This window comes from Mustela nivalis (genome assembly GCF_964662115.1).
Source record: "Mustela nivalis genome assembly, chromosome: 9".
Classification (NCBI taxonomy): domain Eukaryota; kingdom Metazoa; phylum Chordata; class Mammalia; order Carnivora; family Mustelidae; genus Mustela; species Mustela nivalis.
The window spans coordinates 100,957,690-101,027,668 of NC_139028.1; the positions used below are offsets into that span (position 1 = coordinate 100,957,690).

Consider the following 69,979-nt stretch of genomic DNA (forward strand, 5'->3'; position numbering starts at 1 on the left):
AAGGGGTAGCTCTAGTTTTAATGTTTGGGCATCTTCCTATCCTCCAGGCTTCACAGAAACATCTATTTACTGAGCGATCATGAGAGGCTGGCTATGGGTCTGGTCTGAGTTATAATGAAGAACCACGCAGATATGGCTCCTAACCTCAGGGAGTTTACAGAGGGACACAGAGATGAAACTGAAAATGACCTAAGGGCCATTCAGATATGTCTGTGTAGGAGGAAGGAAGGAGCACTTCCCTGTGGGTGCAGCTGATGAGGCAGGCTCACTGTGGTTTACAGATGGAGGTCAAGTCCACCCAAGGAGGAAGGCCTAGGAGACGGGTCAGTATGTACCCATATGGGTCTGCACACACAGGGCAGTGATTGCCTCCCAGGCCTGCAAAACCAGGAGCAGGCACTGGAGGAGATGACCTCCTCGGCTCTGCTCCTGTCCAGTGAGGTTCGGAGGAAGGGGGACAGCGACTTCTCATCCCTGTTTCAGACACCGGGCACTGGTGAGTGATCCAGGGCCTCAGTCTCTCTGAGCCCTGCTTACCAAGTTTGTAAAGCAAGGCTGATGGAATGCACTGCACAGGCTGGTGGGAAAAATTAAGTGAGGTAATATACCAGAATCACCTGGCACATGGCATTTGTTCAGTAGCAGCAAAGCAGCAGGGCCTTTGCTGCTGTCACCGGATGAAGCCCAGCCTTCCTGCCACAGCCTATGTGATCAGCCTGGCTGCTGTACTACCCCTCCAATATACCAAACACAGCCCAACCCCAGGGCCTTTGCACTTGCTGTTCTTCCTGCCTACAACACTACCCCCCCCCCCAAACCCTTTTAAATCTGGAAAACTCCTACTCATTTTTCAAGCTTCAGCTAAAACAACACTTCATCACAGAACTAGCTCTCAGGCTGTGTTAACCCCTATTAGCCATTCGTGTAGCATCCCCTTCGTCTCCTTCAAATCCCATCTTTATTCTTTCATTCTGTGTTTAATGCATGTCTACTTCGTAAGACTAGAAGTTGTAAAAGAACAGGGACCCTCAACTCGGTTCATAAGACATGTAGCAGGACTGGTACATTGCGATCAATGGCGCTTAATCAACAGTTTGTAACTGAAGAATTTTATGAATGAATGAATATCTATTTTTCATCCCACTTCATGTTTTCTCTGGGACAAGGGCTTTGCGTGGCCCTCAGGAACACTTTGGTTTTACCCAAGCAATCTCTGTGGAGATGTTAGCCCTCCTGACCTCTACTCTGATCCCTGTGAGAATGTTCCTGTTAATTCAGAGATGTCATTCAAACCCTGTGTTTTGGGGGACCCCCCAGCTGTAGAATAAGGAAGGAAGACCCCCTCCTCTTTTCCAAGGAGGCTGAGGGGAGGAGTAACAACTCACATCCGCCCAGCACTGAGGCGTCTGGAGGAGGTGGCTGGCTTCGGACTCCAGCATGGGGTCCCACACCAAGACTGAGAGGCCTCATGCCTGAAAACCAGAAGCCGAGGGAACGTCTGCTGTTGGTCGCATTGGGCGTCCTCAGTAGAAGGGAAGGATTTGGAGTGTGAGGCCCTGCAGTATCCTGGGCTCTGATGACCCACACGGTTAGACACTAGGGAAGTCCTGGGAGAAGGTAAGTGCATTTTGCCTGTAGAATAACCCTTATGGTCAAAGTGGGGTACTGTGGTAGATTAAAGTTGAAATTTTGTGGCATGTCCCATCAAGAGACAGAGTCGAATTCGCTGCCTCTGGAATCGAGCAAATGTGGCAGAAATGACATTTGACTCTCCCAAGAGTCCATGCAGCCTCCACTTTTGGGGTCCCACCAAGGGGAAGCTGGAGCTAGCCTACTGGAGGGGCCAGACGGAGGGCAACTGAGGCATCCATCTGAAAGCCCCAGCCATTGGCCAGACAAGTGGGGAGCCCGCCTGGCACCAGCCAGCTTCCAACCCGCCTGTTGGCTGACCTTTCTTCTCGTCTAAAATCTGTCCCACAGAGAGCAGAGAGGAAGAGCCCTCCTAGCTGAACTTGCCCCAATTACCAAACCCTAAGTCAGGAGTAATCAATGGCTGCTGTTTTAAGCCCCTGACTTTGGGGGTGGTTTTTTTCACAGCAAGAGATAATTAATACACTTTTCTGTCTGTCTGTCTCCCTGACCAGACTTTCCTTACTCTTCCTGTCTCCTGATTACGGCAGGACAAAGTATTAAAAGTGGGCGGTAACATCAGATAGAACAAAAATCCTACTTCTCCCACGTACTGGCTGTGTGACTGTAGGCAGGTTTCTTAACCTCTCTGAACTTCAGTCTTCTATCAGTAAGACAGGGCTGGGCTACTAATTCGCACCAGGGGTTCTTATGGGTTATTGAGGGGTTGAAATGAGACAGTAATAATACTCAGTGCCCGGCACACAAGCGAGTGTCCAATGTGTTTATTGAACTCCCCATAAATGGTTAGTGAACACTTCCTGGATATGGCCCTGATCCTGGAGTTCTGGGGCTACGTAAGCCCAACAGGGGTTCTGCCCTCCCAGAGCTTCTGTGCACACAGGGGACGACAGAAGAGACGTCAGCAATGACACAGTGGCAGATGGTCATACAAGTTCCAGATTGCAAGGTGACAGGAAGCTACTGAAGTGTGACACGGAGGGACGCGGGGCAGGCCTCTCTCGGTGAGGGGAGGTGACCTCCAAGTGGAGACCTGGATGCAGAGAAGGTGCCAGTCCCTGGCAGTCAGGAGAAGGGGTGTTCTAGCAAGAAGGCACAGCTCCTGCAAAGGCTTGAGGCAGGTGAGGCTGGGGATCCCAGAGGCTCTGCGAGCTGGGAGAGGGGTCTGCGGCCGCCCGCTCCATCATGAGAGGTGGTGCTGCTGACATCAGCCCGGGTTTGAGGCCTGAGCAGAGCTGATGTTCCATTTCTGCTGGAAGAGTGGCCCATGAGGGAGGGGCTCAGGCATAAGCTCTTCCCATCGTGCTCCCTGTGGATAAGCAGAGAGGCTCCTAAGGTCTCAGATCCTCGGGTCCTGGCTTGGAGGGGGAGGGGCTGAGAATGATTGTGTGGGGAGAGTCACTTCCTTCCTCTTCCCCTGCCCCTTCCCTGAGCCCCAGCTGCTGGGGAAGCCACAGGAGTGTGTGGGCGGTACACACACGCACGCACAGACAGCTCACAGCGGCCCCGGCGGCCAAGAGTCAGGCCTTGGGGTCCTAGCCCACGTCAGAGCCCCAGCCCCGGGATGCAGCTGGCCCACCCCCACAACCGGTCCCCGCAGGAGGAAGCGTCTCAGCCACTATGACGGTGGGGAGTGGCCAGTCCCCCTGCCCACAAAGGAGCAGGGCCAGAAGTGTTCCTCTTGAGCTCCCCACGGCAGCAAGTGCTGTGTGGTTCCTGAAGAATGAGATCTGTGGCCCCGGGTGACAGTGGAGGTCATGGACTGCAGAGGGGGGACTGGGGGCTTGAGAGCCAAATTCCGTCCTCCATGTGGCCGCGTATGTGTCCACACGTGTTCACGTGTGCACACACACACACACACACACACACACGCACGACCACACCTGCTGAAGACAGCTTCAGACATCGCGTGCTCTGCTATGGCTGAGACAGAAGGAAACGCAGACACACAGACATGTACCAGGTAGCAGGACGCTCTCCCCTGTGAGAAGGCGACACATGATTGTGCAGCTGGACGCGATCAGGGGACACACGGGCACATCCCACAGACAACAGATGCTCCCTATAGCAAACACCCAAAGCTCAGAAACCACTGCCACCGACGGCCCTGCCCTCACTGTCTGCATCACAGGACCTAAGAGAAGGAACTGTTCCTCAGCCATGAGGGCAGCAGACTAATTAAGCCTTCACAGGAGGCTGGCATTTTCCTGGCAGCCGTGTGGCAGCTAGTCCTGGTGGCCTTTATAATGGGCCCCAGGGGGCACTTGGCCCAGCCTCTCTCTCCCTCCTCCTTTGATAGACCCTGGACCAACTCCCTACTTCACTGTCCTAAAGGATCCTTCTTAGGCTGATGGCCAGCTGGTGTGGGTGCCAGGAATGGAACCCATTCAGGAATTTGAGGCTAGGATCAACAGAGATTTCCAAAAAATTCCCAGCTCTCTGATTTGAGGACACTTGACTTACATTGGCCATGGACATGAGTGGTGAATACCTCCTACTGCTTTCTGCCCAGGCTAAAGGCTAACCTCAGCCCCTCTGCCCAGAGGGAAACTCAGTTTCCCCTCCTTGCTGCCCTGGGCTTGGGTCCTCAGCTGTTCCCTGCACACGTGGACCTCTCTGCTTCTCTGGACTTCTGGCTCTTCTTCCCACATAACAAACTCATGCCTGCCTCAGGGCCTTTGCACCTACTCTGTGCTCAGTCTAAAACATTCCCACCCCACCCAGGTCACTGTCCGGCAACCTCCTTCTCCCCATTCAGACCTCAGCTCACATATCACCTCCTCAAAGAGGCCCAGACAGATCTACCTAGTTAAAATATGTCCTTCCATTTTCTAACTCAGTGGTTCTCAATCCTGATTGCTTGTTAGAATCGCTTGGGGGAATTAAAAAAATAATCATTTGCTGTCAGGCCCTGTATAGGCTATTAAGTAAAAATCTCTGTAGGTTCCTGGGTGCTGGGGTCTTAAAAAATTCACTATGTTCTAATGTGTATTCAGGATGGAGAATTCTTGGCCCGGCGACTTTACAGTTTAGTAAGGTGAAAGGCTGAGTTTGCAGCCTCTCCTCCCCTCCTCATTGTTGCTGTTCACTGGGCGCCTACTGTATACCAGACCCAGGGCGGAGGTGTGCAGCATGATCTTGGCACACACTTGGATAGTGTATCCTCGAGGGACAGCACATTCCTCCCTCCAACAGCTCTATGACGTAGGAACTATTTAATCATCTGCATTTTACGGGTAAATAAACCGAGGCACAGAGCGAGAAAGTAACTTACCCAAAGTCACGCAGCTGGAATGTGCTAGAAGAGAGAATGTCTGGCCGGTGGCAAGTTTCCAGAGCCTGGCTCTTCACCCTGACACTGTTATATTTAGCTGCCATTGTCCTGTTCACTCCTTGAACCACTTCGTGAACTGACAGTTGAAAGATACGGAAACGATGGCTCAGAGAGGCAGGACATTGACCAAGGTCACGCAAACCCTTGTCAGTGTGAGTCTGGAGTATGGGGTGCAGGCCCCAGGGGGAGCCCCCACAGTCTCGTTTCCCCCGGCTCCCAGAAACCAGCCTCGGGGCAACCAGGCGCACAGGAGGTTAGAACCTGTTTGGCTCATCCCACTTGGTGCCTGGGAATTCACTTAACAACAGTAAGACCGGACATGTACTTGGCCGCTGCTGTTCTAAGTGTTTGACATATGCTGACTTACGTGACCCTCGAAGAGACTCTCATTTTGCAGCAGAGGAAACAGATGCATGGAGAGTTAAGCGACTTGCCCAAGGTTCGATGGCTGGCAGGTTTGGAGCCGAGACCTGAGCCAGGCAGGCTGCTTCTAGCATTTGGTCTCTCAACCCCTACGCCACCCTCCCCTTGGCTTTCTCGCCTGCGTAAGCTGATAGCAACTCACTTTTCTCCTCTATGAAATGGGTACTAGCAGTGCCTACTTACCTGAGGAAATCGGAGGAACAGATGAGAGCACGAAGGTGTGGCGACGCCCTGGACCCTGGACCCTGCATGGGCATACGACAGGAGAGGTCACTGCGTGGGCTACACAGAGCCACCCCTGCGTCAATGAGCCCGGAGACTCGTCCACAGTCAGGGCTGAACTCACCTGGGCCGTGGATGCAGACGGTTCGGGACCTCCAACCTGCTGTTCTCCCAGGGAGGTGTGAGGCCTCGGCAGCCCCTGGGGACCCTGAGCTCGGTGTGGCCACCTTCAGACACCTGGAAACGCCCTGCGTGCATCACCTGTTGACCGGCCGTCGGGCAATTGCTACTGGCGAGTGGTGGGGTTCTCTGGGATGAGATTTAGAACAGAGCAGGAAACAGCCAGCGGTGATAGGCATGATGGAGACAGAAGGAGAAGGGGCTGGGGGGAGGGGGTGGGGGGGGGAGGAGGTTTCCAAAGAGGAAGTCTGTGTCCCCCGTGAGCTTGCAACTGGGGTTTTCCGGTCCAGGCCTCGTTTTAGATCATCAGCCCTGTTGCTCCCCACAAGCACAACCTGGAAAGGCCAACTATGTCTCCCACAAGGGTGTGAAAAAACATCCCTGGAACGGGCAGTCCTGGGACGAAAGTCTTCATTATGGGTCTCTGTGATGTTCTCCCTGTGTGTGTGAGATCACTGAGATCTGTAAGCATCATCCAAGATGTCTTGTCTGGAGGGTGTGAAGGCAGCCGTTAGAAGGTTCTAGTACCGTCTCCTGCCTGGGACCCTCTTGCCCCTTATGGGGTGTGCCGTTCATCATTTCAGCCCTTCGGATCTCTAAGGGCACCAACGACAGCGTGCCCGGTGCCCCATTGACTCTGTTGCACTGTCTCAGGATGTCATGGGACTTGGCACAAATGGGCACCGACTCTCAAATGTGCTTTATTCTCTCTCATGCTCCTGCCTTCCTACCTCGCTGGGGGTGCTCTTTGTCCCATCAGCCTGGCACGTTTCTCCTGCTCCTTCAAGGCTCAGCTGGAATATTACATCTTTTATGAAACCCTCCCCCATCCCTCTTCCATCCTAAGCCCCGCAAAGGCCCTGCTCCGCCAGCTCTGGATTCTCCCATAAGAAGCCTTGCTGGAGCTCTTTCAACTCCCTTCTCTCACGTCTGCTTGCCAAGATCAACTCTGGGTCCATCATAAAGCAGCGTATGCTCTAGAGAAGCAGTTTTCAAAGTGTGGTCCTTGGGCCGGCAGTATCAGCCTTAGCATCCCCTGGGACCTTGTTGGAAATGCAGATTCTCGGCCTCACTCCAGACCTACTAAATCAGAAACTCTGGAGGGGGGGGGGGCTGGCAGTGTTTCCCCAGCCCCCAGGTGACTCATGCCCGCGTTGGTTTGCGAACCACTGTGGGAGGGAGCTAAGGCAAGTTCGTGAGTGTCTGATGCACAACAAATAAAGTAGCAAGTGTGGCAAACGGCCCCCAGAGGACTGTGTATCAGACACAAGCCAGCCCTCCTCCTGCAGCAGTTCTACCAGCAGCATGTGGAAAAACACTCATATACCCATTCTACGGATGCAGACACGGGGGCTCACACAGTCACTCCCGCAGGATCCAATGTCACACCTACCACAGCCAGCCACTCTGACACACCTGCAGAGAATACTCTCCTGGTGATTTGAGGGTTTTATTTATTTATTTGAAAGAGAGAGAGAGAGCACAAGCAAGGGTCGTGGCAGGCAGAGAGAGATGGTTCCCCGCTGAGCAGGGAGCCCAACGTGGGGCTCGATCCCAGGACCCCCTGGATCATGACCTGAGCCAAAGACAGACACTTAGCTGACTGAGCTGCCCAGGTGCCCTGATTTGAGGCTTTAAAAGAGGGAGCAACCATGGAGAAGTCAGGGTTTTCCTAAATTTATATTTTCAAAGTATAATTTTAAAAAATTAAATAGTGCTTCTTTAAAAAAAAAAAAAAGGCAAATTCTGGCTTCCTCCTCCCCATCTCTCATCCCTGCCTTCAGAAGCAACTACTTGGAACATTTTGGTTACTTTTGGGGGTATTTATTTCCGTACTTCAAAATACTTGCACCATGTTTTATCTCTTGATTCATCTGTATTAGACCCGACCCCTTGACTTATGCTAGATAAGGACTTTTGCTCCCAGACACCCCCACTGCAGGACTCCCCCCCACACACACACATCTCTTGGAGACCTCCCTTATATGGTAAGCATTATGGATTTGCATTCTTCTTTCGACAATTTTCCTTCCAGTAGGCAGCAAAGCTTCTTGAGGAAGAGGCCTGTTTCTCTAATTGTCCGGAGGTACTATAAGAACTAGGGGCAGCTCTGGTCCCTCTTCTCCTTCTGACATTACCACCAATATAATTCATCTCCATTTTCAATTAAATCCATAGTCAGAGTTTCGTAATTGTGATCAAATAAATATTACTCACTGTTGGACCAAGTAGAGTGCAGTGGTTATATTTCCATTCTTGGACTTTCTAGAGCTAATAATTGTTGTGGTCCTTGTTTCTTGGTTCCTGTGGTGCCCCTTTAGTTAATTTGCCCCCTTACAGAGAATGCTCTAGAATTATTTTGAATTCCATTGTTCCCTAGCATGTTCTCCCTGAAGATTCCCCAGTTTCTGAGCTCTTCTTATGACTGCATGAGCTACCCCAGTATCTCTAATAAATTCATGTTATCAACATAGATCCTATTCAGTTTTAAGTGGTTTAAATATGAAAAAATTTTCTTTGCTTGTTTTTGGTTTTTCTCTAGAGGCAAATCCATGACACTCATGATCATCAAAGATCCAGGCTCTTTCTACCTTGTTACTTCACTGCTCTTAACATGGGGCTCCCAACTCATGGTTGAAGATGGCTGCTTGAGCTCCAGCCATCATGTCTCCCTTCCAGCCGTTAGAAAGAAGTCCTCTTTCACTCCATCTGAAGACATTTCCTTAAACTTGCACATTCTATCTTTGTTTACACTCCAATGTTTACAGCTTAGTCACATGGCTACACGTAGCTAGGAGGGAGACTGGGAAGTATGTTTATTCTGAGTGCTTACAGGCCCAGCAGAAAAACTGAAGTTCTGAGTTCAGCTAAGAGAAGGAGAACTGAGAGTAGGAGCAACCGACAGGCTTGGCCATCCTTTTTCTTGCCCAAACATTTGAGTTGACATTCTAGCCCTCATACCCTTGCAGAGAACATACGGCAGCCTCCTTCTGCCTCCCCAGGACCTTCTCTCCTCTCCTTGCACTCTGGGCATCCCACACTCCTTTTCGGGAGCCTCTTGCACACTGTGCTTGTGCTGGTGATGTCTCCCTGAGATCCTACCCCATCTCTGCTGTAACAATTCCTACTCCCCTCTCTGACACCCCACTCCCCCAATCTCAGATGAGGTGACAGCGAAGACCCCAACCAGGTCAGAGCCCGCTAGACCGTCCCGCGGCCTCCCGATCCTATCCTTTGCAGCGTCCGTTGCGGTTGTAACTAGACACTAACTTGGGGGATTAGGCTCACTTCCTGTCTCCCTTGCTGGATGATAATAAGCTGCTAGAAGCAGGATCACCTCTGCCCTTCAACCCCGAAACACCAACACACAATCAACCTTCGTGGCATGAGCCATACTTATCCCTGGAAAGCTTTCCTCTCTGATCACATGTCCTCATCTCACTGTTCATCCAGAAGCAACTAAAATCCCCCCTCTTCCAGGAAGCTTCCATGGGCTCCCTCTGAGAAGAGTAGGCCCCCTCCTGAATGCCCCCAGACCTCTTAGTCATGGTCACTCTCTGCCACAGGGCACTGACTTTGGGGAGCCAACTCTATGAAGCTGTGAGTCACTAGGAACCCAGGAGGACCCGTAAGTGATTCTTCTGGGTCTCGAGCGCACACGTACAGGGATGACCTAAGAGACACAGGACCCCTGCTGTGGCCTCTGGCTTACCCGTGGTGTCCGGCAACAGCCTCACTTTACCCCACTGGGCCTTTCAGGGCCCTTCCAGAGCTGACAACCTCTTGCTTTGCCACTCGATGCTGCAGCTCCACTCAGGGGAGGCTGACCTTGACCCCACAGGCCTCTCTCCATGGGCTGTGCATTCAGAATCCTTGGGTTTTGTTTTCCAGCTTGAGATCAAACAAATGGAAGAACTGGATGCTAGGCTCGCAGGCAAAACAAAACAGAACAAACCTACCAGAGTCGAGGAACTCTTACTAACCTCCCAGCTGGGCCCAGGGCTCCCCGTAGGAGGAAATGGAACACTGTTTGGAAAAAAATATTTTGACAAGTGCTGGAGAGGAAGGTAAAAACTTGACCAGGGGCCAAAGCCTCAGAGCACCAAAGGACACAGCCCTGGGAGGAGGGAGACTTCCCAGCTCCCAGGCCATCCAGGACCGCAGCGGGGAGAAGCCACGGAGGAGAATCGTAACGAATCCTAGTTGATGCCCTGATCTGCCCAGAAAACGTGAGGAATGGGCACACTCTGTTCCACCTTCTTCAATGAGCAAGATGCTTGCTTACCAAGCAGAAGAGAAAGAACAGAAAGAGGGAGAAAGAACTCAAAAGGATTAAAGGTAAAGAGAAGGTGGGTGAGAAGACACAAGAGGAGACCAGGAAAGCATCTGGGGCTGCCTGAGGCCAAGCAGACAACCCGCTGGAAGGTATATTAGCTATAGCGAAGGCATGTGGGGCTTCTGGAAAGGGGAGACCAGAAGCAACGGTGGCTCGGATAAGTCAGGAATTTCATGACCCCCTGAACATCATGGTGGTTCTTCTGCACCAGTCTCTCACGCCCTCAGCACGTGATGCATGAAGGTTTACTGGCATCTCGGACTTGCAGCCTGTGGGAAGGGGAATGAGGGGAGGGGAGGACTTTCCTTTCACTGAGGGACGCAGCCTAGAAGGTGTACATGTCGCCTCCGCTCACAGCCCATCGCCCAGAGCCTGCTCCACCATCACCCCAGTCTCAACGGGGGCTGGGCAATACAGCTAAATTCCAAGTAGCCATGGCCCCAGCCAAATGTTCTGGCAGTACGGGCTCAGAGGCCATGCTCCTGGAGGGAGCCGCGGATCTCTGCCGCACACGGAAGTTAGGGGGCAAATAGGATGGGTGGGGAGGCTGGGAAAACTGGTAGGAGCCCACAGTGGCCCTGCGTCACAGTGGACACAGTCCCCGTCCCAGCCAAGGGACAGGCTGGCTGGAGCCTGTCTCCACTGCTGCCGCCGGGAAGGACTGTCCATCTGTTCTTGCATTGTGGCATCAGAATCTGGAGAGGAGGGTTTCCTTTGGCAGAGGCACAGTCAGGAGCCTGAGCGTCAATGGCCAAGGGCTTTTGTGGAAGGAAAGGGCCACTTGGTCTACCCACACCACAAAAGAGAGAATTCCTCCCCTTAGAAGATGCAAGTTAGATGCCTGGAAGCAAGCCTCCCCCCAAAAAGCCAAACAAACAAACAAACAAACAAACCAGTCTACCACCCACTTAAGGTCGATTCTTTGTTCTCAGAGCCACTGTTTGAGATCAGCACCATGACGCCCTGATCTTTAGGAATCAGGGGTAAAACTTTGCCGTCCACTGCTACCAAACTTTCTCTGAGTGAGGCATTCCTCCAAGTACTTTACTACAGACCCTTTTAACTTGTCTTGGCCCCAAAACAAACATCCAGGAACAGGCACCTTAGTCCCCCCCCATCTGATAGAGACACTGGGAGGCGGGGAAGGTGTCCCCTGACTGGGAGGCTAGGAAGCAGCAGCAAAGCTGGGGTTCGAACCCAGGCAGTCTGCTCCAGATCCACGCTGTGCGACATTGTCAGGGCAGAGAGAGGCAGGGGGGTGGGGGGGGTGGGGGGGTGTGGGACTGTGCATTCCGGGATGAGGTTCCGCCCAACCCTTCCCCTTCCCCTTCCCCAGGTTTTCCAAACAATTTTCAGCAGAAGATCCTGGACTCACGAGTATTTTGTAAATGCGTGTGTCGTTGCTGCCTTTCTCCAAATCGAGCCAATTCCATGGCAGGGTGAGTGAGGGACGTTCCAGAGGGCCCTTCCAGGAAGTAGGGGCCGGAAAAAGGAGCGCCCCAGCCCCACACTGGGAATTAGCAAATGTACAGGAGAAGCTCTGGGACTTCACCAGGCCTCGGAACAAAGGGCAGAAAGCCAATCTCATTCAGGCCTCAGAGGCAGGATAGTCAACGGCTGCCAGCTCAGCTCCCCAGACTCGAAAGCAGCAAGTGAGGGGTTCAGCTTCCTGCCAGGGCCGTACACAGCCGCCTTGCCTGGGAACTGGGTTCGCAGACTTGGATTTCACCATTCCCAATCCTGACCCCGCGTTCTGACAGAGGTGCTCCAAGCAGGCGACAGCCACAAAGCAGAAAGCCGAGCAAAGGGAAAACAGGCCCGCACAACCCATCAGGGGGTTCTCTGTCCCCGGATTCAGCGGGACCATCCCCGGACTAGGCTGCTGGGTCCTGGGCCTCACGGGGACCCAGCTGACCTCGAGAGGAAGAGGCACGGTCCCGGGGAAACCCTGCTTCGGGGACATTGCTACAACCTGCTCTGGGAACCCCTTGCCCCAGGCCATGGGCCATGGCAGATTAAAGAGCTGGCATGGTGGGAGCTGTAGGTGCGCAGGAATCTGCTGTCCACACCCCCGCCCCCCCCACACACGTGCACAGCATCGAGTCACTTGACTGAGTCACCACATACCTGATACCCTTTATCGTGTCCCCAGGACTGAGGGGATCCTACTCCTCTACCCAAGCTCTCAAAACTCAGGCCAAGGGAGTTTAGTTACTATTCATATTGGTTATTCATTATTAGCCTTATCATATTGCTATTTCTTTCTTAGTTTTTCCAGTACCATGACCTGTATTAGGCATTTGCTGCCCTTGACCCTCCCCCACTGCGTAAGGTGGGGACCCCACACCCTCCCTGCCTACGAGACATGGAGGCTGATGGTCATGCGGTTCACGAAAGGGAGGATCTTTTCCATGTTGGCTGGAGAGCGCCTCCGACGGGAGGAAGCGATGGTTTGTCCTTCCAGGAGCAAAACAGCCATTTCTGAGGTGACCTGGAGCAAAAGGTCCTCATGGGGAAAAGGAGTGGGCTGACAGGGCAAGCTGTGTCTCCTTGAGGGCCCCTTACTTAGGTCTCCAGGAGACAGCTTGGAGGGTTCTCCCGGGTCCCCGGGAAATAAGTCGAGACTGATTTCCAGCAGCCCCTGCTCGACAGTGTGGGTGCGTCTGGGGAGCCACGTCTGTATTATGTCTTTACTGACATCTGTAATGGACGGAACGAAGACTGGAGAGCTAATCCAGGGCAGTCAGCTCGCTTTGGGGCCAGAGACCCATTTTTTTCTTTCATAAAAATAGGAGCCAAGAGACATGAAATCTCCAGTTAACAAGTGCTGGGCTCTGGGTCTGTAGGGGCCTGTGGAATCGGAGCCAGTTTGTACCCCACATGAAGCAAAGTCGGGAAGGTTCTCTTTCGTGCCTCCTCTCCCCGCAGATGGGCGGACTCTTGCTTCCATGTCTGGGACCAAAATTATAGGGGAGGAAAGAAGCTACAAGGATGCAGAGTAAGTAAGCAGACCTGAAGCAGAAGGAGGAGGAGGAGGAGGAGGAGGAGGAAGACCCTGGGGAAAAAAGAGAGAAGTAAAGTACATGAGAGAACGAGCCCTGCTCTAGGTTTTATGGCCCAACCCTGTGTCATTTCCATGATATCTGTATCGCCCCGGCCTCCTTTGAGCTATTTTGAGTGATTTCCACTCCTCGCAACTAAACAATTCCTGACAGAAAAATAGGAGCCAAGCACGGGCTTGCAGTAATGAGGTCTCCGAGGAGACACGAAGCCATCTGTGGCATCGAAGCAACGTGAGCGCCCACAGAAACGAAGTCCTGTGGTAGCTTGTTTAAGGGCCACGAATTCTTCCCATGCTAGTGTGTCCGCCCCTCTGCAGTATGACCTCGCTGAGTCCCAGCCAGAGGGAGAGCCCGTTTCTCTGTCCCCTTGAATCGAGGCTGGCCTTGAGACAACGGAGTCTGGCTGGAGTGAGGTCATGTGAGTTTCGGAGCTCAGGCATCGAGAGGACTTTGGGCTTCTGCCTTTGCCCTCCTGGGACTCTGTCCGGAGCCCACCTTGTCCAGAAGCCTGGGCTGGCCTCCTGAAGGATTAGAGACCACGCCGAGGGCCACAGCGCTCAGCCCACAGCCTGCGTCAGGGCCAGTGGCGGGAGTGAGCGCCCAGGCCCTTCTGACCCCGCTGAGCTGGTAGTGGACCGCAGCTGTGTGCCCGAGCCCAGCAGACACAGCAGAGAGTCCCCTCAGACAGTCAGGAATTAGCCTAGATCTTTGTTTTAAATGGCTAAGTTGCGGGCCACATTTTTTTATGCTGATAAGCTGATACCAGTTATAGAAATCAATACCAGTGCCTGGGCTGTTTCCAAAACCCAGAGCTAATTCATGTGCACGGGTCCAGGGGCCCCGGAGATGGGCAGAGGCTGGAAGGACAGTCACGGAATGATCGGTGGGAGCTGGAACCATGGGGAGGAAATTGCTCTTGGAGCCTGGGGAAGGGGGACGTGCTGCACTGTGGCAGAACTATTGGCAAGACTGTTACCTGCGGATACTTGGATTATGGAACATGCACCAAATGAACTCACAGGTCTGGCTAGAGAGTTTTTCAAGCCAAATGTGGAGGAGACTGCCAATGGACTTCCTTCCTGATAAGATATAAGAAGAGAGAGATGAGCTTAAGAGAGCTCTGTTCTGTTTGCAAGCAGAATTTAGAGACAACAGGAAACCATCAGAAGGTAGTGCATTGAAAAATAAAACCATTTCTTCTTCTTTTTTTAAAATCTATTTATTTGAGAGAGAGAAAGAGAGAGTGTGAGCAGGGATGGGGCAGAGGGAGAGAGACAGTCCCAAACAGAGTCCCTGCTGAGCACAGAGCGTCATGTGGGGCTCCATCCCACGCCCTGACATCACGACCTGAGCCAAAATCAAGAGTCAGATGCTTAACCGACTGAGCCACCCAGGCACTCTTGTATAACCCTTTATTAAGACCTTAAAATTGTCTAAGGCAGTGCTGTGTAGCCTTCCCCGCTGTAGGAAAGAGTTTCTAAGAATCTTATGGATGCTGAACTATGGCACACCCAAGGTAGAGATCTGTCTCAAAAAGAACGAAGTGGCTTCTGGGGCATTGGGGATCCCCAGGTGTGATTCATGAGAAACCCACAACATTTGAGAGAATCATCTTAAGCAGAGTACCCCTAGTCTGGACTAAAAAAACCTGAAACAGTTCTAAATGAAAAGAGCCCTGTGAGTTTTATACACAGGAAGCAGACCAAGAAAGCTAGTCAGTGCAAAGAGTTCTTCTGGAAAGGGAGACCCTCTGAGACAGCAGAGCCCAGGGTTGGAGCCAACAGCCAAAGGGAATGATGGACCCAGGGCCACCCCCAGGGGCAGAACCAGGCCCTAATCAAGGACTGTCTTCTGTCCCCAGAGCAGAGCATCTTGATCACAAGCGCCTGGCTGGATTCCAGAACATGGCGATGGTTACGGACCAGCCATCGCCATGCGTCTACTGTTCCTGCCTTTTCAAAACGAAATAGTCTATCTTGTCTCAGCATTGCATACCCGGTGTGTGAGGGTAGATCAGTTGCCCGGCGTGAAGTGGAGCACCAGCCACATCCGGACCTGACCTAGACCACAAGACTCCAGATGCTCAACCTGATGCTGCCCTTGGAGGAAACCCTGAGGGTCTTGGGAGCAGGCCACACAGGACCTGCTGAGGAAGGAAAGTGAATCAGTTGTGGCTGGAAGACAGATGTGGACATTCTTTATGGAGGATGCAAATTCCTCCCAGGCCAGGGTACCCACCCCTCCGCATGACGGCCCTGTCTCCCAGTAGGGATATGGACTCCCAGCAGGGATAGAGACTGGTAATCCACCCTCCTGCACGTAACTGACCTTGGGACTTGCTACCACCAACAGAATCTGCCAGAAGCACAGGCATAGGATCTCAGGCCTTTGGGTTTCTGTCTTGGCCCTCTTGGGACTGTCTGTGCCCTACACCCACCAGGCCTTGAAGATATCTGGGCTGAAAGACCATGTAGAGGGAGGAGGAAGTGGTGTTGCCACCATCCTGGCAGGGCCCAGGCCCCAGGTGGCCTTCCGCTGACCACAGACACAGCCAGCAGTGGTGTTACCCAGTCAGTTACAGAATCTGGGGGAAAAAAAATAGTCAGTCTAAGCTACCAAGATCTGGTGTGGTCTGTCATGCAGCAGAGTCTAACGACAACATCTGCCCCCACATGCTGGCGGCCACAGTGGACAAGCTCCGGGCTCCGACGGTGGCCCCGTCAGGACGGGGACCTCAGGGTCCATGATCGCTGAAAGTCAGGATACTGGGGCTTGCCGATCACTCCTTCCGGCCTAATATAGAAAGAGAGAGAGAGAGAGAAAAAAAAAAAAAAAAACAATAAAACACCGATTCTGGGTTTTCCAGCTGGAACCGGACATGTTTTTTTTTAATGGAACAATTTTATAGCTTTCTGCTTTTCTCCAGCCCTCCGAGACGGTCGAGACCTAATCCAAAAACTAGTCATGTACCTTGCCAAACTGCAACAGCAGAATTTTCTGCCATTCTGGATTTCTATGATTAAAATTAATTCACTTCATAAAAAAGACTGGCAGAGAGGAAGGAAAGAAGAAACTGGGCATTCTAGGCAGAGAAAAGACTTTGAGCCGAAGCTCAGAGGTGTGGTATCAAGGAGGCTTGCACTCAGATTCGAGTAAACGGGTTCTGAATGAACAAGGCTCTTGGCCAGTGGTTCCTAAATATTAAAGTCACTCAGTTTGTTAGAAACCCAGATCATTCAGAGTTTTTGACTGAGCAGATCTGGGGCGTTAGGGGGGAAGGGCAAGAATGTGCTTTCCTGACAAATTCCTTTGTGATCTTGATGATGCTGTTCAAGGAAGTACCACACTTTGAGAACCACTGGCTTGAACTTAGCCCCTAAACAAAAAGGGGTTGGGGTGGGTGGGTAGGGAGATTAAGCGGTAGTTCCAACCTCAATAATGCCACAGGGAACCTGGAATTCCAACCTGTCTTCTTGGACATGCTTCGCTTATTGGTTTTCATCCTTCTGTTTGAGGTCTCCTGGTCACAAGATGGCTGCTGCATCTCCAGAGCTCACATCTACATTTAAAGAAGGAAGAGAGTAGAAGTTGATCCGTGAACTAGTGGAGTTTGAGCTCTTTACCAGGAATTCAAAGCTTTCCTTGAGGGGCCAATCTTCTTCCCACTACTGCTTCCCCCAACTCCCCCATCCAGATTTTCAGATCCATCCTTACCTAGTAGAGAGTCTGCGCAGTGGAGGGTGTAGCTTTCTCACTCCTATGGCAGAGGCGTGCCTGGAAGAGGGGGTGGGAAATAGAGCTCCAGTGTTTGTCACAGAAGAGAAGGTAACCAAAAAGCTTGGAAGCCAGTCCTTGCCAGAATCAAGTGGGGGACACACTAGGCACCCAGTTATGTGTGCATGAGTGCCAGGAGTGGATGCAGGTAGAGCAGCGGGATTGGATCTCTTCTGTGTACTGGTTGGATGATCTTGAACACATCTCTTTACCTCTGAATCTCAGTTTCTCTTCCTGTGAAAAATCAAATAGCCTCATTGAGTTGTTGTGAGCATTGAGTAGGGTAGCATAGATGCAGGGGTCCCTGAACGGTGGGCTGGAATCAGGAGTGTGCAGCTCTCACAATAGCCCCCACCAACCAAGTGCTTGCTGTGCACAGAGCTCTACGCTAAACACTTTATGGCCTTTTCTCTTTTCCTCCCCACAAGAGAATTCCCATTCTTCAGATGGGAAAACAGAGGACAAGAGGAAGCTTTTATTTATTTGTTTGTTTGTTTGTTTATTAAATATTTTATTTATTCCTTTGATAGAGAGCGAGCACACAAGCAAGGGAAGTGGCAGAAAGAGGAAGAGGGAGAAGCAGGCTCCCTGCTGAGTAGGGCACTGGATTCGGGGCTCAATCCTAGGACCCTGGGATCATGACCTGAGCCCAAGGCCAGACACTCAGCCCACTGAGCCACCCACGTCCCCCAAGAGGAAGCTTTTAAAGCCACAGCCTGGTAAGCAGAGAGCAAAGACCCAAACCAAGTCTGTCGGGCTCCAAGTGTGCACCCTCAACCATTCCTCGAGATTGCTTTTCCGGAAAAATAAACCTATCCAGAGCCACCAACAGCACAAAGCTAGCTGACATCCTTGCCCTTCCTGCTCTCACTGGGTGCGTAACCTAGGACAAGCCAGCCTCGCCTGGGCTCTCCCTGCCCTCAGCTGGAGGCAGTCTGCAGGAGCCAGGGAGGACCAGCCTCTCCCCTGGACTGCTGGCCCCAGCAGGAGTGGGGTCCTGCCTCGCTGAGTGCCTTCCAATTAGACTGGGTCTCCTGGTCAGGCAGGAGGCAGCAAGCAGGCCGGGCCCAGCAGGGAGCAGGCGGTTAGAGGGTAATTAGATGGGGATGTGGAACAGCTCCCTTAATGAGGAGGTTGTTCTGGGCAAGGGACACTGAGGAGGAGTGTCTCTCCCAACAACTGCTTCCCTGGGCACCATGAAGAAGCAAGAAGCAAGCAACATTCTTTGGGGCCCAGACCCTGTGCAGGCCACAGATCTCCCTTACACTCGGAACACCCAGGCGGTGGATGAGAATCCTGGGACTCAAAGTGAAAAGAACCTCCTTTGGGGTGTGCGGCTAGAAAGCGGCAGAGAAAGATGTTGAAAAGTTAAAGACCCATGTCTGTTCTGTCTCCCCTAGCATCAATCCAATGTTCTTCCTCTGCTCACGTCCTCTGATGCTAGAGCACAGGATGGGTACCGATTACCAAGGAGGATATTCAAATTATTTACCAACTGGTAAATTTCACAGTGCCAGGGCTGTGAACTGGAAGAATTTTGATTTTGATCCTGGTCCCTACCTCCCCCCCACCCCCACTGCCCTGGCTGTAGTCACAGGTGCATCAGGGCAGAACCTGAGCCACTATTGGGACAGTCGTTAGAGGTGGGGTTCCCTTTCTAGGCCACAGGGGCATGGCCAGAGGGGCTGCTTGGTCCCTCCCCCTGAGCACTCCCTTCTCTGCATCCCAGAGCTGGCACCCAAAGCCCAGAGATGGGTGACTCACTCCTTCTCCCCAGAGCTGACAACAGACTTCCCAGGCAGGAGCAGCCCGCTCAGGGAACCCCCATCTGGCTGAGGCAATCTGTCTGTCTGGAGGAGGGTGGAGTGTGCCAAACACTACAGCAGCTGTGCCCGAAGCGAGTTCTGCAGATTTGGAAGACTGTCCCCAGGAGAGAGGGTTCCCTGCAGAAGTCTGTTTGGGACTCGTGAGTGCTCCCTTGAGCCCTGCAGAGTCACAGCCCCAATCGCTGTAGTAAAGGTTCTCAGAAGTCCCCAGGGGAGAAAGGGCCCATGTTGGGGGCACCACGTGCATTTTCTAGGCCTTTTTAGCCACGGGGCTCTCTATTCTTTGTTCAGCCCCAGTAGGTCCCTGAGGACATGAGTTTTCCTTGGGCTACAGCTTTGGAAACATGGTTAAGTACAAATCCCTTCCTTGATCCCAGCAGCCTGGATGGTCACCGCCCGGCCACAGGCACAACTGATGCTGGGGAGAATGGGTAAGTGGATTCAGGGGGAAGGGGTGTGGTCTGGGGGAAGGGCCCGCGGGTTGCGTCCCAAGGGCCCCTGGAAGCCCTTCATTCCCCCTGGATCGTCTTCTCTGTCAAATAATCAAAGCCCATCCACACGCAGGGGGCTCCACTAAGGGTCCAGTCCTCCCGTCAAAATGGAAGAGAGTTGTGGTTTTTTTTTTTGTTTTTGGTTTTTTTTTTAAGATTTTATTTATTTATTGGAGGGAGGGGGAGAGAGAGAGAGAGAGAGAGCACAAGCAGGGGGAGGGGCAGAGGGAGAGAGAGAAGCAGACTCCCCACTGAGCAAGGAGCCCAACACGGGGCTCGATTCCAGGACCCCAGGATCATGACCTGAGCCGAAGGCAGACACTTAATTGACTGAGCCCCCCAGGTGCCCCAAGATGGAAGAAAGTTTAAAGCTGCAACTCAGTTTCTGAGTACCAGAAAACTGGTCCGTCGGTACCCAAGGCTCTGGACTGGAACAGAGAGCATTCAAAGACCAGCTCCCCCTCCCACCCTGGGTAAGTCAACCTCTTGAGCCTCAGTTTCCATCTGAAGAATTGGATGCCAGTGTTTAGACCACAGGGTTATGGTGATAGTAAAATGTGATAATTATAATAGCCGAGGCTTATAATGTACTGACTGTGTGCCCCACGTGGCCCGTCACACTTTGCACGTTAACGTTACTTTCCTAACAAGTCTATGAGGGAGGTATTGTCCCCATGTCATAAATGAGGCACAGGCCAGTTGTGACTTGCCTGAAGTTGCCCATGTGAGAGGTGGCAGGACCCGGATTCAAACCCAGGGAGTCTGGCTCCAGCGGCCACACTGTCACGGATCCTGGTGGCAGCAAACACCGGGCACGTAGCAACAAGAATTTAGGTCATTACTAAGGAATTCGGGGGAATCTAGAGTTTGCGGGCGGTGGGAGTTGAGAGGAGCCCATCTAATACAGGATGAGAGAGGCAAGTGCAAGGAAAGGACACAGGAGGGGTTCTCTCCATTCCCAGAAAGCGTAGCAGGCCATCCCCTGTGGGTCTGATTTCCTATCAGTTACCCCACCCATAAGGCAAGGAGGGGAGGCCTCCTGGAGGGCGTCCCACCTTCCCCAGGACCAGTGTGCGTTGGTTATTAGGGCCCCCCAGGGGCCCAGTCTGTCTTGTTTCATATGTCACCTCTGTCCTTGCAGGAAGTGACACTCCAGGATGGGATGTAAGTCAGTGACAGGGCGTGTCTGAGCCTGGGGTCTCCAGAAAGCAGAGCCTGTGACAAACACTTAGGTGTGAGCACTTAGTGGGCAGGTCTGACCCAGAGAGCAGGGATGGGGCGGGGGGGAGGGGATGAGGCGGGGGGGAGGTAGGGCATGGAGGACAAGACGAGTTGCTCTGTCCTCTGGGACCACTGGGAGCACGCAGCCCAGGAAGGACGTGGAAGCCAGTGTGCTCCGGCTGCTCTCCCGCACTGGCCGAGCTCACCCTAACGGGCACCGTTCCTCCTGCCCCTCCAGTCTGTGCTGGGGTTTGTATCGGAGAAGGCCCAGCCAGGCCAGGAAGGAGTGAGGGGGCGATGGGGGTGGTGGTATGGGCAGGCTCGAGGCAAAGCGGTGAAGCTAGTCAAAACCTATGGGAAGGGCAGGCAAGCTTGTGTGGACCTGGGCGGCTGAGCGGTGGCTGGAATCAGGGCCGGAAGATGGGAGGCAGCACCTGCCCACAGCTGTCTGCTTCCAGGAGCCTGAGACGTGTTGTGATCAGGTCTGTTTGGAAAGAGTAAGCCGACTTCGAATGGAGGACCCGTGGCCTGAAGGATCTGACGTGGGGAGGCCAGCCTGTGGTGGGTGGTCCTCAAATTTGGGTGGGCAGGCTGGGTCAAGCGCAGATGGCAGGGTCCCGTTTCTGCCATGTGTGGCGGGGGGGGGGGTGCGCGGAGGCGCTCCTGACACAGGCCCAGGGAGCACCCGGAGAACCACCCGTGTCGTTTCAGAGCCCTGGGAAGGAAAATAAAGGTTTCCAGCCCCCTGAGATCTCAGAAGATGGACACGAGATGGAGGCAGGAGACCCAGATTCTAGTCCAGACACAGCTCTCTGGCCTCAGTCTTCCCATCTGTAGGGAGTGAGTGCATTGTTCCAGATGATCCCTCTGGGCCTTTCTGCTCTGGGGTCTCACAAGCCTTGGAGCCCGAAACGGGAAGGGAGAAGGTGGAAAGTTGTCACCACTCCCGGATGCCTAGGGAGGAAGTGCAGAAGTCTGACTGTCCTGGGGAAGGGCTGTCTGTCTCCTGGGGCAGCAGGGAACCTAGAAGCTCAGTGCTCCCCTGCTTGCTTCTGGAGGGGATGATAGCAGCTCCCGGGCCTCTCTACCTGCCTGGTTCCCTGGCCATCAGACAGACCCCAAGAGGGTGTCAGAGGGCTGAATGTCTATGAGGACGAGGTCTCGGGAGGAAACAGAACCCAGGGCAGTCGGCTGGGCAGCCCTGGTCCTTGGGCTGGGAAACTTTTTGCCTTTGCGTGGATTTGGGCTCCGTGGCCTGGCGTCCGAGGTCCTCAGCATTCAAACTCAAGCAGATGGGTCAGCCCATTCCAGTCAGAATTCAGAACCCATGACCGCTTTCCTCGGGCCACTGAGGGGATGAAGGCTTTGAAACCGGATAGATTCAGATCAAATCCTGTATGACTTTGAAGAAGACTCTTAACCCGTCTGAGCTTCCTTTCTCTCAGAAAGTGATCAGGCTTCGGTCTTGGAGTTGACTCAGGACTGAATAAGATAGGGTAGGTAATAGTATGCCTGACATGAAGCAGACTTGAGAAACGACAGTAATTGCATTAAGGCCACAGCGCTCTGTGACACTCGCTAGGTCGCTAATACTATCTCCAGACTAATCATGCCACCTTGCCCCGGCCCTGGTGTTCAGACTCAGCTAGACCACAGCGCACCAAAACCTCCACGTGGATGTCTTATGTAGATCTTGAACTTGACTTGGCCCATACGGGAACTCTGGCTCCCTCGCGGGTTGCCCACCAGCATCCTCTCCCGCCTGATCGCCCCCCCCCCCAGTGCAGAAACCCCTCGATTCTCCACGATGCTGCTCTTCTCGTCTATCAGCAAGACTGATGCTCCACATTGATGCGTTTCCAGAATCCAACCACCCCCATGGCTACTGTCTGCTGATAATTATTGGGATTATCAGCCTTCTATCCAGCCTCTGGCTTGTCCCCTGACCTCTCACCCCACATAGCAGCGGGGATCATCCTGTTAACAGCCCATGGCACTCCCCAGCTGGAAATCAGCTAATGATTTCCCATCACGCCGAAGTCCTTCCTGCGGCCAGCAGGGCCCCAAATGATTCGGCCCCAAACCCCTGACAAGTCTCCCTTCCTATCCCTCTTCTCCACGTTAATGCACTCAAGTGGCACTGGACTCCCTTCTCCTTTCATGGGTCAACCTCCTAGCCGAGGGCCTGTGCATTTGCTGTTCCCTCTGCCGGGAAGAGTCATCCCTCAGATTCCCTACGGAGCACTCCTCACCAAGGCCAGACCTGAGCTCAAATATTTCCTTCCCTGACTATCATTTCTCCAAAAGCTTGGCTCTGTCCACTCCAGCTGTCCTCACTCCCTTGGAGGGCACAGGCCTTGTCAGTCCCCAGCAGCCCTGCCCAGCAGAACCCCAGTGATGGTGCGTATGAGCTCTCACCGGCGTGCCTTGAGGCACAAAGGGGCTTCTGCACTTGAAACATGGCCATCGTAACGGGGGAGCTGGATTTTCTTTCTTTTTTTGTTTTCAGATTTATCTATTTATTTGAGAGATAAAGAGAGCACAAGTGGGGAGAGGGGCAGAGGGAGAGAGAGAGACTCCAGCAGATTCCCTGCCGAGCATGGAGCCCGACGTGGGGCTTGATCTCACGACACCGAGATCATGACCTGAGCCAAAACGAGGAGTCAAATGCTCAACTGACTGAGCCACCCAGGCGACCTAGAGCTGAATTTTCAACTTGATTTTATTTTATTTCCTTTATATTTAAATAGACACCCGTGCTAGGGGTTTCCTCTGTGGGCAGTACAGGGCCATAGCCTCACTGTCTCCCCAAAGAATATAAGCCTATGATGGCAGAGCCTTGCCCCTTTTGTTCATGGGCATCTCCCAGGGCTGAAAACATTTTCTAGCACACTAAGTAAGTGCCCGGAAAACCCTCATGAATGGATGCCTCTATTATCACAGAATCACGTCGTCCGCCTCCCATTTACAGGAACGAGGAGACCGGCCCAGAGTGGGTAAGCATTCGGCCACTCACACAGCGAGGCCGTGCCCCGTGAATCAGACTTTCTCCCCTGCCCGCCCCCACTTGGCTCCCTGGTGTTTTGTTGGCAGCGGGGAACTGATTAAAACCAATCAGCCTGATTAACCCGGGAGAGCCTGAGGACTGCTCATGGGCCAGAGGGGCGAGGACCAGGGCCCAATGGGGTGTGCTAGTCATAGGTCAAGCAGCCTGAATGGCTCAAGATGCTAAAAACCTCGAAACCCAGGGGACAGCAGACTTAACTTTTTTTTTTTTTTTTAATCAAGAAATTCTTTATTTGTCTTGCCGGACCAGCCTCAGGAACAAGGAGTCAACAAAAAAAACTAGTTGGATATTTTAAAAGGAAACAGGAAAACTTGCTTCCTGCTGGTTAGAGCAGGAAGCGGGTTTATAATCGGAAAACGAAAGATGGGGAGGGGGAGTGTGGAGTCTCTGTGGCCTGAGAACAGGAATAGTCCATGCCTGAGCTTAGCACTGCCCCGGACCCTCCAGGAGCGAGGAGGGTGAGGCAGTCCCACGACTGGGACCTGGTCTGCATCCTTGTCACCCAGCCTCTCTGCATCTCGGCTTTCCCATCTGTACAAGGACGAGAAAGGAGCCCACCCCACAGGTGACGGGGACAATCACATAGGAAGCGTAGGGCATAATGGGAGCTTAGCAGCTGAGCATCAACACAAGCTGGGCCTCCCATAAGCCGGTGTGCGAATGACAGAGGGCCAGGCAGAGGGGACGACCCGGGCCAAGGCTCAAAGGCAGGATGGAAGGGACCTATTATAGGGGCCCTAAAACTGGCAGGTCACAGTGGTCCCCCTGCTCCTGACCGTGACTTCAGGAGGCCCTTTGTCCTGCCTGGTTCCTTCCATGGGAAGCCCGGGGAATGGGTTGAAGGGGGCCAGAGCAGAAGGCAAGGGTGACAACAGGCAGGCTGTCTTAGTCGTCTGGTTCATCAGCCTGAGAGGTGACAGGGACAGCCCCAAGGAGGCACGGGGGTGGCCTCCACCTCCCCACAGATGGTGGCTCAGTGTAGCAAAGAAATAAAAAAACAGAACAGGATACCACCAGTTACATTCCAGATAAGCAGCAAATCTTTTTTTTTTTTTTTTTTTTTTTTTTTTTTTTAGCGTAAGCTTGGAGGAGCTAGGACACACTTATACTAAAAAAATGATTCATTGTTGATCTGAAACTCAAATGTAACGGGGTTCCGTGTGTGCAGGCCTGGAGCCAGGTTGACAGTGTGACCTCAGATCCTGGTGCCCCGAAGCCGCCTCCTTGTCCTCCACGAAGTTCAAGGGCCCACGGCTAGGCCCACCCACTCCCCAGCCCCACCCAGCATCACGCTCGCCCCTTATTATCCTACCCCCATGGCCTTTGCGGTGCCCTGGTCCCGACTTGGTTCTTCTCACAGCCACCCTCTTCCCCTTCCCCTCCGTCCTCCAGCCCTCCTGCTGGGGATCCCTCCTCCCCCCCACCCCAGTCAGCTGGCTCCCCTGCTATTTCTCAACCGCCCAGGCCCTTGCCTTCATGACAGGCAGATACCATTCAACATTTACATGTGAAATGCCTCCGTCCCTATCTGCAGGGTAGCGTTGGCTCACCGCTGTACCCCAGCGATTGGCCCCATCCCCAAGTTAGCGGGCGCCGTAACCATCTGTGCCGTGGAGACGAACAGAATCTATTTCAGGAAGTCGTGGTGGAGGGGGGGCGGGGAAGGCAGAGAAGGAAGGTCTGAAGCACCCACATGCTCACACCTCCTGGGAGAGACGTGACCATTTCCGACCCTAGCCCTCAGCCTCGGGACGGGACAGGAGCCCATGGCCGTGGTCAAGGGGCCAGGAGTCTCTTAAGAGCTCTGGACAGTCAGCAGCTTGCTTGGGGCAGCTCTCTCCTCCTCCCAGAGGCCCTATCCCCTCAGTCCCCCAAGTAGTGCCTGACACCCCTCCCCACTCTGCTACCCTGGGAGTCTTGTCCCTATAACCTCGGATCCTCCTGAGAGTGATGCCAGTCTCTCCTCCCTGCTCTAGATGGCAGTCCAGGGGCCTGCGGGCATCCTGTCCCTGTCCCCAGTACCTCCCAGGCTCCGCGCACGCAGTACCAGCTCAACAATAATCTGTAGGGTGAATGAATGAGTAACTGGCCCGTTTCCTCCCGGCCCGTTTCCTCCCGGCCCCAGTGAGCTTTTCAGGGACTTGGGGGGGGAGGGGAGAGTGGCGGCAGCAGCAGATGGCTACTGGGACCAAGAATTAAAGGCTAAAAAGGGAACATGATGCGGAGAAGGGGGCTGAAGCCACAAGCACGCTTCTCTCCATGGATGTCATCTTGGATCAAACCCAGCAGGGGCCGGGCCGGGTTATCACAAATTATGTCTCCCCGGGCTAGCATTATCATCTGATTTCCAGCAATTTACAGAATTAAGGGTGGGACTGGCTGGGCCTGTTCTATGTTTGGCACTGGCATATCAGCCGAGCCACCAAGAGCCTTCTGGGATTGTGCTCACAAACCTGATTAAGGTGGGTTTGGGCCAGAATGTCGCATGCTACCCACACCCTCTCCAAGGCCGAGGATCTCCGAGGCGGGATGGGGAGGCTGGAGGGAGCTGGAGAAACAGGTCAGCCTGAGACCTGCACACCGCCAGCCACCCGGCCCCATTGACTCTAATTATGTAGCCACAGCAAGGGTGGGGGGTGGCAGCTGGCAGACGCTGTGTTTCCAGAAGGTGTTGCTGGCATCTCTCATGGGGACGAGATTACGCCCAGCATCCAGGGAGGTTGGGAACATGTGCGGAGAGGAACCAACAAGGCGCGAATGAGTACATCTTGTTGGAGCAGGAGGGGGAGGCAGGAAAAGTGGGGGGTGGGTATGAATGAGAGGAGGGCTTCTCTTGCAGCCTTAGCTCTTGCTACCTGTAGAGGATGTCTGGTGTTTCTGCCTGATTAACATTTACATCCCTCCTTCTGGAAACCTCATCCTAGCTTTCCTTTGAGGAACTGCCCATCCCCCCGCCACTCTCAGCCGTGTTGTCCAGGCAGGGCTGACATCTTCCAAGCCCAAGATCTAGGGGTGGGTCCAAGCCCCAGTTCAGACAGTAGCACTGAGCTTGCCTGGAGATGGCTTGCCATGCGAAACTGGGTCGATCAGGGTCAACCCTGGGACTTTGGTTGGGATTCCCAGGAACAAAATGTTCTTCTCCAGCTAAGGTTGAAGCAGGAGAGAAGGAAGCCCTGAGCCATTCATTGATCTCAAAAGGAAGCCAGTGCCAGGAAAGCAGGACGAGGAGAAGGAACAAGGAAGGGGAAATCCTGGATCCAGCCATGCCTGAAGCTCATTTCCCACACTCTTCTGATAACACGAGCAAAACATTCCCTTTGAGCTGAGTTTCTGTGATTTGTAAATCAAAGAACCTACTGATTACCCTTGGTCCTCCACTCTAGTCACATGAGCCTCATTGCAGTTCTCAGAAGGGGTCAGACACCGCACCTGCCGACTGTTACTCCAGCTCTAACCTCCACCAGGAATTCCAGACCCACCTCAAGACCTCCTCTGAAACCTTCTCTACCCTGCACGCAAATGACACCTACTTCGAGAGCCATCCTGAGACGTTGCGGTCACTCCCACGGTGGACAGAGCAAACTCTTCTCCCAGGGCCCACCTGGTGGCACTGATCTTGCATCATTTGTGTATCTATTTAACTCTGCCCGGCGGCCCAGAACCGTGCTGGGCCATGAGCTGGAACATGAGCTCATCTCGTCTTCATACCCACCCCTTGAGGTGCTTGCCTTCCAATCTCTGTCCTGCAGGGTGGCAAGGACTCAGGCTGCGACCTGTTCCATGTCGGAGGGGAGAGGTGGGCCCCCAGAGCTCCGTCCCAGGCTGGCTATGCTGTCCTGGCCACTGGCTGGTATGCCTGCCAGGGTCTTTCTCCTGATCTCACTGCAGCGGCTCATGGGAAAGTCCAGGGAAAGGTGTCACCGTGGCATTCACCCTGCATTGGCTCTCACTGATGCTTCACTTCCCAGTGGCTGTGTGTCCCCGGGTGAGTAGCTCCTCCAGCTTTCGCCTTCTTTTGGTTAGTGTTATTGCGGTAAAATACACCCATCATGAATTGTAGCATCTGAGCCATTTTCAGGCATAAGGTTGGATGACATCAAGTGCACCCAGGGCCAAGCAGCTGTCACCCCCGTCCATCTCCAGAGCTTTTTTCACTGTATAAAATTTCGGCTCAGTACCCATTAAACACGAACTCCTATCCCTTCCTCCTCCAGCCCCTGGCAACTGCCACGGTCCTTTCTGCCTTGTGAATCTGACTGCTCTAGCTCACTTCCCGTGACTGTGGTCATTGCGTGTTCCTCCCTTTGTGCCCAGCTTCTGTCACTTAGCTTAAAGTCCTTGAGGTTCATCCATGTTGTAACTCCTGCCAGCCTTTCCTTTCTTTTTAAGGCCAGCTAATACTCCCTTACAGGTAGCCGACCTTATCTTAGTTCCGGTCACGGGAACCAGGCTGTCCCCGTGGTGAGAGAGATTTCTTGGCCCCAATTCCTCTCCTCTCTAGTCTGAGGAACATGTACTCAGAGCCAGGCGCTGTGCTGGGAGCGATCCCTCCCACCCACCGGCTCTCATTCCAGTGCCAAGGAGAAGCCCATCCGTGGGACCACAGAGCAGGAGAAGAAAAGCGCCAATCCAGAAACTCGTGACTGAACCCTCAAGGGCAAGGTGATGTTTCAACTTTCCCTGAGGATCTGCAAGGCATCAATGCTGCGGAGCAAGGAGAAGAAATATTCAGTCTTTGGACAGGGGAGCTGTCTGTGGAAACCCTGGGTGGGGGGGGAACGGCCGCTGGCTGGTCCTCCTGGCCCAAAGATCAGCTTTGTGGAGGGACACCTTTGGGATGACACTGCCCATCTGACTTCCAGACTCCCCTGTGGCAGTTGCCTGGGCTGAGCCAGGCCCGGGGCTGGGCACCCTGGAAGGCAGGGCAGGCAGAGGAAGGTGAAGGGCTCCAAGTCACCCTTGGCCTCATGGCAGGGCTCGGGCTTACCAGGTGCAGTGTGCTCAATACCGGTAGGATTCTACAGCCTCGAGGACCATCCAGAAGGTTCCCTCCTTCCTTCGAAAAATTCTAAAAATAAGAAGGAAAATGATCACTCAGTCCCCAAGCCCAGTGGGAACTGGAGCTGGGGAAGGGCTGGCGGTGTTAGGGAGCTACCCCAAGGTGGCTGGAGGACAGCCGCTCTCACGGTCAGCGAGGACGATGGCGATGATGGGGTTAGGAAGCTGCTGTCAGTGCTCCCCTTACCCCCGTATTTGGAAGCAAGCATACCACTCCCCACCGTGGAAGACTGGAGGAACGTCCTGGCTCTCCAGCCCCCTCCCTGCCCATACAGAATTCCACACCCACATCTTGCCCTACTGGGGACTCCAGAGCAAGCACACTTACCATGATGAGCCATGGGCACTGTCTAGATTTGTTGTATCATAATACTGTACACCAGAAACTACTATCACTCCATGTTAATTACACTGGAATTAAAATAAAAAACTAATAATAATAATATAAAAAATATATATTATAATAATATAATAATAAAAAAAGAATGCTATATCCACACCTTTTGCCACAAGTCTTAACTGTAGACTCTTGGTAGAGGAAACATCCTTTCCTGACCCAGGAGGTGGGGCATGGCCTCGTGACTCACTCGGGCCAATGGAAATGTTCTGTGCTTACATAATTCAACTCGGTCTCCCGCGCTTCGGCCATCTGCTCTCCGAAGAACACGCCCCAAGCGGTACCAGTCCAAGTAAAAGCAGAAAACCAGTGGATCTGGCTTGAACCCAAGGCCTAGCCAGGAATCACGCCTGATCAAACTGAGCAGCGATCTGATGAACCCAAGCTGACTGGAGACGCCACAGGGAGAGAAATAATTATCATCCCCCGCAGGCCAGAGAATGTGGCCGCTTGTCCCCCTCAGGAGTCCCTGGCCGACTCATATACCACACGCATATACGTGTCTGCGGACAATACGAAGGTGAGCTCACCCACGAACATACATGGGACATGTGCTCTAGCCACGTCACAACTCCACAAACACATCTGAAAGCCACAGACAGATCCTCCCTCAGGGGCTGGGCAGTCTGACCTATGTGTCACGGACTGTGTCTGTGGCCCTTGCTGGCCTTAATCCCAACCCGAGGCTGGGAACCAGGGCTCCCTTCCTTGAAGCAGAAGCCTGGGGGGTTGGGGTGGTGGGGAGGGACAGCAGTGTGTCCTCACGTCTGTGTCCTACAGTGACCAGTCGAGGCTGCATCACACCAGTTCAAATGCCTGGTTTGAGTTTTGTTGGATAGACTCAATCCAAAGTGTTGGCCATTTCCTCCGTGGATTCTGGGACTCTTGGGAACCACCAGCCCTGGCATTTCAGGATTCCTCTGGTTCCGCGAGGCTGGTGGAGGGAGCCTCCTGAGCAGAAAGGAGGCAGGTGTCCCGGCCGCTGCCTTTGAGGGAGCCCCGTGGACCCTCCCTGACAAGCCCCCTTAGCCTTGGGGTCCAGCTCTGAGCAGGGAAGTCAAGGACATCTGGTGGTGACAGAACCAGGCCCTGGCATCAGACTGCTCTGTCCCTGCGGGTCCTTGGGCAAGTCCCCTCACCTCCCTGGACCTCAGTTTCTCTCTGTGTAGCCTATTTAAGGCCAACCCCTGAGTCAAGCCTCAGAGCCCAGCCCCTCTCACCCACTAAACACACCGTTCCAGAAGTTCTTCCTCCTTGCCTCCGCATCATCGGTTTTTCCGCCTTTCCTGGGTCATCCTCAACAGCCTATAAATACGCTCGAGTTTCTCTTACCTTAAAACAATGACCACACGGGCGCCTGGGTGGCTCAGTGGGTTAAGCCGCTGCCTTCGGCTCAGGTCATGATCTCAGGGTCCTGGGATCGAGTCCCGCATCGGGCTCTCTGCTCGGCAGGGAGCCTGCTTCCCTCTCTTTCTCTCTCTGCCTGCCTCTCCATCTACTTGTGATTTCTCTCTGTCAAATAAATAAATAAAAATCTTTTAAAAAAACAAAAAAAAAAAACAATGACCACAAAAACCCTGGCCATGCCCCATGCCCCCTGACCCCGCACATCTGTTTCCTGGGTTACCCTTCAGAGCAAAGCTCCTTGAAAGACTTGCTGGGCCACATCGACGAAGGCAGGCCAACTCCTTTGGCACTCTTCCCAGTCTGTCCTGAACCCTCCGGCGTCAGGTTTTGTCCCCACAGTTCCACCATAACCACTCTCATCAGCATCAGCACGGCCTCCCGTTGCTAAATCCAGTGTCATTTCTTGGGCTCCTTTTACTGGGCTCACAGCACACGCTGTTGGCTCCCTCTCTGTGGGGTCTCCATACTCCTGGTTCCCTGCCTCCTGGCTGCGGCCCTCCTCACCCGCTACTACTCCCCCTCCCCTGCTAGTCTCTAACCCTGAGGGCCTGGTCTTCATCTTTTCTGTCCACACCCACCTCCTTGGGGATGGCAAAGACAAATACCGTAGATATCGTGGCAAACACCACACCCAGACTTGTGCCCTGACCCCCAGCATCGTACCCAACTTCTCACTGGGTATCTCTGCCCTGCCACTGACAGGCATCTAATCTCCATACTTCCCCATCTCAGAAAATGAGAACAACCCCTTCCCACCACTGACCCCAACACCTGGAGTGATGACCACTGACAACTTCCTTTCCCTTCCACTCATATTCTCTCCAGCCCTTCAGCACTCCCTGTTGGTTCTGCCTCCAGGATGTGTCCCTAATCTGACCACTCCTCGCTTCCTCCCCCTTTCCCTATCAGAGATATCCCTGCCCCAAATACTGGCCCCCAGAAATTCCATCTCACTCAAGGTAAAAGCCTAGGTCCCTGCTCTGAACCATAGAGCTCAACTTCGTCCCTAGGCTCTACCAGAGAAGCCCAGCCAGAGGGTCCTGAGCATGGCTCCTCTGTCATCGCCCCCTTTGCCCACCCTACCAGTCACACCGATCCTACAGTGCTCCTCAAACACTCAGTTGCAGCACACCCCATGCTAAGGTCTTTGCAGTGGCTGTTCCCTCTGCCAGGAGCACTTGGCTCAGGTACGTACATGTCTCCTTCAAATCTATGCTCAGATCCGACCTTTTCCTAATGCCTTTCCTGAGAACTAGGTTTTCCATTGCAAGCCCCTCTGCACCCCTCCGCCCACCAGCCCCTTCCCCTTGATCTTCCTGTCATACTTATTTATGACTTTTATTATTGTTTCCACTCTAGATTGTAAGCTCCATGAGAGCAAGGATTGCTGTGTTTTTCAGGGTACCTAGAACATGGTAGGAGCTCAGTAAATACCTGTTAATGAATCTCCAGCAAGTGAGGACAGTTCTGCACCTGCCTCACTGGGCTTAGAGTTCAATAAGAGAGTGCAAGTTGGTTGCTTAAGCTCGGGAATGTGTGGCCACACAGAAAGGTTAGTTCTAATGTTATTGTCATGGCTACCACCATCACCACCACCACTACCACCGTCATCACCGTCATCACCACCACCACCACTACCACCGTCATCACCGTCATCACCACCACCACCACTACCACCGTCGTCACCATCATCACCACCACTGCCACCACGACCACCATCATCATCACATCACTCCCAACATTATCATAATTATCATCATCATCACCACCACCACCATCACCATCATCACCATTATCCCCATCATTATTATCCCCATCATCATCATGACTATCATTACCATTATTACCATCACCACCATCATCATCATCACTATCACCACCATCATTATGATCATCACCATCGTCATCATCACCATCACCAGCATCATCACCATCAACACCACCATCACCACCACCACCATCATCATTATCACCATCATCACCACCATCATCGTTGTCAGCATCATCACCTTCAATATCATCATCATCATCACCACCACCATCACCACCACCACCACCATTATCATTATCACCATCATCACCATCATCGCCATCACCACCATATCATCATCATCATCATCACCATCACCATCACTAACATCTTTTTTTTCCTCCAGTGCAGAGAGTAGAGTTCAGAGCACGACCCTAGCAGATCAGGCCACCTCAACAAAGCCTCCCACAATGAGAAGTAGGCCATCCCTCTGCAAAAAGACCCTCAAACCTCAGGGTAGGATCTGGAAATTCTAGAGCTGGGAGGGAGCCTAAATATTCTCTGTCTAGTTTCAAACTTTTTTTTCCTTTTTGTCCAGGGATCCTTTGCTCAACCCAATGTGGAGGGTATCAACCTAATATGTAAAACAGAAAAAGGAAAAAGCTGTTCTGGCTGAACAGAGGGCATCTTCCTGGAGTCCTGCTCAGCCTCCTAGACACCCAGAGCTTTGCCAAGAGCCATTTAGAACCTCTGGTCAAAGGTTCTCTCTTCCTCTCTCCATTCTACAGAGGAGGAAACTGGGAGAAGCTAAGTTAAGACTCTTACCCCAAGCTCTGAGTAAGTGCTGGAGAGGATGGACCCCTGGAAAGCCCATCAGAGCCCCTCCTCCTGGCTCTGCACCCTCGGACCTCCATTTTCATAAGTTCCACGTTCCTCCAAGTGCCACACTCCATCCAGCTGATGTAATTGAAGCCAATTATTTAATACAAAAGAACAGAGAACGCATCAGTTCATGCCTTTGTCCCTACAACAAGGCCTTGAACAAGGAGCTCCAGCTGCTTTTGTCCCCATCGATGCTCATTAGGGACCAGCTGAGCTCAGCCTCCCAGGGCAGGACTGGCCTGCCAAGGGGAAGCTGTGTGGCCAGTGCAATTCACTGAAGACTTCTAGGGCAGGAGCCCAGCTGTGGGTGCAGAGTCCCTGACATGGGACAGAGAGCTTCCAGGAGGTTGGCAGGCCATGGGATATAAGAGTCGGAGTGTCTGGGAACCTTGGGAATGTCACTTTCCTTGCAAGAATCGGGTTCCTGATCCATCCGTGGGGGACACCCCACGGAAGCTGTAAGTTATCCCTGTAGAGTACTTACTTAGCACAGTACTTGCAATGTGGTCCATGCTAATATTAGTTGTTTTTATCCATTTGTGATAGTTAAAAGGCTATGGTCATTAAAGCAATAGTGTTAGCTTTGGAGTCAACAGACCTAGCTTTGAACCTGGCCCTGCCACTTACTTGCTACATGACCTTGAAATTCCATATAACCTCTCGTATTTAAAATGTTGTACAATGTACAGATCTCAAAGGTCCATCAGGAGAAGAGCAGAATGGAGACCTGGCAGTCTGTGTATCAGCCAGCCAGCCTTCCAGCCAGACTTCCAGCCAGCCATGCACTAAGCACTTAGAAAGTAACAGTTGGATCCGCCAAGAGCCCATGCCTGTCATCACCCAGGGCAGCCCAGGAAAGGGAAGCGTTCACCTCTAATCTCTGCAGATAGCAGGCAGCACCCACCACAGGTTGGGTGACCTTGGCAGGCTGCTTACCCACTCTGGGCCTCAGTTCCCCATCTGGAAAGTGGGGACAAGGACAAGCATGGTACCCACAGAGAAGATGAAGCTTAAAGAGCAATACCCAGTCTTTAGGAACTGCAAGGTAAGGGTTCATTCCAATGGTTTCGCCATCCCACTGCTAAATTCTGCAAATTCATTTTAATGCAGTCAGTCTTCTCAGCAACAGTGACTGAGCCCCATTTCAGATCTATAGTAACTGAATTTAGCAAGTTTAAAGCAATGTGTCTAACACCAGCTAAGGAACAAACAGCAAAACCGGAATGCACCAGACCAAAGTCTGTGCATGTAACTATGGTACCGTACTATGCCCTCCCCTATCCAACCCAGAAGGAATTCCCTACTTCTACCTAATGAAAGATAAGGGCTTCCAGATGTTGGAACAGTTAGAGGAAATCAGGGCAGACTTTATGGAGGCAGTGGCATTTAAGTTTTGAGGAATGGGTCCTATTATATCAGGTGGAAATTGGGGAAGAAAAGTCCAGGGACAGCATGAAAAATGCACTGGGGACCCAAACATAGGACTTGATGGAGGGTAGAGAATGATTCCTCGGGTGGGGTGGGACAGGGTGGGAAGAGGGTAAGGGAATTGCCAAAACTAGGAGGCCCAGCAAGCCTCAGCCCTGAAACCTTATATAGAACCAACTTAGAGAAGTTGCCCCTCCAGCTCCTTCCCTGCTCAGTGTTAGCTGCCCCCAACAGCACGTTTGTACCAGGCCCCACTCTTTATCAGGACCTTGACTGTTGCCCAAGCCCCGGACCTACTGAGAGGAATGAAGCCCTCCCTTACTCTAGGGCAGGCTTTCTCAACCTTGGCACTAGAGACATTTGGGATAGGAAAATCCTTTGCCACGGAAGGCTCTCTGTCTTGGGCACCCCAGTAACCTGGACTTTTGCCCACCAGACGCCAGGAGAACCCTGTCCCCAGTGTGACAACAAAAAAGCCTCCAGACTTTACTAAAGGTCCCTAGTAGGACTAAAATCACCCCCAGTTAAGAGCCACTGCTCCAGAGCTTCCCTCCCTGGGCCCAGGTATGGACTTCCTAGATCCTTTTCCCTGGATCGGCAGCCTCCTGTCTTCCCGGAGGGCAGCCCTCCTCCCCACGTCCAGCCACTGCTGGGGAAAAATGGGCAGAGCTTCCTCCTGGGCTAACATCATCACTCAGGACGAGCTGGTCTCTACCAGAAAATGGATCATACTTGCCCCGTGGCAGTGTATGAGAAGACAGACACGTCGTCTGCACCCGGCCCCTACTGGCACCCTCATCCATTACTGGGCAGAACGAATGTGCACCACAGTGGGACCCGGGGCATCAACTTTTTAATAATGATAAATCTCGGTGATTTTCCAGAAGGTCAGCTGGCCCGGGGCAGAGAGGTAACTCGGCTATTAAACTCTGATAAATCACCCTCACCAGCCCGTGGACAGGAACAAAGCATTTCCCCCGCTTTTGGTCACAGTTTTATTATAAAGTCAGCAATACTACAAAAAGTTGAAGAAGCAGAGAATAAAACATCATCCGTTCTGCCCCTGGGACTGTTTGGATATCTGCATGTTTGGCCGGGCACAATAACGAATCTTCTGTAATTACAGGCACAGGATATATGCCACGGGGATGTTCTGGCTTCTTGTTGTGTTTTTATTTCAAATGGTGCACAATGCCAAGAACATCCCTTTATGCTGCTCCATGAGGTCCATCATTCTAGGACAATGGTGTTTCTCCCAAGTGTGGTTTTGGGTGGGGCTCTTGAAGGTCTATGGCCTCATAAACAAATGTGGGTCTGAGAAGGGTGGTCAGATCCTTGGGTGGACCATGAAATCCTGCAGCTCCATAATTATAAAAACATGGTACTTATCTAAAAGAAGCTTTCAGAGGAAGAGAGGGGGATCAGTTTCTTGGGTGGAACCTCCGAGATGCTAAGATTTCAAAATTATAAGGATGTGCTGTTTGCAATTATAAAGCCCTATGGTTTCTAAATTTGAGAATATGTGTTTTCCCACAGGGAGAGGTCAGATTCTTGGCCAAGGCCACAGAACCCTGCAGCTGCAAAGGTCTTGGGTCTCAGCATTGGATGTCAAGTATTTCTGCTGTTTCGACATGCCTCCCAGGGTCTGGAGAAGGCATCAAGTGTCTGCCACCCAAGGGTCAGTTCCACTCTCTCCACATGAGCCAAGGTGAGCTCTGGCCCTTGACCTGTGATTCAATAAATCATCTCGGCATCGCAAGCCGTGAGAAGCAGAGAGGAGACTCAGAGAGTAGCCCTGCTGGAGAAACAACCGAGGAGTGGGAACCTCACTAGGGGAGGGGGTCAGGAGGAGAAGATGCAAGTGTGTGGCTGGAGAGAGGTGAGGGAGGGAGAGGGCACGGGTGATGCCTGAGATGTCCGCAGAGGCGGGCACGGACAGCCTTGCAGGCCACAGTGAGGAATTCACACTTAGTCCCGAGTGACCCGCAGAATGGAAGGTTTGACCTTGCAGAAGGACAACTCTGGATACTGGGCTGATACTCTGTGATGGAGGTTGGCGCGTCAATCCTGCAAACAGGGAGACGGGCCAGGAGGAGGCTCCACCTTCCTCCAGGACAGAGATGTGTTGGCCTAAGGGAAAGAGACAGAGCGAAAGTATTTAGCCATTCCCCGTCATTCCCGGGTTCCATTTTTGCAAATTCACCTACTTGCTACAATTTATTTCTAAGTCCCAAAATAATGCTTGCAGTGCTTTCATGGTCATTCATGGACCTGTGCAGAGACGTAAAACTTTTGAGGTGCCCCTGTGCATGCTCCCGGGTGAGGTCAAACAAGGTGACAATCTGCCTTCTTGCTTCACCTCGTACTGTAAGCGAGTGTCTTTCTGCAGTCTATTTAGTGCCAAATTTTTTCGCCTCTGGGCTTTTGGCTGGTGCTCTTATTCTTTAAAATCGCCTCCAGCGATAGTTCTGTCCACTCTTCCTGAGCATGTGGAAGCTGTGATGTGTCTTAAGAGGAAATTCTTATGTTAGATAAGCTTTGTTCAGGCAGAGTGCTGTTGGCCATGAGTTCAAGGTTAGTCAACCCATGTATATTAAATAAGATGTCTTTAAACAGAAACACACATAAAACAAAACTGTGTGCAGACTGTGGTTGAACATGTGGTGACCAGAGGCTCATAGGAACCTAACCGTGTGTTTCCCCTAGGAGCAATGGTGACAGTACTCCCTAACCCAGCATTTGCACAACTTTATGGAATGAAGTTACGGTGAATAATGGGCATCGCTTGTATTTGAAGGTGGAATCAATGGGACTTGCCAGTGTGGGGGCAGGAGGAACCAGGGAGGGCTCCCATATTCCTGCCTGGCCTCCAGGCTGTGGTGATGCCCACCAACACAAGAAGGGGTGGGGCAAGGGTACTAGTGGAAGCATCTGGATCAAAGTGTCCTGCCTTCCTCTCGTCCCACCTCCAGCTTCGTCCGTCCCTCATTGCAAGGAGTCTAGCCACATGCGCATCCAAGAATGACCATACATCCCACCAGCCGACAGTCATCCCGTGGCCTCCCAGGGCCTAGAGGTGAGCATCAGGACAGTTGCCTGGAGGGTGGAATTGGAGAGGAGATTTGGAAGCCACTCTGAATTCCTGTCTGGGGTATTCAGGTCTGCTGTACCTAGAATCTGGACTAAGAACAGAAAACATGAATTTCAGACAAGTACATCTTTTTGGGTCTGTGGACTCCTCACCCCATGAAAGAGGTGCAGCTAGAGGAGGGCCAGGGCAGGACCCCACTTCAGTAGCCACTTGCCACGTGTAGCCATTGAGCACTTCAGATGTGCCTGGTCCAAACTGAGATGGGCTGTACGTGTAAGACACATATGAGGTCCTGAAGACATCAGATGTAAAAACACACTGCAGTCATAATTTTTATATTGACTTCTTGTTGAAGTGATTAATATTTGAAGCATATTGAGTTAAGTAAAATATATCACTGAAATTAATTTCACTTGACTCTTTTTACCTTTTTTTTTTTTTTTTTTAAATGTGGCCACTAGGAAACATAAATCTCCCTGTGTGGATCACAGCAGGTTTCTTCTGCATGGTGCTGCTTTCACACATGGGGTCGAGGACAGGGCCACAGCTGTGCAGGGGCTGAAGACCCGGGACAGTGGGGTGAGATGTGGGTACACAGACTCCTCTGCTAATGCTGACTTCCTGTCGACCAATCTGCTGACCGCTGTCCTCTCATCTTTGACAATTGTCAAGATTTTTCCACATTTGCCTCATCTGGGGTTCACTGTAATGATGGTTGAGATTTTCCCAGGTAACACTTAGAGGGACAGAAATGGCCACAAATTCTTCTTCCCATGGAAGACGGTGTGTATTTCTGCAGCCCTGGATGTGGTTGACCATGTCACTTCCTTTGGTCAATGGTAACTTCAGTAAATATGACTCAGCAGAGGCTCGGTTAGGGTTTGTGCATCCGAGCTTGCCCATTCTTGCTACTCGTGAAACAGTGCTTCCTTGGGAAGAAGCACTGATGACCCCAGTTAATAGCCTCCCTATATACAAAGGTGGATGTGATTTCCCCAGTTCACGAATCTGAGCTGTCTCTATAACTTGCTTTGTCAGGTGCATTGCAGTAGAAGTGAGGCTCACCTGTTCTAAGACTTGTCCTCAAGAGGCTTTGCAAACTTCTGCCTCTTCTTTTGAGTTCCGATAGCTAAACTCAGATGAATAAGTGAATAAGCACAGGCTAGCCGGCTGGAAGATGAGAGACCAAGAGAGGCAGAAGCAGATCAGCTCAGGTCTCCCCGCTGAAGCCAGCCAAGATCAGCCATACTTCCAGCCGAGCTACTAATAACAGATTCATAAGCCAGCCCAACAAAGATCACCCAAGTTGAGTCCAGAGTAGTGGAACTTCCCAGCCAATCTGCACACTTGTGAGCTATATAAATGATTGTTGCTTTAAGTTATTAAATTTGGGATTGCTTGTTATGCAGCAAGAGCTAACTGATATAGTGATACAGATACGGATGAGACTTAAACTTCAGTCTGTTAGACCTGATTCCAAAGTAAAAGATATTGACCATCTCACTCTATTAATTGCATACAAATTTTTCTGCTGTGAGGAGAAGTGGAAAAATACCCGTCTAATGATGTGGGAGCTGCCACCTTCCCTACAGGCAAGAAGAATGGCTGTCCCATGCTGTGCCACCTTCAGAAAACACACCATCTGAACTTTTGGTCCCAGGATGAAAGATTAATAAGGACGCTCTGCTGTCCTTGGGGATGACAATTACCCTTTGAGACACCAGCTCCAGTTATCTTCCTCATTAGGGATTATTAACCTCATCTTTCTATGCCTATTGTTAGGACCCAGGAAGAGGCTGCTTTGCAGATCCTGTTCTGCCTCGATAATTACCCAACATGGGAAATGAGCACCTATGATGGAAATCTTCCTTATTTCCGACATTTACCAAGGGCTCTCTATTTGCAAACCTCTATTCACCCAATTCATTAGATTTGCTTTTTGGATGACTCCAACAGCCACTTTGATGATATAATCACCATACTTTGCATTAGTGCTTTTCTCCGGGATATCAGAACAATTTACAGCTATTTATCTAATTCACCTCCCTGGTGAGGCCAGGGGCCGGGAGTCATGGAGGAAAGAAGCCAGCCTAGATTTTTACTCTCGTGATCTCACCAAAACTGGAGGTTATGTTTGCTACTGCTGTGTGACAAACAACCACAAATACAGAGACTTTCCATTCTTCACACATTTGTTATCTCAGTTTCTGCAGATCAGAAGTCTGGACACAACTTAGCCCAGTCCTCTGGTCCAAGGTCTCCTCCCACCCTGTAGGTGTGGACTGGGCTGCAGTCTCATCAGTGGCTCAGCTGGGGAAGGGTCTGCTTCAGGCTCCTCCAGGCTGTTGGCAGAGTTCTTCTCTTTGTAGCTCCAGGACTGAGATGACTGTTTCCTGGCTGGCTGTCAGCTAATATCCACTTTCAACTCTCAAAGGCCACTCACAGTTCTTTGCCAGATGGCCCTTTCCATAAGCCCTCTCACAACATGCTTGCTTACTTCTTCAAAGCCGGAAAACCTTTTTTTTCTCTGCAGTCTGCTAAGACAGAATTTTATAGGATGAAATATGATCATGGGGGTGACATCCCATCACCTTTGCCGTATTCTGTTGGTTAGAAGCAGGTCATCAGTCCTGCTCACACTCAAGAGGTGGGGATTAGGCAAAGGTATGGACACCAGGAGGCAAGATGTCACTGAGGGTCACCTTGGGGTCTGTCCATCACTTGAGGCAGAGAAGCCAATGTCATGGTCATTGGTAATTCGGAGCTCTGGCAAGTGTGCCCAGAATCTGCTCATCTCTCATGGTGGTCTTCTACATCAGTGCCCACATGTGTGGACACACTTGTGCCACCCATACCACCCGGCACATGGCACCACCACCACCACCATTTCCCATGACCCTCAGTTTCCCAGTCTTCCAGCAGGAGAGGTGTATCTGTCCAGTTGAGGCTGAAGTTGGGGGTCTGGCTTGAAGACAGAACTGCACTCACTCAGGTAGACCTCACACTAAGCAGTAGACATTGAGTGGATATGAGTCAAACTCTTGAAGCAGAATTTGGCCTTCTGCAAGAGCTGAATCCACACATTCTGTCTCTGCCATTCCTGAAAAGGAGCTTGTAAGTCAGAGTTAGACCAATCTGACTTCCAGGTTGTCAGAGAGGCATATCCATCAAAGGATTGTGAATGCATGGTGACTTTTCTTAATACAAACATATTTGTAAAGCAAAGCCTCACTCCTTTATTTTTCTCTTTCTTTTGTTTTTTCCTATCAGGGCACCGAACAGAATATTCTCATAGATTACCATATTCAATCCCCACAATGACTTTTCTTGAAAGTAAGTTTTATTTTCTACATTTTGCAAAGGATGACTTCGGGTGACCCAGAAGGTGAAGTGACGTGCCAAGGCCACATGGTGGCCCAGTGTGACCCCCAAACCCATGTTTTGAAACATTCAACTGGCCTGCCTCTTCCTTTCTTCACCCCCAATTCTTCCAATTTTGCCTGTACCCATCACACTGGATCCTACATGCAATCAACCAGCTCCTTCCACAGTCTTACTCCGGGACCAGGGGGCCAAACACCACACCTTCAAACAGTGTTAGAATCCAGGCTATCTCTGTCTCTGTCTTTCTCTCTGTCTCTGTTACACACACACACACACACACACACACACACACACACACACACACCACTTCCAGATAGGGCCTCTTTTAAAGAAAACAGACCAAAAAAGCTAGCCAGACATTGTCCTATGGAATCAGCCTGAACTGAGTGTATGCGATCAGGAACCCCTCGTATTCCTCTCGGAGCCCTGGCCCGGCCAGCTCTGTCTCCTCGGCATCCAACATCTCAATGGCATCTGGGCAGGTCTCGTGGCCTTCCAGATGCTTCATGAAGACATAAAGCCCAGTGCAGAGTGATACAAGTTTGAACGTATGTCTACTGCCATTTCTGTCCCAAGAAGTATGTAGGGACACAGAAAAATGACCTCTTCCCCCTCTTTCCTGGTGTGGGTCAGCGGAAGCAGGAGACTCCTCCTTGGGGATACCTGACCTCTGGCTTCAGGGAACCCCTCCCTGGAGGATCCAGCAAGACGGCTCAGACCAAGGACCCACTCCATGGCCCTGCGTCCTTGCTACCAAAGGGATGCGCACACACGCTCTCATCCCCCGCCCCTCCGCCAGCTCCTGACCCTTCTACTCTGAGGTCTCTGTGCTTGTCACCTCCGCCTGGATTTGGATAGGCACAGCATGCACCCAGAAAGCCCGGGAGGCGGGCCTCTTACTGGCACCCTTGTTCTTGGCATTGTCCTCCTGGGCCTGCCTCACTAGACTTGGTGGAAGGATCACCTGTGGGAAGGAACTGAAACAGCCCCACCCGTGTCCACCTTGGCCAGCAACTTGTTTCCCAGAATTCCTCCTGAATCCCAAGGTCTCTCTTGATAGAGGCTTTGTGGTGTCTGTGCATAGGCATGTGTGTGTGTGTGTATGTTGAAGGGAGGCAGGGTATGTGTGGGTGTGGGGAGGGACCAGCCTCCTCTTTGTAAATCTACAGCTCAGTCTTTTCAAGGTGTGACCATTCAGTCCCATTGCTTTCCACTTTGTCCCTAGAGCGGCAACTCCAAGGCAAAAGAAAAGCCCCAGTCAGCAGCCCATCACCCTCACTTTCCTCTGCTCAGAGCCCCCCCACACCGCCCCGCCCAGCCCACTGAGCGCCTCTCTTCTCACAAGGCAGACACTAACACTGTGATGATTACATCCTGCCTTGGAAGAGGCTTGATCTCACTGTGCGGGAGACAATTTGCCACAGGCAAAATTGCAGCGTCCCGCTGCTGGCCCGACACCGGCCATCTCCAAAATAAATCCATCAGCAGCCCCCCGGGGAGGGCAGAGCCGGGAAGTCAAGCGAAGCGGTAGACGCTGGGCTCTGCTCTAACCTGCTACACTGGTGGGTCTAGGCGGTCTGATCCTGCCCGGGGGTGGCCCCCAGCCCTGCCCCAAACTTCTGGACAGTGTGGGTGTTTAAGCCACTGTTTATCTCTCTCTTCTAAGAGGCCAACAGCACCAGTTCCTCTGCTGTGTACCGTCTCTTTGAGTCTTGCCAACAGTTCTGTAAGGTAGGACTCACTTCTCACCTTCTTCTGCCACAGAAGAAGAGACAGAAGTTCAGAGTAACTTTTCCAAAGTCAGACAGAGTTGATAGGGTAGTAAGGATGAAGCTGGGGGCTGAAGCAAGCCCAAATTCAAGATCTGTACCATGAACACTCTGCCTGTGACTCCTTGCAATGAGAGCACAGTGGTCAAGACCTTGGCTCTGGAGTTGAAAGTTTAAATCCCAACTTGGCCACTACCTCACTGTTCTGACTTTGGATATGTTACACAATCTTTCTGTGGTACCTCCATTTCCTCATCTATAAAATAGGCATCCTAATAGTACTGCCCCCATAGGGTTATTGTGAGGAACAAATGAGACAAAGCAGGCAAAGTGCTCACAGTGCCACCATGTATGGGTGTTCGTGCTGGGCACTGCACAACTCCAGGGAATTGAGCAGAGCACAACTTCCACAGTTGTGCTTAATAGCCCTGCTTAGCACAGTGCTGGCAAAGAGTTACTGCTCAGTAAAAGGGAACTCTCAATTTTGGGGACCCACCCACCCCAGGCAGAGAAGACAGTGATAGATAATTACCTCTGGCTCCTCTCTCCTAGGCCCCAGGCAGCCTGGAAGCTGACTCCTCAGTAGCACTCCTGCAGCTCCTTTGAGAATCACCCTGGGAGTCTCAGGAGACAGCTGTGAAGAGGAAGCAGAGGGGACAGTGCTCAGAGTGAGTGTGGATCACACTGTGAGCCCAGGTCTGCTGCGCAAACAGTGACTTCAAAGGTCTCCAGGCTCTGCGATGTGGTCCTGAGCCCTCTCAGAGGAGCTGCAGGGAAAGGTCCCGGGTGGAGGGGCTCATGGATACCCTGAGACTTCAGGTAAGAGAGCATCAAGCAGGTGCTTCCCCCGGAGTCAGGAGCTTCCCTTGGCAACAACTCTAGGAGCAGAGGTGAAGCTCTTGCTCGCCTGCCTGGGGGCTCCCGAGCCCCGACAGAGCAGGCACCGATCACTTTGCATCTCTGCAGCTGTGGGAAGGCTCAGACAGAGTTAGTGAGTTAGTGGGAGGCAACGTTCAGCTTGCTTGGGAAATACTTCCTGAGACGGAAGGTTTTCCCAGGCAATGCACTACTCTTAAAGGTGGTGAGCTCCCCATCCCTGCAGGTACACCAGCAGAGATACTGCAGAAGAGACTGAAGTATCAGGTGAGCCGGTTGCCCTAGACAGCTTTCCAAACCTGAGTTTTGACTCTCATTCTGACCTCTCCAGGCTCCAGCCTACCCAGTCAGCAAATCAGCTGTGCTCTGAGCAGTGGCTGGACAACAAGTGACCAACAACTTGCTCTCAGAAGTGGCAAGCTGGAAGCCACGGGAGACGGCTAAGCAGGTCAGCAGAAGGGCAGGGAGGCAGAGATGGCATTTGGTTGTTCCTTGGAGCGGTGGGAGGCAGGAGCAGAGGGAGAGAGAATCTTAAGGAGGTTCCATGCCCAGCGCAGGGCTCCAACACGGGCCTCGATCTCACAACCCTGAGATCATGACCCGAGTCAAAATCAAGGATCCGATGTTTAACCAACTGAGGCTCCCATGAACAGCTTCATTTTATTTTTTTATTTTTTTTAAAGATTTATTTATTTGATAGAGAGAGACACAGCAAGAGAGGAAACACAAGCAGGGGGAGTGGGAGAGGGAGAAGCAGCCTTCGCACTAAGCAGGGAGCCTGATGCAGGGCTCAATCCCAGGACCCCAGGATCATAACCTGAGCCGAAGGCAGAAGCTTAATGACTGAGCCACACAGGCAGCCCAATGAACTGCTTTATTGATACACATGTCTCTTCTGTCTCCCCAGCACAAAAGCATTTTGGAGCTGAGGCCTGTGTCCAATTCTCCTCTGCAGCAGGTGTACCTGTCACGTAGGAGATGCTCCGACCAGCTGCCCAGGCGAATGACCTATCGGCCTATGTAATACTCACCACAACTTGGTGAGGCAGGTCTCCCACCGCACAGATGAGAAAAGCCCAGAAGGGCTTCATTACTTGCCTAAGGCCATATAGCTACTAAGTGGCCCAGCCGGTGTGGGATTCCAGGCTGGCTTGCCTTCCCTCTATGCTCTCCACCACTGGGCCACCCTGCCCTGGGCCAACTTTACTCTATGTAAGCCTGTGTCTCTCCCTAGCTGGAGAGGAAGGATGCTGGCACCTGCCACTCAGAACCAGAGTGATGGGGTTGAGCCCATTTCCTGGCGGTGGGCTAGGGCTTGGGTGGGCTTAGCCAAGTGGAGGCAAGAACGTTCTAGGCAGGTCTCTGAGCAAGAAGCTCTTATCTGCGTCTTTCTGGCAGGCTCCTCCAGGCGCCTCAGGAAGGGCTGGGGCGGGAGAAGAGAGGACAGTGTGGAATCAGCATTCCGAGGCACGCAGAGGCTAATCACGGATAATCACGGTCCCCAAACTCATCTTTAGGTCAGAGGATGGTTACAGCCCAATTATGGGTCAGAACAACTAATGACAGCTCCTGGCTCTGAAGGATGACATCCTTGACTGCAATGCTTACCCCTACCCCCAACTCCGCCCCGGGGGCCCCCTGGATTGGGCTGCTCCCCACAGTGAGGCGGAGACGCAGGGAACTCTTTGCACTCTGGGGTGGGGGTCTCTCCAGCTCTAACAGAAACACAGCCCACGGTGTGGCTGGCAGAGACGGCCCTCAGCCGTGCCTGCCCTGCAGCCCGCGCATCAGAGCCAGCTGGCCAGACACAGCTTCACCAGGCAGCCCAGGGCCCTTAATCCCTCCGCACCGAGGAAGGGGCTAGGGGGAGGTGGGCGGACAGGGTGAAGGACCACCGTGTCTTGAGCAGAAATGGACATGGTCCATGAGTGGGCTAACCCCCAGGAGGACTCTCCAAAACTTCACATCTCAAATGAGGAAACGGAGGCTCAGAGAGGTTAAGTGACTGCCCCAAAGTCACACAGCTAATGAGTTCAAGGGACCAGGACTTTCTGACCCCAAATCAATGCTCTTTTTAGGATCCTGAATTCTGTCGCATCCTAAAAGGTTAAGGAAATCTCACAGAACCCGGAGGGAGGGACGGTGTCAAAGAGCAGAGCCTGAGCCCCAACTGGATGCGTTAAAATGCCCAGTTCCTATTAAGACCCTGGAAGCATGGATGTTGTGGACAAAGTGACCCCTAAGGTTAGGAAGGGAGTGACAGGATGGGCGGCCACTGGACAAGTGGCATGTGTGAGAGGCAGGAAGGGGAGGCTGTCTACTGTCACCTCCCAGCAGATCCTCGTCCTGAGATCAAGGAGCGCCTGGGTGTGGGGAAAGGTGGGAGACAGGAGACCAAGTTCTGGTGAGCAGGGGACACTTGTCCTGGTGCCACAGAAATGCTGAGCACAAATAAAAGGCCTTTTAAACACCTTCCTGACCCTCAGAGCTCGTTCGACAGCCATTTGACTCCAGACCAAACTGACACCTCTTCCTTCAGTGTCTTCTGGAAAGAGCCCTCGAAAGGACCATATTTACACATTACCTTTGAAAATTGTTCCAAAAATAGCACCCCCTTTGGCCTACCTTTTTCCTCTGCAACCAGCTGCCTTCCCCATATTGTGTGAGTTGTTTTCCTCCGAGGAACCAATTGCTAGCGTCATGACTTTGATTGTCTGGCTGGCTCTGAGGGTGAGGAGGCCAGCAGATGGGTGCGGATATGAAGACAATGGAGGCCTCCCTGTTGGCCTGGCCCGGGGCTCAGCTGGGGGAAGGAAACTATTAGAACGCCTGTGAGTGTCGGAGTGGAAGGAGTCCTCTGAGGGTAGTGGGGAGGGGGGAGCTGTTCAAGGACAGGCTGCTCCTGTTGTGGTCTAGAATGTTCTAGAAGCTCTTGGAGATTTGTGGGGGGGGGGGGTGTAGGGAGGAGCTTTACTGTTGGTGCGGCTGGGGGCTGCCTGGAGGGGGCTTGGGGGTTTAGACCTAAAGGGGATGTCTTCTTCAGGCAGGCCCCGGTTTGAGCTGTTCTGTTGCAGGGGAGAGTCGAGGAAGAAAAAGCATCCATTATAGCTGAGCGTGGGTCCCAGAGAATTAAGTTATGAAATGGATGTGTGATTGGCTCATACTTAGTATGGGGCTAGAGAGCTTCACACTCCGGATGAAAGAAAGGGAGAGAGGGAGGCAGGAGGAAGGAAGTCGTGTGGGATGGGCAGGCACTGTGCTAAGTACCTGCTGTCTTGTCTTCCAAAGGGCCATTTTCCTAAGGACCTCCAAGGAGAACTTTGAGAGGAAGTTGCTGACCCTTCCAGCCAACCTGGATGCTGTTGCTGAGACGCGGGCTGTACAACGCTTGACATCAACTGGAGGAGAAGACAGGTGAGTCTAGCAGGAGCCCCAGACCCACTATAAGGAAGAGAAATTCTCACCCCAGCCCGAATGTCCAGGTCCTGGCTGGGATTGGCTAAGGGTGAGGGGAAGAGCCTCGGGCTAAGTTTTCATAGCCTAAGGGAGCTAAGACCCAAATGCGCATGTCACTCAGAGCTGCCACTCAGAGCTGGAGCAGATGACAGCTGGTGGGGGGGGGGGTGGTCACAGTGGGGAGTGGGATGTGGTCATTCGCACCTCAAGGTAGGTCTCCCAACCACTCCCTGGTATGCCACCACCACCGGGCTTCTCTGCTGAACCACACGAGTCATCCACAAATTTGGACTCGCTTCCATCAATACCAATAACTTCTTACAGGTAGAGAGAGAGAGGAACTCAGAGCCTGACCTCTCCCACAGCCTGACCACCTAAGAGAAGTTACAACAAAAGCGCACCTCCCACCAAATGTGGCCACACACACACACATTTCTTAGCAAGCACACATTACATATTAACTAACGAGGGTGGCAGGGAACCCCAAACGACCTGCCGCGCAACTCCACAAAGACCCTGGTCTCTGGTGAGATGTTTCCTGCTTGGAAGATCTACCCAAGGCAGATGCAACAGTATTCTAGTGCTGAATTCAGAGGAGATTCTAGAAGGATCCTAACCATCCATCCCCAGAGTCTGTACTCCTCTTGGTTTTAACTAACCGCCCTCAAGCACAGTTTAAAAGTAACATAAAAGATATGTCACATCACCGATCTGAAGCACTTTGAAGTAGGTCAGGGGCAATTTAATGTCATTTCAAGAAGAAAGCGAGATCCTTTAAGTGAGCCTTGGCTATTGCGCATGCGCCCGCCCCATAATTAGCCATGGTGACGGTCATTTGAGGAAAATTCCTTCAGGATTTGGGACTCTAACTTTGAACTAGACTTGAGCGAGTTCATTGAAGTTTTGGCACCGTTCCCCCAGTGGTGGTTGTGCCCAGAAAAGACTACGTACTCATAGGTTTACTTTGAGTTGAACGAGAGTTCAACTTTTCAACTGACCTTTCTCAACCCTGGCTCGCTCCAAAGCTTGTTCAGTGGCTTGCGAATCTTTCTTGTTTGTTTGGAGCAGGTTTTAGCAACCCCTTCTGAGAAGTCTTTGAATGACTTAGTGCTGTTTACAAACTTGAGCATTTACGCAGGCCTCAAACAATCCTTGTCGCATTTATAAACTTGATGTTTTGGGTGAGCGGCTTCCTCTGGAGGGGGAGAGGCCAGAAGGGGAGGTACGGGGGAGCAGGGGTGCTCCTGGGGTCTAAACAATGCTAGAATTCTCCATCCAGTTCTGGATCTCTGGGCTGTGGGGCTTTTCCTAGTGTAAGGGGACAGCTCCAAAAAATTCCTGGAGTCATCGGTTAATTCCCCTTCTAATCCATCTGCCTGTTTTTAAGTTTTAAGGAAATCTCCCCGGATCTTAATTTTTTCACATCCAGTGAATTCAAGGAGTGTAGGTGGTGAACCTAAAGTTCTCTTAAGTATTCTACCCCTGAGCCTAAACTTTGAAAGATTCCAGCTTAAACTCACGCGCAGAAGTTAATTACGCAATTATATTTTAAATTAGAATGATGAGACTCTCGCTTTAATGGGCCAAATTATCTTAGCATTGCAAGTAAGCACAGAACAGGAAATAAAATACTGTGGTTTGGATTCCCTTAAGTTTGTCTACGTGTGACCCCAAATCCTCCTGGAGTTAGAAGACAGGCACCCACAAAAAAAAAACCTGTGACCCCAGTTAACTGGGGCTGCCTACAGGGGCAGTTACAGGCCGGTTGGTGAGGTTGCTGAGGGTAGGAAATTTCCCCTTGGATGTTACTGGATTCTTGGTGCATCTGGGGGCCTTCCAGAATCCTGTTTCCAGGTTCTCTCTCATGGGCTTAAAAAAAAAACAAAACAAAAAAAACCAAAAAACAAAAAACCCATGAGGGCTTGTGTGTCGCCAGCTCCTTGGCCTGATCTCTGCAGCCTGGCAATGCTCACACCCCTTCCCTCACCTGGCTATGCCCACACAAGGTTGACCACCACATGCTTACATTTGCATGTTTCGCTTCTGACCCCACGTACACTTATTTATCCTTTAAGTCAGGAGTTTTTGTGTTTTTTTTTTCTTTAAAGATTTTATTTGTGTATTTGACAGACAAAAATCACAAGTAAGCAGAGAGGCAGGCAGAGAGAAGGGGGCGTTGGGAAGCAGGCACCCTGCCCAGTAGAGAGCCTAATGTGGGGTTCAATCCCAGGGCCCTGGGATCATGCCCTGAGCCGAGGGCAGAGGCTTAACCCACTGAGCCACCCAGGCGCCCCAAGTCAGGAGTTTTGAAGTGGATGGAATCTTCCCTCTTTTGCACGCTTAGGATGTCACAGCTCTTCAAGACATCTACGTAAAATGCTCCTGGACTGGGTTTTCTCTTCTGCTGGGTCCTGGTAAGATCACTTCTCCTTCCCAGGAAGGCGGGGAGCCTGGGGGTAGAAGAGGAAGGGGACACAGAGAACAGGGAAGAATTTGAAGTCTCACGTGCCGCCTTCTTCTTCTCTCTCTGCTGAGTCTGGCTCGAGCTGCTTGTTGCTCTGTTGCCCGTGCCTGCTCCACGCTTGCTCCTTCAGGGAGAGCCCTCCCTGCTGAGCTCAGCTCCCCACCAGCAGGCTCCCTCACTGGGGCGCTGCACCCCGGGTCCTGGTATGGACCAGGCGGCCCTGCAGGCATCAGCGAGCACCTCATTCCATGACAACTCGTAGGCTCAGCACGCTGAAGACATCCAGGCAGGCTCTCCCTGGACGCCTCATCTCTCACCTTCTGTTTAGAGCACCCACTCACAACTGGTCCAGGCAGGGAGACCGCTCTGTGGAAGGTAAGGAAACAGATCCAGCAGCCTCCGGGCTTTAACCCCAAGAAGAGCAACAGGTAGAGGGAGGGTTTAGCACGTGCGAAGTGCTTTATACACACCGGTTCATTTCATCTCTACGAGCCCAATGGTGATGTGGGTTCATTTGTCTTTTAATGGAGGAGGCAGCTGAAGCACAGAGAGGTGAAGTGGTATGTCCCAGATCACACAGCCAGTGGAGAGCAACCAGATTTAGAACATGGGTCTCTAATTTTAGACCCTGCGCATAGAGCTCCTAAACTACCGGCAGCCCCATCAGGAGAGGGATCAGGCTTAGCCCAAGAGCAGGTTGCTGTGGGGAGTGGCTCAGCTAGACACTGGGCCAAATGGAGGGCACCAGTTGTCTCCAGGAAGCTAGCATGGCCGAAGAGGAAGGTGGGAAAGGAGTCCACGGCAGATGGCCTGGGGAGGAATCGGAGGGATGAGCAGAGCCTCTGAGCCCTGGGAAGAGCTGACTGCCTGCCGGGCATTGTGCCTGGCCCCTTCGTCCTGGAACCCCTCAGACCCCAGACTCCGTGCTGTGTTTCTGAGAAGTAGACCTCCCTCCACTTTCATACTCTTTGAAATCCCCCTCTCCAAACGAGATCTTACAATTAACGAAGAATAAAAGCACAGGGTAAAGCAGGGCCTCCGGCCCATCCTTGGGTGCCCAGCCCTGGCCAGACGATCATGGGATCCTCCCCGCAAGGATGCTAGAGATCTGCCCACTCCACAGGGGGCATTGATATGTCAGGGATGGAGCTGGCTTTGCATGGAAGTCTGTGGCCCCAAATCACAGGGTCTCTAACCATTACCTTGTGCTACCTGTTGGGCTGATCTATCAAACCTTCAGCTGAGAATCTACTCTGATGATCAAGAAGCCATATCCCTCACTCGGTGTCAGCCAAGCTTGGTTTAAGTCTGCCATTTTCCAGAGCCTATAGATGGAAGAAGGGACCGGAGTGTGGGAAAGGGAAACTCTGAGAGGGTAAGGGACTTTCCCAAGGCCACGCAGCAAGAGCACGGGAGCCACAGGACTAGAACTCAAGTCCTGTTTGCCCCGCCTCCTTCCTGCCCCTCCACCCCAGCATACATCCTACACCTCTGAGACCCATCCCCCACCCACCCCTGCGCCCCCCCTCCCCGGGGGCCTGCCGAATAAGCGTGCAGCCTGGATTTAAATGAGTGTGCTCCGCTTTGCCTGGCAGTCTGCTCAGTGATTGTTCTAAACCTGCGTGTGGGCTTCTCCACTCCCCCAGTCTTCTATTTCTTTCTACGCCCCCAAACAGTGCCCCATCCCCCACCCTCCCCACTCCAGCACCCAGCACAGCAAGCCACACTCAGCAGGTGTTAAGGAAGGCTTGCTGAGTGAGTAAAGCTTTGGACCATCTGCAGGGGCCAGAGTGGGTGTCAGACTCTCCCACCCCCCACCAGCACCAGCCCCAGGAACCGCCGCCACAGGTGTCCCCCAGCAGGTGAGCCCGCTGGCACCCCAGCTATCACTGGGGATGGAGGAAAAGCACAGGACTTCTGGGAGAAAGGGGCTTAGAAGACCCTTGCTAGGTCCAGAAAGTCAGGGGCAAGCTCTAGGCCAGGAAAGCCAGCACCCCTGGCCTGCGGCGGGCTCTCTCGTGCCTTCCTCGTGCCCAGCCTGTAAGCCTCAGAAGAAGGGGACCCTGGACGCCTCCCCAGTGGGCAGCCTCCCTAGGCTGGTGCCTAGGGAAAGAGAGTTGACACACAGCTCAAATGGCCCCATTTTGAATTTAGAAACTGCGGGGATGTGTGAGCAGTGTAGGCAGCTGGGGAGAAGAGAAGGCTCAGCCGCAGGCTTGCTCATCGGGACAAACTGACTCCCTGGCGTCTTCCAGGAAGTGGGGCGTTGAGACGCAAACTGTACTAGGATTCCTGATACCAAGGGCTTCCCCAGCCCCGTCGCCCCTGGACCCCAAGCTTCTCCAACCTGAATGCACAGGGCTCACGGGGGGAGCTTGCTACCATGCGGATTCCCAGTTCACCAGGGTCCCCCCACCCCAGACTTGCCCTTGCAAGGTGGGGACAATGGCATGTTTCATGAGCCTGCCCCTCCCCCAGCCCCAGGTCATTCTGAGGCAGGTGGGCTTTGAACCACACCTTGGAAACTCCTCCTTGGGTCTTGTCCCCCAGGACGGGGAGCACCGGGGCAGATCTGGAAGAGGTTCTGGTTGCAAAGCAGGAGGTCTCGTCTCTCCTGAGGCCCCTCAGACCCAAGCCATCTGGCTCCAGAGTGTCCCAGAAGGCTCACATAGGCTGCTGGAATTGGCCCACCCAGAGCCCAGAGCAGGTATCCTGAGGGGCCCACAGTCTGCCCTGAGAATTCCCAGACCCTAGGCTGGAGCCAGAACTCCTGAGAAGGGGTGGCAGTAAGGGCCAGGCAGAGCACAGGGAGGAGCCGTGCAGCAGAGACTGTAGACACACTAGGCCCCAGGATGGGGGAGACAGACTGTGTGCCGGAGAAGAGGGGTTAGTGACCATTCCCTACGGCCAGGACTAACTAACTCCCCTGGGCCAGCACTGGGGGCGACAGTCACAGTCAGCAGAGCTGGAAGGGACTGGAGATCAGCTCGCCCCTGCACAAAGTGGGACAACGGAGTTTCCATCTTGAACACTTAGAGGATTGTCCCAACAAGCACATGCCCATAACTTGCTGCGATGCCTCAAGCTCTGGGAACAGTGAACTCAGGCGACGGTGAACTCCTGCTCTGCTTAGTCACTGAGACCCCGGGAACGACTTCGCGTCTCCCGCACGCACTGTCCCCATCTCCAGTGGGGAGAGCCGGTTAAACCAGGTAAGGCAGCAATCCAGGGACAGTGGCTGCCTTGAGCCCCATATGCAGCAACACCGGCGTGGGGGTCGGGGCTAGGGACCCTGTGCCTGGTACGAGCTCACTGAACCCTCACGTCGGCACCCTGATGAGAGTTCATGCTGTCTCCATGGCAGAAAAAACTTAGGGACCTTATACCAGGATTCAGTCAGTGTAGGGCTGAGCTGGGCTCTGAACCTGGCCTGAGCCCTTCTACACCACATCGCGCAGCCTCAAAACCGACAGCACAGAAGCTTGCCAGGAGCTAAAGGCGAGCATCTGCGCCGCCGGGCACAGCAGGCAGGGACGAGCACGCCCCACATCTCAGTCCCGGCTGCCCCATTTCCACTTTCTGGTTCCATCAGCCGCAAACCAGCTCACACAGAGGAGAAGGGAACAGAGCAAGGCCACACCGCAGGTCCCAGAAGACCGGAGCCTGGAGATGCCATGAGGTCCTCCCATTTGAATTCACTGCCGCATTCCATGCCTTCCCGGACTGGCCCATATTTGGGCGAAAGGGTGCTGCTAACTATTGTTGAATAACTTCCTGCCTAGTCCCATCTCTGGGCCTTTGAACACGCTGATCTCTTCCTCAGAAATATCTTTCCTCCTTCAAAGTGCTGCTCGAATAGTACCTTTTCCAGGAAGCTCGTCCAGATTCTCCTGCAAGCACACGGAGCCTGCCCTTGGTCTGCAGCCCAGGCAGGGGCCTGAGTTGCATCCGGGCTGCTGTGTCCCCCTGGGGGTCGCGGCTCCCCAGCTCTGTGGGTGCCACACGGATCCAGGTGCATGATAGGGGCTCAGTGAGAGACAGGGGCACTGAGGGGGAACTGAAAGCCTTCAGGATTCTGCCTCATGTATTACATCACATTAATTCTATCAAGCTTTTTTTCTTGAAATTAAAAAAAAAAAATGAATTCTAGGCCTGCTTGTGAATAAGGATTTAAAATTATATCAGTCAGAGAAGCCTGATCTTTTCTCTCCCAGTTTCCAGTCGGTTGACCAATTGCCCTTATCAGCCACATCAGGCTTCTGGTCCACACTGGCTGTCGAATTTGCAAGTCTGTCCAGCCTCCCAAGCCTCTAGCAGCCATCCCTACCCTGCTGGGGTGTCAGGGCAGAGGGAGATCATGGCAGATGTTCCTCTGTGTTCCTGGAGCCGTGAGGCTAAGAGCTAGGCTGAACACCTGCAAACACGTCCACACCAGCATGCCCACTGCTCCAGAAGCCAGCGGCTTGTGGCCCAAGTACTGCCAAGGAGAGGAAGTGCCAGGAGCCCTCCACATTCGCTCAGCCCTGGCCTTTTCTTCCTCTCCTTATTTAGAACAGTCCTCTTCCCTGTAGGGCCTCCTGGGAGGATGGACAGCAGGAGTGAGGCAGGTGCCTGCAAAGGCGGTGGGTTCCAGCAAGGGGAGGAGGGGCGGGGAGCCCCACACGGAGGCCCATGGCAGCCACACGGGCCAGACGGTTGTCCTGGGGCTCTGCTGGGAAGGCACCTCCTCTGGGAAATGGCTCTGACCTCCCAGCTGCCATAGGGGTCCCTCCTTGGTGCTTCCACACCACCGCCCCCCACCCCCCACCCCTGTCCTGATCGCACATGCGCTTCTGTGACTGTTTGCTGTCTGTCTTCTCCCAGGAGAACAGCACTCCTGGGAGAAGGAGAGCCATCAGGTCCTGAGCAACCAGCGGGAACGCAGCAGAGTCCACATGGGCCCAGTGGGGAGCAAGGAATGAATGAATGGAGTCCACACCGGGGATGGGATTTGAGGGGTCTGTGCGCAGGTGTCTGCTCGGAACACCTGTGCGTTCTCGCTGTCTGCACTTAGCATTTGAGAATCGCAAGTTCTGTATTTTCTTCTCCCTCCTACTTCGTCTTCTAAACCCTGATGCAACACTCCGCCTACACACACTCACACATGTAGGCACACACCCCCACACAGACCATAGACACATGTACAGTTACATGCACACGACTTACCCACCAACTCTAGACACATGACACTCGCACCCAATAGTACAGTAATACCCGTACACCACACACGGCGACACACGCACACTCGCCAGCAAACTGCAGCTACACTCTGACCTGCCCGCGCACACAGTCCCGCAAAGGACGCCCAGATACACAGACGCAGACATCTGTGTGCAGACAAGCAGGCAGATATACCCTCCCCCTCAAGGACAAACTCTGAATGGTGGTTCATCTGCTTTTCCCACCTAGGGATTCCTTCCTTTGTCTTTCCTTCTGCTTTTTGCTTCACAATGAACAAAGCACCATTCCTTGGTTCATTTATCTACCCAACAGCGAAGACTCCCTCTGCTGAGGTACTACTGTATTTGAAGACAAGCAGGGCTCAGCCCTGCCCCGGAGAGGCTCCCAGACTACTGGAGGGAACAGACATAGAAAACACCACCCATAAGGCTGGTGGGACCCCTGGATCAAAGAACTGTTTCTTAAGTACTTACTGGGGGCTGGGCTTGTGCTGGGCTTTGGGAATCCAGCAGTGAGTAAGGTCCAGTCTCCCTGGTCTCAAGGAAGCTCCAGACCTGGGGGAAGGCAAGAGAGACAGGCGGAGATAGACTATCTTCCTGTGATGTACACAGATTAGTGGCAGCCCGGAGAAGGGAGTGTTTAACCCTGTGGGGAGATAATCCAGGAGGGCTTCACGGAGAAGGTAGTACTGGGTTTTTTGGGGTTTTTTTTTGTCTTTTTTTTTTTTCTAGTCTTTATTTATTTGACAGACAGAGATCACAAGTAGGCAGAGAGGCAGGCAGAGAGAAAGGCGAAAGCAAGCTCCCCGCTGAGCAGAGAGCCTAATGCTGGGCTCGATCCCAGGACCCTGGGATCATGACCCAAGCTGAAGGCAGAGGCTTTAACCCACTGAGCCACCCAGGCACCCCTGGTACTGGGTTTTGTAGGATGCAAAGCAGTTCACGGGGAAGTCTTGAGCCTCGAACAGCTTGGCATTTGATGCAGAACGAAGGCTGAGACCTCAGAAAGCTAGACCAACAGTTCATTGGGTCTGGACTGTAAGGACGAGTATGTGGGTGGTGGGTGGGGCGTGAGGTGAGAACATGGGAGAGGTCGATACACGGGGGGCAGGGAACAACGGCTCCTTATAGTTGAGGAAACAGACTCAGGCTGGTAAACGCAGCTGTCTTGGGGACAGCCACAAACCCCACTGCCCGTTCTCTCCAGATGAGACCAGGCTACTTGCTAGTAGCTGAACACATTAAAAGCTCAGAGCTGGTGGGAGACATTATTATTCTTGCAATGATTATTCTCTAAAGTCCAGCTTGGCAGGTAATCAGCAGCTCAGCAGGCCCCAGGTAGGGGAGATCTGGGCCTTAGAGGCAGAGCAGGGCCCCCAACCTCCCCCAACCCTCCCAGCTCCCTCCCCCCCCAGGCCCAGGCCCCTGCCCAGAAGCTGGTTGGCAGCTGTGGGTCTCAGTCAGCTGAGTCCCTGAGCCAGAGCACACGTTCCCCTGGGGCTGCCTCACCGTCCCCCCCCCCACAACAACACCCGCCCCCTGCTGGCTCTTACCCTCTCATTCGGCCCACCTCCCCCTCCCACGGCCAATTAGTCTGCTCAGGCAATTAGCGGTTCCCTTCTCCTCCTGGGTTTCTACTTCCCTCAGGGCGGGAGCTGGTCCGGGAAGGGGCTGAGTCATTTTCCTGAAAGGAACGCTGCCTGAGGAAGTGGCCGGCTCCTCCTCCCCCTGCAGCTGTGTGATCTCTGGCTGGCAACTTCACCTCTCTGAGACCAGTTCCTGGCCTGGCAAATGAGGGTGTTAACCCAACTAGATAATGACTACAAGGGCCTCACACTTGGACAAGTCTCTTGGTCACCCGGGGCCTCAGTTTCCCCCTTGTGAAATGTACAGGAGGGTGAGGTCAGAGGTCAGTACCTAGCGAGGACAGAGGGACCAATCTGGCTAGCCATTTCTTTTGACCAACACCTTATTTTTTTTAAAAAAATTGCAAAATTGGCAGACAGTTTCAACTTTACTGTCCTGCCCACCACTCCCCGAGGTGTATTCAATAAATATCTAAAAAAAAAAAAAAATTGCAATTTGAAGGTGCACCCCGGTGTGCCCAGTTCCCACCATTTTCTACTGTCTCACCCCAGCTATCTATCCTATGGTCCCTGAGGGCCCCTGAGTTTGAGACCCCTAGACGAGCTGGTCTCAGAGTTCGTCGCACAGGGCTCTTTTCAAGGCTTCTGTGGCCGTGGGTTCCGGGGCAAGCCCACCCAGCACAGGACCACTCACCCATGGGCCTCCCTCCCCCATTCCAGACCCTCCTCGTCTCCCTCAGACCCGGCATTCCTTCCCTGCCTTCTCCACTCCCGAAAGCCTGCAAGGCTCTCTCCAGTGTTGCCTCCTCTGGGAAGCTGTCCCTGACTGCCCCAGGTGGAAGACGGGACTCCCTTTTCTGGACTCACCCGCCTACAGCAAATACCAGGGTATAGTGAAGGTGGCTGGGGTGCTTCTCCTCCGTTCTGCATATTCAGTAGACACTAAACATTGACCCCCTGATGTCAGCAGGGCCTCAAGCAGGAGGGCAGCCGCTTCCCTTCATCACCTCTATCTGCAAAGCCCCAAGAGGAGGCTGGGCATGGTTAGTAGGAGGTCAGTAAGTAAATGTTTGTTTCGGGAATCAGCAACAAGGAAGGGCGGAAAGCCTTGCCCACTGCTACCCTAACTCATTTAAAATGCAAGAGGATGGGGCACCCACGTGGCTCAGTGGGTTAAGCTTCTGCCTTTGGCTCAGGTCATGATCTCAGGGTCCTGGGATGGAGCCCTGCACGGAGCTTTCTGCTCAGTGGGGAGCCTGCTTTCCCCTCTCTGCCTGTTGCTCTGCCTACTTGTGATCTCTTTCTCTCTCTGTCAAATAAATAAAATCTTTAATAAAATAAAATGGAAGAGGAGAGAGAGCTGGCCACCTCAGAGCCCCACAACTCCCAGTAATGATTCCCTCCCTCCACACCTCTTGTAAGACATTACCCCTGACAAATAAAGATGCCGGGGCCCTCCTTGCCACCCGTCCCCTGCAGATGGGAGAACTGTGATGTATCTCCCCTGCCCTGCACTCCAGCCCAGAGAAGTGCAATGCTTGCTGCGGACCTCTGTACCAATGCTTGCCACCCCCACCCCCGCGCCGCGACCCCGAGATCCTGCCCCCCCCCCACCCTGGGGGCTGCCTCTTTCTCCTGTCGCTCAAATAGAGACACAAATCCATCTGTTTGCTTCTTTGTGTCTCTTTGTCCTTCTGTGCTTCCCTCATTCTTACCTCCTGCCTTTCTTTCTGTCTTAGGTCTCCAGCCTCTCCACTCTTCTCTTGTGTCGCCTCCGCTGAGACCTGCCTCTGTCTGTCTCTGTCCCCACCTCTCCGTCCATCTGCCTCTCTGTCTCTGTCTCCATGCCCTTTTCTCTCTCCTGGGCTGTCTGTCTGGCTTTCTCTCCGTAATTAGCTTCACTTCTAGCTTTTACTCTCAGGTCTCCTGGGTGGTGGGGGGTGGGCAGCGGGACAAGGAGGGAAACATCTTTCCAGCATGCAGAAAATGGGCCAATTAAAGCCACAAGGCTGCTCAGGCAGCCGAACAAGGAGGAAGCAGAAATAGCCCCAGGCGGGTCTAGCTGGAAAAATAACTAGAGAAACTGGGAGAAAGGGCAAAATGGATGCAGAGTCCAAAGTCACAGGTGCTCCTCATCCAGATCCCCCCAGAGGTGGCTCCCTCCCACCCAAATTCCGAGGGTTGGTCTCTGACTGCTGCTTGGCGGGGTGTCCCAGTCTCACCCTCCACCCCTGCCAGACCGAAGGAAGCCTCAGAGCTTGCCAGACCTCCCAGGGCCTCCCCGCAAGTGCATCTGTCCCCCTCACACCTTTAGGCTGAGCCCTGGTGACAGCTGCCCCTCCCCAACCCAAAACCCAAGGCCTCCTCCAGCCTCTGGGAACACAGGTAGCTGGGAAACTGGGGGGTGGGGGAGGGGAGAGGAACCCCACCCCCACCAGTATAAGGCCTTCTAGCTCCTGCCCTTGGACGCCAGGTCCAGTGGGGGCACCAGATAAACAGGTGACAACAGGTGCGAGCCTGTGGAAGGGGTAAAGCATCCCCAAGGACTCGGGTATCTGTCCCCAGCCTTCAGAATCTGCAGGGGGTCCCGCACCAATGGGGGCTGTGGGAGCTGAAGGCTATCTCAGGCAGAGGAACATGGAAGGAGCCATTAAAGAAAATGAAAGCAGCCCCAGGAAGCCTAGGAGAGCTGGGGTGGGGGGAGTAAAGTGTGTGTGTGGGGGGGGGCGGTGCTTGAGTCCAAGACAAAGAGCTTAGAATTTATGCTCAGGACAAAAGGGAGCCATGGAGGACTATAGGCAAGGGAGGGGCACCATGATAATGTTCCTTTAGGGAGAGTCTGTGGCCTACAGGGGCAGGGGAGGACAGACAAGGATGGCGGCAGGTGGAGCAGGCCAAGTGCTACCATAGACCATCAGGGAAGAGACAATAGGCTCCAAAGAGGCAATGTAAGATGAATTCATTACCCAGTCTATGATTTTCAGCTGGCCACCAAGGCAGGGGCTGTGATCTGGACCAAGTCCCTTCCTAAACTCTCTCTGTATCCTCTTCCCACTGCCTTTCCCCCCATAGACTGCCAGATTCCCTGGACCTGCCTTGATTTATCCCACCTCTGTGCCTTTGCTCCTTTAATTTCTTCCTTCTAGAATGTTCTCCCCTCTCTCTCATGGATCTAAATCCTACCCATCCATCAAGATCCAGTTCAAATATCCCCTTCTCCATGCAACCTCCCTCCAGGTTTTCAGGAAACACTATCTTGGCCTCTCTCTCTCTCTTTTGTTAAAGATTTTATTTATTAAAAAAAAAAAAAGCTTAAAAAAAAAGATTTATTTATTTGACAGAGAGAGAGATCACAAGTACGCAGAGAGGCAGACAGAGAGAGAGAGAGGAGGAAGCAAGCTCTCTACCGAGCAGAGAGCCCGAAGCGGAACTCAATTCCAGGACCCTGAGATCATGACCTCAGCCGAAGGCAGAGGCTTAACCCACTGAGCCACCCAGGTGCCCTACCTCAGCCTCTCTCATGGCCCAGGACACTTAGTGCCTTTTGTATCATTTTTTGTACCTACTCTAGGATCCCCTATGCATTCAGAGCATCTTCAGGGCTGAAATCTGGTCTGATGCAACAGTCCGCAGGATAAGGGCTGACCCAGAAAAACGTCTCCACAAAGGCTTGGTGAAGGAAAGAAGAAAGGAGGAACGGAGAAAGAAGAAAGAGAGGAAGGTGGGGCGGGGAGTGAAAGTCTGTTTTTATGGGCTCACTGTGCCTGTGTGAGACTTGAATCACTTTAGCTGGGTGATCCATTTCTCTGGTATTCCCTGCCTAGGTGTGTCTGCAACGTGGTTCCAATTTTCTGAGTCTGATCTATATTCGGGCATTAACATCAGACATCCTGGTTTTCTTCTTTCCCTAAGACTTACTATAACTTCAACCACATTGTTTCCGCCTAGCCATAGAAATACGGGGAGGGAGGGCAGGAGGAAGGGGAGGAGGGAGGGATGGAGAGATGGGTAGATAACTGAGCGGCTCCAGGAGTGAACGACCAAATTAAAAACTAAGAGAAAGCCATCCAAGAACTATGGGTGATAAATTGTAAGATACGCGACACCAGCATTTGGTGGAAATCGATCCGTTCCTGGCCACGTGTTCATTCATTCCCCCAGCCCTAACTGTGCACCCACCATGTGTCAAACACCGTAACAGACCCTAGGAACCCAGCAGTGAGCAAAATACATGATGCCTGCCCCCCAGAACTTAGAGTCTAGTGAAGGAATCAGACAAGAAACTGAGGAATTGCTGAGCAATATCATAAGCATTGTGATAGAGAACACGTGGGACTGTGTGGGAAGCTGTCTGAGCAGAGCAGCAGTGTACATCACGCACTCATTCAGGACTGTCAGGGAAGGCTTCCTGGAAGTAGTGACCTGTAGGCTGGGTAAGGAGAGACTGATGGGCAGCAAGTAGGGGCCATAAGCAAGCCCGGCAGAGAGAACAGGACGTGCAAAGCACCAGGAGGGAGAGAGCACAGGGCCAGTTTTTTCTTTTAGGAAACTAGTAAAGTTTGATGCACAGGAGCACAGAGTGCTGGGGTCAGAAGATGAGCAAAGAAGGGTCATGGAAGCCAGAACTTATAGGGCATGTGGACCCCCAAGGAGCTCAGGCTCTGTTCTAAAAGCAAGGGGTCCGGGGCGGGGGAATCCCTTGCAAGGTTCAAGCCGGGAGAGATCTGACCACAAAGGCAGAAGACTATCCATTGCATGATGTCTTTCGAAATTCCTCTTGTTAATGCAGAAAGATTGTTTTCTTCTGATGTTTCCCCATAAATAGTGTTGTTGCCAAATCTATAAATCATCTGGGAAATTAAAAAGCAGGAAATCTTGTGTTGCTTTTCTTGGCGATCAAAAACCAAGGAAATGAAAATTAACCTCATACTCTCAAATTGAATTTGCTTATTGACCAAGCCGATGTTGTTCTATTTCAGTTTTACCATTTCAAAGGGTTTAAAGGTTAAAAGTTTAAAGTTTAAAAGCCCACAAGGTTAAAAGTTTGGAAATCCAAACTCAGGCCACTTAAAATTATACGAAGCTTCACTGAAGAAAAAGAACCAGAAAGCCAAACCCTATTCTTTTGGTGAAATGGTACATTTTCCGGCTTGGCTACATTTCAGAAATCATTCTCCAGTGTTCACAATGGCTGGGATTAACCTATCTCTGGGAGTATAGAGTTCACATGCTAAATAAATGAACCCCTTCCAAAAGCTTAGGTAAATCCAATTTTTTTAAAAGTACCATTGGGATTTTCTGCTGTAGCTGCAAAAAAGCGAACAGAAAACAGAATATGCTGTTTAAAGACAACAGAATCCTGTCCGAAGGCCCCTACACCGCTCTATCCAGCGATCAGCAAGCCTCATTGATCCAGCAGGACAATGGGGTGACTCACAAACAGGGGTGTGGAGAGGTGGCCCTTCCTTTAGGCAGCCACAGGGAGGGAAAGCCAAGCTGAGAGAAAGCCGGCTCAGGGGGCGTGGTTTGAAGACCTGAAGATTGAGGTCTGACATCAGAAGAACCAAAGATGGTCCTAGGCTGGAGGCAGATCAGGTGCCAAGCTCGGGGGCAGGAAAATACTAAAAGGGAGATACAAAGGGACTTGCAAGTTGACCTCCCCACGAGGTCACTAACAGGCTGGATGAATGCCTGCTCCCCGAGTGCTCCCCACGGCTCCCCCCAGGTGCTCCTTGTCTCCTGTGTCTTGTCTCTTTCTTCTTAAAGTCAGGGGAAAGGTGGTCCCAAGGCTGTTCGGGACCTGCCTTCTTGGTCTTCTGGTCTACCTGTTCTCCCCAAGTTCCTGTCCAGGCTGCCCTCTGGCTACTGATGCCCTGGCCATCCAGAGATGAAGTCAGCTGTAGACACATTTTTTTTTTAAAGATTTTATTTATTTGACAGACAGAGATCACAAGTAGGCAGAGAGGCAGGCAGAGAGAGAGGAGGAAGCAGGCCCCCTGCTGAGCAGAGAGCACTTGGGGCTCGATCCCAGGACCCTGGGATCATGACCCGAGGGAAGGCAGAGGCTTTGACCCAATGAGCCACCCAGGTTCCCTAGCTGTAGGCACATTTAAAAAAAAAAAAAAAACCCAACCATGGTAAGAACAGCGATGTCCCTAAATAAACACTCCAAGCCCGTCCCCACCCCCCACTTCTCCCCAAAGGAGATGGAGCCAGGGCCTGGGTCAAAGATTCCAGGTGAGTGGGGAGGGTCCAGAATGGGGGGGGCAGTTGGCTTGTCTGGTCCCCTCCCTCTAGGGTCACCCCCTCCAGACTCCAAGAACCAGCTACGGCTGCTCAGGGCCTGGTGCTGTTGTGCAGATCTCAGCGGGACTGGTGCCAGGAATAGGTCCAGAGTCAATTTCTGGGCATTCAGCAAGGACCTGGCTTCTGTTTTCCTTTTTATGTTAACTTGTTAATGTGTACTTTTTATTGGGAAACATACTATGTACATTCAAATCATGTTTTAAACATATACTTATTTTAAAGAAATGTTTATTAAAAAATAAGCGAACCCAGATACTACCAGTCCTCTTAAGAAGCCACATTTCCGGAACATTCCAAGGCCCCCCCCCCATGCACTCTGCCCTGTGCATGCTCCCCACACCGCACCCCAGTTAACAGCTGGGCTGAATGTGGTATTGCTGAGGCCGACACACCCAGCACCCAGGAAGATGCCTGCGGTAAGAAAACGTGAGGTTTCCTAAGCTCGAGGCTATAAGGAGACACTCAGCCCAGGGCGACTCAGGAGTGCCTCAGTGAGGGGGTTCTGAAAAGCATCCCTCACGGTCTGGGCTTGTGCTGGATGAATCCGAGGTGGGCTGGAGAAGCAAGCCCAGGTCAGAAGTGAGGGCTGCCCACCTTGTTGTGGCTCTCAGCCTTTACTGTGTGACTTCTGACAGCCCTGCCTCTGTGTGCCTCAGTTTCCCTAGCCATAACGTGGGAACAATGGTCACCAGCCTCAGTGATCTGTGGTGAGGTCAGTGAATTTCAGTGCTATCCTGGTGGCTAGCATGGAGTTGGAGCTCAGCGAACAGAGGCCCCTGTCCCCATCTGGGGGAGAGCTGGAGCCCCAGGCCAGCAGGGTCAGCTGCCACCCAGGCTGCTCCTGGATGTGCTCTGTCCCAGCCCCACCCTTGGCAGGAGGGCAGCCCCCAGAGAGTGGGGCACTCCACCGTGCAGGGTAGACAGCCAAAAGGGCAGGGGAGAGGGGAGGGATTCTGACAGAAAAGAAAGATAAGAGGCGGGAAGAAAGAAAATGTGGAAAGAAAGGAATGAAGGGGAGGAGGGATGAGAGGAGAGAAAGACTCTGGGGAAAAGGCAAAAATGACCAAAAGAGAACAGCAGAGAGAGGAGAGGAGGCCTGGGGGAGAAGCAGAGGCAGGGAGGCCAAGAGGAAGGCCGACAAAGGAAATCTCCCAGCAAGGACCACAGGCCTGCCCTGCCCCCTGTCGAAGCCTGCGGGAGGGAGAGCTGCCTGGGGTGGGGACAAGGCAGGCCGCCCTTGCCAGCTGCTGAACCCCTTCCCTCCTCCCCCACCGGGTGCCACCGCAGGATCCCACCAACCTGCCACAATGTCCACTGGGAACAATGCAGAACTGTCAGGAACTGTATCACCAGCTGCCTCCCCAAAAGGAGGTGACAGCAATGTCTCCCTGCCCTGGCCCTCAGGGTCAGCTGCTAGCCCAGTGAAAGCCATGGGGGAGGGCCCAGCAGCTGGGTCTCCCTCTGTCATGGCTTGTCCCCTGGGACCCCTCCTCCAACCTCTACTTCCTCCAGGCCCTTCTCCACAGAGGCTCCCCTACATTTGGCTACTATTTGTTCATCACAGTGGGGGGCTGGCTGGGGCAAAGGGCAGTGTGGAGAACACTAGAGTGACAGGGCATGTGGGTTTCAGTCCCCACGTTGTCACTGTGACAGAGATGGGCAGCTGTCCCTCGTTATCTGTTCTCCCTTTCTTCCTGATGAATGGCAGCCCTAATGCTGGGCTAGGCACATAGCTGTCCTGAGTAAAGACTGCATTTCCAGCCTCCTTTGCAGGTGGGTGTGGCCATATAACCAAATTTTGGCCAATGCGATATGATTGCACCTGAGACATGTCCTTTTTGGGAAGGGCACATTCTTTTTCAACCCTTCTGTTTTCTTTTCTTTCTTTCTTTCTTTCTTCTTCTTCTTCTTCTTTTTTTTTTTCTTAAAGACTTTATTTATTTATTTATTTGAGAGAGACAGAGTGAAAGAGAGCATGAGAGGGGAGGTCAGAGGTAGAAGCAGACACCCCAGGGAGCTGAGAGCCTGATTCAGGACTCGATTCCAGGACTCCAGGATTATGACCTGAGCTGAAGATAGTGACTTAACTGATGGAGCCACACAGGTGTCCCTCAACCCTTCTATTTTCTAATCTGGAATGCAGACATGATGGCCGCACCTATGGCAGCCTCCTTGGGTCATGAGGTGGAAATCACATGTTAAAGATGGTAGAGCAAATTAGGAGCAGCCTAGGTCCCTGATGATTGTGGAGCTACTGTAACAGGTTAGAATGCTTCCCTCTCTTTGTTTACCGGAGAGAGAAATAAACTTTTAAAATCGCTGATTTGGGGTTTCCTTGTCACTTGTAGAGGCTTATAATCCTAATTGGTAGAGTCTGTTACTTATGGTATTTCCTCAGGCAAGTCATTTTCTGTCTCTGGGCCTCAGGGGATCCACCAGAACAATGAAAGTCTCAAACTTGCAGCTATCGCCAAGGACCTTTCTTGTTTTGACTTTTAAGGTCAGAATCTAGGGTGGAGGTTCATTGCTAAGGTTAAAGCCCCCCCTAGTGAACTGGCTTTATAGCCTAACAACAGACTCTGAAAAGTAGAAAAGTTTCCAAGACCTGAAGGACCATCAAGGCTGGGAGATGATAATATAAGTAGTAAGAGGCTCACCAGGGCCCTTAAGGTCCTAGCTGAGTGGAGCCCTGCCCACCTCTCCCACCTCATCTTCTGTGATCTCCTGTCTTGCTGCCTTCACTTTAGTCACACTGGCCTTCTTTTCAGGGCACCAGGTTTACACCTACCTCAGGACTTTTGCACCGACTGTTCCCTCTGTCTAGAATGCTCTCCCCTCCAGATCCTTATTCAGGTCTCTGCTCATTGTTATCTCCTCAGAAGCCTCCCCCTCAATTCTCATATCTAAAGAGGAGATACCACCTTCCACCTCCTATCAAAATAATGCTCAGTGTTCTTTATAGCACTTCCAAATAGCTACCATTTTCTTGCTTCTTTTCCTCTGACTCCTCAAGTAGAACGTAAAGTTCACAAGAGCAGGCACCTAGTGCCTTAACTGCCAGATCCCCGGGACTCAGAACAGCCCCCGGCATAGAGTAAGTGCTCAATAAATCCTCAACAAATAAACACTAGTGAGGGTGGAAGGACAAGCACTGACAAGGGAATTGACATTTATTGGGCACCTACTATGTGCCAGGCACCGTGCTCATCTCACTCATGCTATCTTAACACTCTCAGGTGTTTCCAGTCTGGAAGGGAGGTTCTCCGATCACAGCAGACTCAAACTGTGATCCCAGAGCTCGAAGCCGTGGGACTGGGATTGGAGCCCGGGTGCCCTGGATGGAGTCCAGTGGGGCTTTTGTTATCCTGGCCAGGCCTGGCTGTGTGCTCTCAGGAGATAAGAGGTATCCTCAGATGTCTTTAATGTCCCCCATTCAGCGCAGCCTCTCTCCACGCTTGCTAAGCAGCTCCCGGCGCCTTCCAGGCAGCCACTTCGCTGGCTTTGATTTTCATCGTTGTTCCCATTATCTTCTCAGGAGAAGGTGCTTGAAGGCTGTGGAATCACACCGGGTGGCGTGAGCAAAGATGCTTCTTCCCCGCTCTAAAATGTGAGGATTGTTTCCTCCAGGAGAGGAAGGAAGACAGCATGGTTTCCAAACAGATCCTCTGCTAGGCCTGCTTCAGGAACTCCAGTCCAGTCTGTACGCCTCTCCCCGTCTTCATGCTGACCATGGCAGGGAGACGGCGGTTGAGCCTCACGCTGGTCTCCTAGCCCCTCTGGGCCTCCATTTTTTCATCTGGGAAATGGGGATAATGGCGACGCCACCATTGCCGTGTGGCTGAGAGGTCAGTGGGAGGAAGGTGGGGCCAGGGGATTTGGTTTCCAGGCTTCAACCAAAAACATTTCCTTCAGCTAAATAGGAGCACCGTGACCTCCACCCTGCGGGCGACCCCACCCCAAAACTTCTCTATCAAAGAAAAGTCTCACTTCAGTCTCTTTAACACTCTGGGTCTCTGGGTGAAGCGTCCAAGTTTGGAGGTGCCTACAGCTGTGGGAGAGGATGGTGGGGAGCACGACAGTTCTCCAAGGAATTTGGAAGGCAGGGGAAAGAACTGCACAGGAAACATCACGTCATTGGCAAAGGTGCCAAGGAAATGTCAGAACAAAATGTGCTGGCTGAGATTTGGAGATGAAAAATCCATTCCTGGCGTCCCTGAGGCAAATCCCTCCACCTCCCAGCATCCATCTCAGGCAGAAGAATTAGTCACTTGTCAGTTCTCTTCAGCACCGTGGACAGCACCCCCAGAGTCACCTTTCAGGTCCCCAGCCCTCATGTACCAGGCACTAGGACGAAGGGACCGCCTCCCCCTCCCCACCCTTTTCTTCAGGAACTTACCATCTGGTTCAAGGGAGAAGAGTGACAGGCAAGGAACACTCAGTCACACAGCACTGGGTGCTCACTTGTGCTGTGGAAGGACCCTCCCAGCCAGCGTTGGACTTGATTTCCATTCATGAGTGTGGCTGTGACTGAGCAGCTGCTGTGTGCCTGCTTCAGCACCAGACATTGTGGAAAAAAAAAAATACAGATGAATGAAGACTGTGCCTGCCCTTGAAAAGCTTGGGGTTAGTGCAGGAGAGTAGACACCAATCATTACGAGACAGATAAGCAAAGTAGCTCCCCCTATTTGGGGGCTTATAATGTGCCAAGCATGATGATGTCAATGAGCTAGCTATTGCTTTTAGTCCTATTTTACAGCTGGGGAAGCCCAGTCAGCTGCTGAAGGCCACATGTGATGAAGGACAGAGCTGGGACTTCACCAGGTGGTCAGACTCCGGCGTCTGTGATTTAAGCCATTATCACTGTCCATGAGGCAGTGGTGGGGAGACATTTGGATAAACCTAGAAGAGGCAACAGAGAATTCCTGGAGGACAGGACACATGGGCTGAATTTTCCCAGGTGAAGAAGTGGGGTAAGAGCAGTGAGAACAATTGATGTGACACCAGAGAAACACAGCATACTCTAGGGCTTCCTTGTGGCTACAGCAAAGGGCAGGGGGACAGAGGAGCAGTGGAAGGAGAGGCTAGAGGGGTCCCCAAAGGTGGTCTTTTGAGAAATGTTGTACTAAACTGGGGAGTTCGTCTTCATTTTGAGAAAATAAGGGTTTCAAGCCTTGAAGGGAGGTGGTCACATGCGTCTTCTGGAAAGTAGCTGACTGAGCACTGAGGGGTGGACTGGACGGGGACCACCAGTAGATGGGATATCCAGCCAGGGGGATGCTGAGGAAGACCAGGTGAGGGAGGGCAAGTGGAGGCTGGGGTGCAGCAAGGGAGGGCATAACCACAAGAGCCCTTGAGAAGGAGATGACCTTGTAGGTAAGACCACAGGCCCTGACCATGTACCTCCAGGGTTTCATACCAAGACCAAAAGCAAGGACGCCACACTGCCTCATATAAAGCTCATGCACTTTGTTCAAGAGCCTGTTGCTTAAGACCTAGTTACTTTCAGTTTACATATAACTCTGAAAGAGTCGAGGGTCTGATTTCCAAATGCACGACAGATTAGAGGTGGGAAGTTTTCCAGGATGGAGAAACTGTTAAGAGGTGGGCACACTGATGGTAATGAGATGCTGGCAGATGTTAAGAGACCAAAACTTTTTTTAAAAAATATTTATTTATTTATTTGACAGACAGAGATCACAAGTAGGCAGAGAGGCAGGCAGAGAGAGGAGGAAACAGCCTCCCCGTGAAGCAGAGAGCCCGATGTGGGGCTTGATCCCAGGACCCTGGGACCACGACCTGAGCCGAAGGCAGAGGCTTCAATCCACTGAGCCACCCAGGAGCCCCAAGAGACCAAAACTTTTTTTAAAAAAAGCATAACATGTGCATGTGGGTGGCTCAGTCAATTAAGCAGCTGGCTCTTAATATCGGCTCAGGTCATGATCTCAGGGTCCTGGGTTAGAGCTATGCTTTGGGCTCCACGCTCAGGAAGGAGTCTTCCTCAGATTTTCTCTCTCACTCTGTCCCGTCCCTCCCCCTCCTCTCTCTCAAATAAATATATCTTTAAGAAAATAAATACAAACAACTAAGGGGCATCAGTAGGTTTCAAAAGCATCAATACAACTTATATTAAAGGATACTTTATTTAATAAAGTGCACAAATAGGTCACATTTAAAAAAATATTTTCATCCTAAGGCTAAACTGTAATTTGAAAATTTGAGTAGTTGAAAGAGCAGAGCCTCAGCTCTACAGGTTTTCCAACTGCCCCAGGATCCAGGAGACTGAAAACGTTTTGTGCCTTGCATCTTCAGAACTCTGTTCTGTCCCTCAGCTCACCTCATCTTTACACCTACTCCATGAGAAAAATAGGAAGAGGGACCATCGCCATGTCACGGGTGAATAAAGTGATGCTCTTCTGTTCAGAGCCTGCCCAAACAATTCTTCATCCCCAGGGTCAGGCCTGGGGCGCAGGTCTCCAGGGGGCCTGCTAAAGCTCTCCATCCTCCTCCGGGACAGACCACACCCACCCGCAGTTGCTGTTGCTGATTGGCTGGTGAGATGGCCCTGAGCCACAGCCCGCCCCTTCTATTGACTGCGTATATTGACATCATATACGTTATTTGCATATCTTCAGCCAATCACCGACACCCTCTTGCAGACCCTCGGTCTCCACAGGGGCGAGCCCTCTCACTGGGACTGAGTTTGTGAGAAGGGGGACAATTAACCGCCTTCCAGGGAACCCTGGCTTGGCCACCTAGCGCCCTGAGTTCTGCGTCAGTTCTCTCACTGAACGTGCATGGCTGACTGAGGTCCGAGCTCTTTTTATTCCCATTCCTCAGATGAAGGAACTTGGTGATCGGTCTACGACATCTGCCACCCCCCTCACTGATCCCCAGGGTTGACTCAGCCCATTTGGCGGGCAAAGGCTATCCGGTCGCTGTCTCACTGCCCCATGTGCATCCAGAAGCTGCGGCCATCAAAAGGGAGGACCATGCCTGAAAGAGGAGGCCCATTCTTCCGTCGAGGATATGCAAGTGGCTAGTCTCCCCTGCTCTGAAGAAGTTCTCAAGGTCCATTTGTAGGACAACGTAGGGTAATCACACCTTCAAGACTCCAGACACATCCAGATGAGGTACTACGTGTAGTCGTCTGCTAATCGTAAGGAAGGAAGGAAAGAAGGAAGCGGAGAGGGAGGAGGCAGGGGGCTTCTAAAGTGTAAAAATTTGGCTAATCACTCATATAAGTGGTAAAGAAGGAATTTGAATCCAAGAGCGTCTGACCCAAATACTGGGCTCTTAACAGACTTGGTGTCTTTCAACAGG

At 52.4% G+C, this 69,979-nt stretch overlaps 1 protein-coding gene and 2 long non-coding RNA genes across 16 annotated transcripts; all 3 read right to left on the reverse strand.

Annotated features, from left to right (window-relative positions):
* Positions 1–10,378: 10,378 nt before the first annotated feature.
* LOC309841165 lies at positions 10,379–27,753 on the reverse strand. Of its 5 annotated transcripts, none has more exons than XR_014298992.1 (8): positions 27,117–27,753; positions 16,922–16,981; positions 16,639–16,766; positions 15,824–16,000; positions 15,536–15,665; positions 15,203–15,350; positions 14,227–14,286; positions 10,379–13,200 (listed from the first exon to the last, which is right to left on the reverse strand). It is a non-coding gene; the product is annotated as an uncharacterized lncRNA (long non-coding RNA). The 5 variants fall into 5 exon arrangements; XR_014298993.1 differs by having other exon boundaries at positions 15,203–15,353; XR_014298991.1 differs by lacking the exon at positions 15,536–15,665 and having other exon boundaries at positions 15,203–15,353.
* A 36-nt stretch (positions 27,754–27,789) lies between these two features.
* LOC309841167 lies at positions 27,790–29,066 on the reverse strand. Its single transcript, XR_014298996.1, has 3 exons — positions 28,973–29,066; positions 28,574–28,654; positions 27,790–28,290 (listed from the first exon to the last, which is right to left on the reverse strand). It is a non-coding gene; the product is annotated as an uncharacterized lncRNA (long non-coding RNA).
* Positions 29,067–35,489: 6,423 nt separating this feature from the next.
* On the reverse strand, positions 35,490–58,248 carry LOC309841161 (uncharacterized protein). Of its 10 annotated transcripts, none has more exons than XM_082684059.1 (4): positions 57,221–57,308; positions 55,242–55,322; positions 43,285–43,386; positions 35,490–36,638 (listed from the first exon to the last, which is right to left on the reverse strand). In XM_082684059.1, the coding sequence occupies exons 1-4, from the start codon at positions 57,281–57,283 to the stop codon at positions 36,570–36,572; spliced, it is 315 nt and encodes a 104-aa protein (XP_082540185.1). In that variant the 5' UTR covers positions 57,284–57,308; the 3' UTR covers positions 35,490–36,569. The 10 variants fall into 10 exon arrangements, 1 of the variants encoding a protein (XP_082540185.1); XR_014298981.1 differs by lacking the exons at positions 35,490–36,638; positions 43,285–43,386; positions 57,221–57,308 and adding exons at positions 49,167–49,534; positions 49,866–49,914; positions 58,069–58,248; XR_014298983.1 differs by lacking the exons at positions 35,490–36,638; positions 43,285–43,386; positions 57,221–57,308 and adding exons at positions 49,167–49,534; positions 49,789–49,914; positions 58,069–58,226.
* Positions 58,249–69,979: the final 11,731 nt, after the last annotated feature.

Excerpts from the sequence above, each read along its gene's own strand:
- LOC309841161 (XM_082684059.1), bottom strand. The coding sequence starts at position 57,283 with ATGCAGAACGGAGGAGAAGCACCCCAGCCACCTTCACTATACCCTGGT. Across the intron at positions 55,323-57,220 it reads CTGGTATTTGCTGTAGGCGG|GTCTGGAGCTTCCTTGAGAC; the intron begins GTGAGTCCAGAA and ends GCCTTCCCCCAG. Across the intron at positions 43,387-55,241 it reads CAGCACAAGCCCAGCCCCCA|CTGTCTCCTGAGACTCCCAG; the intron begins GTAAGTACTTAA and ends TCCTCTTCACAG.